General features: G+C 35.1%; 3 protein-coding genes across 3 annotated transcripts in view; all 3 read left to right on the top strand.

Moving 5' to 3' along the window:
- Positions 1-4,006: 4,006 nt before the first annotated feature.
- Positions 4,007-16,514, top strand: LOC150101554 (cytochrome P450 2U1-like). The gene is made up of 4 exons (XM_090401014.1): positions 4,007-4,107; positions 5,588-5,843; positions 14,651-14,838; positions 16,213-16,514. The coding sequence occupies exons 1-4, from the start codon at positions 4,023-4,025 to the stop codon at positions 16,314-16,316; spliced, it is 633 nt and encodes a 210-aa protein (XP_090257140.1). The 5' UTR covers positions 4,007-4,022; the 3' UTR covers positions 16,317-16,514.
- A 4,869-nt stretch (positions 16,515-21,383) lies between these two features.
- On the top strand, positions 21,384-41,115 carry LOC150101555 (cytochrome P450 2J4-like). Its single transcript, XM_090400833.1, has 8 exons — positions 21,384-21,619; positions 25,731-25,858; positions 31,684-31,781; positions 34,630-34,931; positions 35,579-35,688; positions 37,280-37,535; positions 40,120-40,307; positions 40,786-41,115. The coding sequence occupies exons 1-8, from the start codon at positions 21,387-21,389 to the stop codon at positions 40,962-40,964; spliced, it is 1,494 nt and encodes a 497-aa protein (XP_090256959.1). The 5' UTR covers positions 21,384-21,386; the 3' UTR covers positions 40,965-41,115.
- A 19,070-nt stretch (positions 41,116-60,185) lies between these two features.
- The window catches only part of LOC150101556 (cytochrome P450 2J4-like), a 13,140-nt gene continuing 1,236 nt past the window's right edge, over positions 60,186-72,089 (top strand). Inside the window, exons 1-7 of the mRNA XM_090400839.1 lie at positions 60,186-60,424; positions 61,912-62,039; positions 63,493-63,590; positions 65,311-65,612; positions 65,732-65,841; positions 66,109-66,364; positions 70,557-70,744. Coding sequence (XP_090256965.1) covers positions 60,186-60,424; positions 61,912-62,039; positions 63,493-63,590; positions 65,311-65,612; positions 65,732-65,841; positions 66,109-66,364; positions 70,557-70,744 — 1,321 coding nt within the window. The remainder of the gene's footprint in view (positions 60,425-61,911; positions 62,040-63,492; positions 63,591-65,310; positions 65,613-65,731; positions 65,842-66,108; positions 66,365-70,556; positions 70,745-72,089) is intronic.

Below are 72,089 nucleotides of genomic sequence, written 5' to 3' on the forward strand. Positions count from 1 at the left end.
GAAGTTAGAACATTTAAACTGGGCTTACTTCTGAAATAACACAGAACCAGAACAGACATTACAAACCTTTAGACCAAGTTTCCGCTTTCCTTAGACAAATTAAAGAAAGCCATGATCCTTTCTGCTTCCTAGGTGTCTGTTATATCCCCTACATTGTGGAATCAAATACTTTGTACAGATAGGACAGACCACCTTAATAAGAAGAAAATAACATAAAAATGCATGTTGGGCCTCCCTTGGAATCAAACAAGCCTGTATTGCCATCTGTGGCATATGATTCTACCAAACCACTGACGAAACAGACAAAGTTGAACCCTCAGCAAACCCTAAGTCAGTGACTTCGACAATAAGATACTGCGTTCTACACGATCACAAAAATATTCGATGGGATTCAAATCAGAAAAATCAGGCATTGAATGGAACACAACTAAAAATGAACATGTCCTTCAAACTATGCTCGCACAACGGAAGCCTTATAATACTAGGCGTTTTCTTGCTGGAAGAGTCCAGATCCATTGGGAAACATTGTCAATATGTTGGGCAATACCTGATCAGCAATAATCTCCAGGTAAGAATTAGAATCAAAGTGTCAAAGTGTGTGAATTGGGGATAGGAAGACCCAGCGGTATCCATGAGAACAATATCCATACTAGGAGATCACCACCACCACCACCACCGGCGTGTTTCCGGCCAATAGCGCAGTCTGGCTGGCAGGAAACAGGCTTGGCTTTGTGGACATAATATTTTGGCTAATAAGAGTTATTACTTGTATAACGATGCAAAGAAAAATATTACGAAACAAGTAAAATATATTAGTGTTGAATACTTTTCTATAGTTGAGAAAATCCCATTAATAGTGTTATTCAAAACAGTTCATAAAATGACAAATATTGTGGTATTCATCGTGAGGTTAGAGTATCAGAGTACAGATATCAGTATAAATACATACAATAGTTTCGATACACACACACAATTGCCATCATTTCATGTATCAGTTAAACTGGATGGTAGGAAAGTTAATGTGATTTCATGGAATATTAACATAAAAACATCTGCAGAAGAGTAGTAAAAGATCTCTAATTCACACGTTCACATGAATTAGATGTTGTTCTTCTGTTTGGCTGTCAGGAAACACATTTCTATATTACTGTCAATACCGGATACTCTCTATATCAAATCTTTGTGACAGTGGGGGTTGTTTTCTAGCAGTTAAGCACCCGTTGTAAGCCAGCTAATATATGAAAATTAGTTAAAGGCAAGAATTTTTGAGCCTCGGTAGTTCAGTCGGTATAGACGAAGCCCTTTGGTCGAAAAGACCTGGGTTCGATTCCGTCAGTGACGTGAGGAACCTTTATCTGGTCTCTTTCTACTGAAGGTGAGTTAGCTAGTCTCATACCGAGGTAAGGATGTTTTTCCACTCGGATTTTCCGTCCCTCATGATAGGCAAACCGGCCCCGATCACACATGGATTACAGTCATGACTACGTCCAAGTCAGATGGCGGTCCCGAGCCCGGATAAAATTGGGAGTTGGGGAAAGCAATAGGGAACTACCCAGTAAAAATCTCATCCGTAACTTTGTGGGCAACGCCTACAAAGTCACCTTCGGTTGGAAACGACTGAAAGGGAAAATCTGATCAGATTAAAAAATTTTAATAAAAAAACTTCTACTTGATAGCGAGTAATGACAAGAAGGAACACTAAATAAATCTGGAATTAAATGAGCTATTCAAGTGCATGTGTTGAATTGATAAATGCATATTTTTTTCATCGCTATAGGTATCATTACAGTGATTGGAAAGAAGTGGAAATTACACAGACGATTCTTTAATTCCAGTATGAAAACTGGAATAGTAACAGATGAATGTAACATTCAGGTATGATAAGCAGAAGTAACTTATATAAAAGCAGTTTATATATTATAACAAAATATACATACAACAAAACCAGCGATCCAATTTATTTTATAAAGTTTTACTTCATAACACAACACAAGACAATAAGAAAAATATAAAAATATAAAATTATTATAAATTTAGTTTAATCTTTTATCCAAGTGTAAGCAAACAAAGTTTGCGCCTGAAGTATCTTCAGGACTGAGGCAACTCGTGGTGAAGGTGGACCAAGCTCTCATCACTCCTTGTCTTAGTATCTCCCAAAATGCAAATCACACCTCCTTGCAGAAATGTATAATGCTATGCATTAAGGTAAGGTGATACAAAGGTGGAAGCAATGGACAAGTCATCTTTACCTATACGAGTTGCCAAAAGGTTTCTCACCTTATTATTAAATTACTTTGGATTTAGAGAAAGATATTAGAAGTTTTTTTTCACTTAGTTAGACTATAATAAAAAAAATGAAATGAAAATGAAAAATAAGGTGAGACACCTTTTGGCAACTCGTGTAGGTAAAGATGACTTCTCCATTGCTCCACCTCTGGGTCTGGCTCGCACTGACGAGACCTCAATAAAGGTTGAACCGGTCTGGGTAGTGGCCCTTCCCTTAATGCATAGCATTATACTTTTCTGCAAAGGACATGTGCTTTGCATTATGGGAACAAGGAGTGATGAGAGCTTGGTCCATCTTTACCACGAGTTGCCTCAGTCCTGAAGATACTTCAGGCGAAAAAAAGATAAAAAATAAATTTATGACACTGAATACACTTGGCACTAACCCACTACATGATTTCCACCACTTACCAATCTCATATAATCACCCTCTTATTTTTCTCTGCGTGTTTTTTACAGGAACATTATTTTGATGTCATATTCTAGTAAGAGAGATGCGATGAAAGTTTTATAAACTTCGATAGGATTCCTGGGTTAAACAGTTGGAAAAACTGCCTTACATTCTTTAGTAACTGAAACAAGAGATTTATTATGGACTATTTTTATAGTCTATTCTCGAATTAGTCGATCTGTGATGTAGGCAAGAAGGATTGTATCCACCCAGAAATCCTTATTTATAGCTTCACAAATCAGAACGAACAACTGTAGAACTCATACTAATTCCAATAATACTAGTTAGGATTAGGAACCTAAGGTGGCGATGGTTATTAGCTGCCATTTCGTAATAACTATGAATCTTCAGTAGACTTGCAATCGACTGTGATGCTAACGAAGCAAGAGAATGAGTTATCCATCGATTTTGCAGAATTAGGGTTAAACCAATTCTGTCACTTCCTTCCAATGAGATAAACAAGGGATTAGAAATTTTTGTTTACTTGAATTATGTATGTTTTTTTGAATGATGAAGTTTGCTATTGTAATGGCTCTCGCATTACAGACCTCTGGATCAAAGAATTTATATATTAATTTGCATCTATGAATGAATCACATAATGTGACTTATCAGAGGAATTAAGATTATATGAACATTTTAGTGTTCAGAAAATAGTAATCCTAACTGGTGATTGATATGGATCAAAATTAAAACATTTCATCTACTTCTAAAAATACTAACGTTCTAGAGACAATGTTAAAAATCGCTTTAAATTTATATTGAATAGAAATCTTTTATTCTTTTCATAAAATATATTTAATATTTCATGCAGGAAGAAATATCCTTATTTCTGAAAACTCTTGATGAAACCAATGGAAAACCCTTGAAATTTAGAAGCCTTCTTTATAAAACTGTTCATAATATTATATGGTACGCAATTTCTGGAGAGAGATTTAGTTACATCGATCCTAAACGGGCAGTACTAGATGATGCACTCTATGCAATGGATAAATTGGCATATCAAGCAGGTATCAGTAACTTTATACCAATTCTCTGCAAGATGTCCGTTTTTTAATATTGGCACGATTCCAAACTTAAGTCCATTTGTAACACAGCTGAATAAAAAAATTAAGTAAGTGCCCTAGGTTTATATTTCTTCTTACAAAACATTAATTAGAATATAATCGGAATACAATTGTTTTTAGAAGTCATTCACTAGTCAACATGTCGGAAATATATTTTAATCAAGACGTACCTTAAACTAAATTTTTTTTGTCATTTTTAGAGAACAAATCACTTTACTGATGAAAAAAGAGGATTCAGGAAGTGGAAAATTCATTGAAGAACTTTTGTTAGAAATAGAAAGATCGACGCAAAAAATAAATGAAGGTAACTTCTGAAATTTACTTTCTTTCGTCAGTTTTCATTCATAATGTTTTATTATATTTGTAATATAAAAAATATGTATATATGGAGGGCAGTGCTAACGATCAACTAACAATGACCCCTTCAATGGCCTTTGTGACAAGCTATTCAATGGCGCTGAGTGAATGAAGCTGAAATGTCCGTCTGCATTATTTATTATTTTTGTTCTTTCTTTAATTAGATATATTTTCTTCGTTCATAGAACGAAGAGTTAATTAAAAGTTTAATTATATTCTTATTGTTCTTCTCTAGAAAGCAAGCATTGAACTTTTTAAGTCACTTCAACCGTCAAATAAGCAAACTATGGTGGCGAAGACTCTGAGGGTGAAGTCTCACTGATGCCTATAATATGAGGTCTCTACGTATTAATCAAGGCAATAAACTCTACCTGTTTGTTTCTGATACTACCTGGCATTTATGGAGACAGACGTTATCTCCAGGCTGTTCTATATACAGTATACTGTGTAGAGTATACTTCGCATATATAGGAAGAAATATATAATATAAATAGTATATAGGAAAAAATATGAACCAGAGCAGAATACAATCATCCATTCGTCATAATCATCTCTGTGATTGCACATTCCTACTATTAACATGGGTGCAAGATAAGTTTTGAAACCAATGTTACTCGCTTTCTTCTGGATGTATAGGCAGGCATTAAAGTCTTGTTTACTTAATACGGATAACTAAATCTTTTATGGCATCATATCAGGTTTGATGTGCGATCTTTTGGTTTCTCTGGTTAAAATTACGGGACACACTAACTCAGCCTGTAAGATGAGTATCTTTTTACTGTTAACTTGCTGGCCTGTAGTATGTGGCGTATGTTGAATAAATGGAATGCTACATTCAGAGCGGGTAATGAGAAGTATTTAACGAAACTGGTGGATGAAGCATATTAGTTGCCAGTTGTGGATATATAAATCACCGGTAGGCGAAGCAGAGAAGTTGTCTAGTGTTTTTCATCCCCCCCTTTTGTTGACACAGTGAATACGGTGTTAAATATTCTATATAAACAAGAACATTTAAGTTCACAGCAAAATAAATATATGGGATGAAAGGCTAACGATCACATGATATGATCGATGAATTTTTTCACCTGATGTCTAGAGCAGGGTTTCCTGGTTATGTAAAAAATAAATTAAAAATACGAAACATATTTTTTAAAAAATAGATAAAAAAACAGAAAAAAAATCCTAAACCCACTCCAGTACAAAATATATTATAGTTTTGCAAATAATGTTAAAAACCACTTCACCATTATAAAATAATGGTGAAGTGGTTTTTTTTGTTTTGTTTTGTTTCTTCAAATTACGTTGGGAGATGTTTAGCTTCAGAGTATCTATATATATGTACGTATGTGCGTGTATTGTTCAATGATCTCAACCGATCATTGAACATTGTGTATTGTATGCATGACAGCTAATATTTTTCCTTTCAGAATTCGTGGTCAGTTCCGGTGCAAGAGCTTTTTTATTAGGTGGAACTAATCCCACAGCTACTTCACTTTCCTGGGCGATTCTACTACTCGGTGTTTATCCCGATGTTCAAAATCGAATAGCCGAAGAAATAGGAAACGTCATTGGCGCAAACAGGATGGTTACTCTGGCAGATCGCAAAAACCTTCCTTACACCCAAGCATTCATAATGGAAGCACAGAGGTTCATAACAATAGCACCAACCAGCGCTTTCAGATAGTAAGGATTATTTTATGAATATTTTATAAGTTATATTAGCATTGAACCCTGTAATGTTTTAATAATACACAAAATCTGACATAAAACATATTGACTAACGTAACTGACGGGTTTTGGGTATTCGAACGTTTTGGTTTAGAAGAGAAACTTATCTTAACTTCAGCAGGGTTCAGTCTAAAGGAGGAAAAATATATTTTAAGGACTATCAAGTATAGTTGAACTGAGGTTGCCCATTTAGGTTGCATCAGGGAAATGTGTTTTCAGTATTATGAATTTTTTATTGATTTGTTCCTTTAGGATTTATCAGGCTTCAACCATTCTAGTGCTCTTTAAAACTATCGAAATTAAACAGAATAAGAAATTACCAAGTTTATTAAAGTTTTAAGCTTTAACACTATCGGAAAGTGAGGTCATCACTAATATGTTTTTCCAAAATCATAATCTCGTTTTTCTTTCCTCAGCCTTAAACCAGCATATTTTTCATCGGCTTGTCGATATTTCCTTTCATTCTTTTGGCTAGCACCACTTACGTTTGCAGTGCTGAATGTCTTCTATCTACCACCCACTAACCACGTCTTCCTTGGTATTTCTCTTTTCTGTGCGCTTTCCTGAATGGAACCTCCTGAGATGGTTCCATCTGCAACCTCCTGAGTCGATCTGTTTTTAGACTTCTCTCAAAGGATCAGACTATATTTGTTACATTTGCTTCATCTTTTTTCCAACTCTAGCTACCTTTAGACTCTCTTTTTATATATTATATTATATATATTATTATAAACAGAATTTCTGTTTATAAAAAGTGACTCCAGACATGCATCTCACCATCCGTAATTGCTCTGCTTATGATCTTTGAACATTGTTTTTATAACAAAGACTCGACAAATTCACCGTACAAAAATTTACCCTCCCAATACTGACATTTGGTAAATTATATGTTCCAATAAGTCAATAGGAGTTCTATAAAACGATTAATGTTGCTGTGTCTGTGTCTTCGTAAAGTTAGAAATGATCTTTTGTTCACGGACGAATACATGAGCGTATTTGTCGAGCCCTATTTATAACTTAACATTTTCTTCGATACATTATAGCTGGACTTGCATTTCTCTTCAATCGCGTAATATCTTGCTGATCTGTGTCCATCTGGGACTACTAAAGGCTGTCGATGCGCAAGTCAACCACACCTTCCAGCGGTATAGCCTGTTTCCATAAACGGGGACTCTGGCGAACCTGGTGAGTAGCATTGCCGCCGAAAAAGCATATTTTCCCTAGTTGGAGGAAATGCCGACGATGTCTTTCATCACCCGGAATGAAATACCACCATGCTTATTAGAGACCTGAAGTGACTGCAGCCATGTTTCGTCGCTAGAGAAAGGGTTCCGGTTTCTGTCCTACCCCAATCTTTCCACGTGCAGTGAGAGTGATACCCTAAAGGGTATACCAATTTCACTGTAGAAGCCTGGAACCTTCCCCTAATCGAGGGCACAGCAGTAAAACGGGTCTGCAGGCTGGCCGCTGGTTAGTGCACGGGAACGAACGAGGTAGAAATGCACTTGGAGGCTTCTCGATTAGTTAACGGAAAAATCCTGTAACCACGTATTTTGTCACTTCGTGACTGGAGAGAGACTAAATACTGTGGTTGTAAGGGGGAACTGTCGAAGCCACGTAGACTGGAGACCGACTCCTCTCTGTGTGGGCGGTATGTTTGCGAGTCTGTCACCTCTCACTTCATGTCCCACTTCCTTTTTATCTTTTCCTCATCAAACACAATCAACGAAAACCGTAAGAAATGCGTCTTTACTGAAGATCTCCAAAATTCTCCCACACAAAATAGTTCAATAAAAAATCACAAAAAAAATCAAAATTCCAACCAAAAAAAATCACAAAAGACAACAGAAATACATTACATTCAAACGACCAACACTAATTCTTACCGCCAAAAAAGTTTCCACATCCACTTCATCAACATTCCTGGCTTAAAAAACAGCAATATAAACGATGTGTAACACCACCTACAGTCATCTGAACCAGAACTACTGTTCCTCTCAGAACCCCAACTAGCATCCTCAACAGCCACTGTCCACCTCAACTGCCTAAACTATACATTACACAGCTCTTTCTGCCACAAGGGTGGCACTTGTGCATTAATCAGAACCGACATACCATGCCAGAAGCAGCAAATCCTTGAATTCATACTGTTTGATCTGCTTTGGCTCAACATTTCTCTACCAAATCAACCTGCCCTTTCATATGCTCCCTTTATTGCTCTCCAAACTCCGTCAACCACTTTGACCTCTTCAACTTTCTCTTTCTAAAGCTCGACTTTCTGCAACCTAAGTACCCCCCCCCCCAATAGTGACGTGTTTCTTCATGAGGATATCAATGTCCACAACTCACAATGGCTCGCCTTCTCCAGTTTCACTGATGAGGCAGGCAGTGATATGCTGAGGTGTTCGCCATTATCAATGACCTGACTCAGATCATCAATCTTTCTACCAGAATACTAGACAAACCCCCCCTCTCCAATTTGTCGACACACTTGACCCCTTCTTAACAAGCTCCTCTTCTAGGTACACTGTGGTTGTGGGTTCTCCTCTTGGTAATTCCGACCATAAACTCATACAACTATCTTTTTCCACAGAATAACCTTCACCCATCAGTTCACAGTCTTGTGTCCTTTGGCACTACAACGGTGCCAACTGGAAGGGCCTCCTTGACTATTCCTCCTTCCTATGATCCGACTATTATTCAGTTCTTCTGATGCAAACATGTGCTCAGACCGAATAACATAAATCGTTCTCACAGGGAAGGCTTTCATTTCCTATTCCAGTCCAAATTATCAGGCACTCTCCAAGCCTTGGTTCTCAAAAAATTGTGCCAATGCTGTAAAAGGAAAACAAAACCTCTGCTTAACACAACTGGCTCAAGACCAAAACTCGATGCCCTCTCTGCCTATACTACAGCACGCAACAATTGTAAAAGAATCATGACCAAATCCAAGTCAGACGTTTACAGACTCAAATCTGCAAACATACCTCCCACTCAAATGGCAGTCGCTCCTTCTCTTACCAAGGTCATTGAGCGCAACTTCTGCCCACCCAGATTTCCACCACTCTGATATCCGGATGGTACTGTAGTCTCCTCGCCAAAAGGCAAGACCAACTTACTGGCATCACACTTCTCTTCCAATTCCTGCATTGATGACCTGGACAAAGTTCCCTCCACTCCACAAAGAACGGTTTCCTTCATGTCTCCCATAGCCTTCTGACAAAAAAGAAATCCGAAGAATTCTAAATAATCTGAACTCAAACAAGGCATCTAGTTCTGATAGTATCCCTCCTATTGTGTTACACATTTTTCCCCAGAACTAACACCACTCTTTTATCACCTCTTCAGTCTATCTTGCTCAATTGGCGTCTATCCTGCAACATGGAAACCGATCCACATCCAGCCCATCCCAAAGAAAGGTGACAATAGTCAACCAACAAATTGGTTGACTTTTGACTAGCACAATTTGACTAGCGTCAAATTGTGCTCACTGTTGTTCTCTCAAAAATTATGGAGAAGGTCATCAACAACCAACTCTTGAACCATATCAACTGATCAGTGACTAGCAGTATGGATTATGCCACTTGCAATCTACAGCTGATCTCTTTGTTTTCACCACCCACCTATGTACTTTGGCCATGGAGAAATTTGAAGAAACTCACGTGGTTGCCCTCGACATTTCAATGGCATTTGATCGGGTTTGGCACAGAGTCCTACTCACCAAACTGCGCCTTCCCCACTCTGCAACTAGATCGCCAACTTTCTGACTAGTCGCTCACTATGTGTAATGATGTACGACTTACTCTCCTCAGATTTACCCACCAATGCAGGAGTACTCCAGTATTCTGTTCTTTCATCGACTCGTGTCCTCTTGTATATAAGCAACCTGCTCTCACAGAAGAGCTATTACGACAAGAGACCTGAGCTCAAATCTCAAGACAACACAAATCTCAAGACTCAAAACAAGAAAGCGCTTGCATCCCTGCACCCCCTTCAGTAATACTGAGATATCAAAACATGGTCAGATTTCTCTTCTTCGATTGACCTGCACCTCGATCTTTCCTGGCGCAACTATATTTCAACCACAACTTCTGCAGCCGCCAAAATACTTGATGTACTTTTTCGCACAAGACCCAGCCATTCACACTTTCACAGCTGCTAACTCTATACAAAGCCCAGATCCGCCCAGCCATGAAATATTGCTCTCATATTCACTGCTAACGAACGCCCTTTTACAGTCCATCTTAAAACTCACCCAACCAACTTCATTGCCTCCTCTTTTATTCCATCTACTTCTTTCCTTTGGAACAGTCTCCCCGACTCTGTCTTCCACAAAGATTACAACCCTCATCTGTTCAAGCAAATTGTGAACAGATGAGCAATAGAAGAAAGGAGACTCCTCCTTTCTGCTATTGCTCTTGCCAACACATGGCACTAGTGTGCTATAGGTTTGGTGGCCTTTCGTGAGTGTGTAAACAAAAAAAAAAAAAAAAAAATCAACCCGTTGTTAAGATGGGAAGATCAACCCGTTGTTAAATGTAATTAGCATGGAAATTCATAGCTACCAATATATTATTATTATAGTAGTAGTATTATATAGTATATATTATTATTATTATTATTATTATTATTATTATTATTATTATTATTATTATTATTATTATTATTATCCTTACAATCAAAGAATGCAGATTATGTAACAAAACAGTTAGTAAAGCGTATAACGATGAAGATACTGAAATAAAAAATAAAATACTATTATTATCATAATTCGGCCTGGTTGGCGGAGTGGTAGCGTATCCGCTCTCCAGCGAAATGACTGATGATTCGAATCCCACCGTGGACATGGATGTTTCTGATTGTCAGTGAAATACCAGTGATGGTGGTCGGCGGTAGATGGCGATCAGTGGTAGCGAACCTTTTTATGTTCGCGTGCCAAAAGTTTACAAATCGAGTTGCTGACATGCCGGCGCGTGCCAAAAATATACAAATCAAGTTGCTGACGTGCACGGAACGTCAGCAACTAATTAATACAACACTAATTAATTAATTAACATTAATTATACAAAATTAACTGCAGTATTTTATTGAGAGAAGTTTAAAAATGCACATAGAATTTCATAAAAATGAACTCATAACTTGACATTGTCGTATACAAATCAATATCAACCTATTATCAATGTATTAATTTATTTATATCAATTTATGAATGAGATTTTTGCTGTTGTATATTAGATGCCAAATGCTTTATATCAGGTTCATATTTTGTCACTGTTAGTAATACACACGCCGAATGAGATTCATCAGTCATTCTATTTCTTAAACTGTCTTTTATAAAATTCATTTCGAAAAATAATGACTCACAAGCATATGTAGAAGAGCAAATTGATAATATAGCCATCGCTAGTTTTTTAAACAACAAATGGTTTCAGGAATGGCATTCCAAGTTCTCAATATTTCCTCTTCTGCATTCTTTTTAATTGCCCCAATAATCGATCATTTTCCATTATTTCCAAGTCATTTCTCAAATCGACAAACTTTTGTTTCCATATAGAACTAGATTGAAAATCGATTAATTGCATTTCTATATCTTCCAAATTCAGCCACTCGAAAATCTCCAAATTGAGTTTATCAATTTGGAGATTTTTTTGATTTTTTTAATGTTTTTTAATGATTTTTTTAATGTTGGGTCCAGATGCAAAATAAATTTTGATGTCTCTGCAAATTGCCTGAACTGCATAAATCTTGAAGAAAATTCGTTGATTATCGACTGAATAACTGTAGAAAACTTTTTTTGTCAATTTAACTTGATCTGTTTTTTAATGGGATTCTAGATCTGCAAAGAATTGTTTTTTTTTTTTGTACTTGGAAAATATCGGAGGGTATTGGAAATGACGTCACGATTAAAAATTGGTAATTTAGCTTCGAATGCTTTTATTAAATCAAACATGACAATAATTGTCTTGTCAGCACCTTGCAGTTTAATATTTAATTCATTTAAATGCAAACAGAAATCAGTAAAAAACATTTATTTAGAAAGCCATTCGACGTTCATTAATTGATCGATTTTTTCAATGATTTTCTCATTATGTAAAAAAAGTCTGACTTCATCTAAACACTCAACAAATCTTTGAAGAACTTTCCCACGACTTAGCAATCGAACATTGTTGTACATAAGTAACCATTGTACATCGAGTTTACCTCACTTAATAATTCTATAATTTTCGTTTATATAAAGAGCGTGCCGATATAAAATTGACCAATTTTGTTACAATGCTAATAATATCTTTCAGTGGCTTGAAACTAGCCTTCGCGCATAAAACCTGCGGATATATAATACAATGAAAACTCAGAACTGAATGTCCAATACGTTTGGTAAATAAATTGACGAATCCATTTTCCTCTTCAATCATACTACGTGCACCATCTGTAGTTACTGATACAATTTTGGAGAGATCTATATCTCTTTCAGCAAGTGATTTACAACTGCTGTGCAAATATCTATTCCTTTTGTTGTTGTTACTAATGAATTAAACTTATCAGTTCTTCTTTGATGTTATTCCGACACAATAAAGAATAAAAATTGCTAAACGAGCTGATCCAGTTATATCAGTACTCTCATCAAGACAAAGAGAAATTAAACTAGAAGATTTTATATCTTTTTTGTTTGCTGCTGAGTTATATTTTTAGCCATTTCCAAGATTCTGTCTTTCAACGTATTTTTTTTGCCAAAGGCATATCTTTTATTCTTTGCATAATTTTTTCCTTGTTTTTGAAATCTTCAAAGAGAACTGGTATGCATTTTAACCATGCTTCTCTTATATATTCCCCATCACTGAAAGGTTTCCCATGTTCGGCAATTACATTTGAGACAAAAAACTAGCAGCAGTTATATTTGAACGACTGTCGATAAATTTCATTAGGGTTGTTGACTAGATATTCCTATTTTTAATTGCCCGAGCAATAAATTCTTTCTGTTCGTCCTTGCTTTTCTCAAGGAGCGATTTATCGTTTGTTTCATAATGCCGTTTTACTGACGGCGTTCTGCACACAACTGTCCCGGAACATAAAACGCATATTGCTTTATTGTCTTTATTAATCATGCCATACTCTTCAGTCCACCAGCTTTGGAACTCTCTGCTGCTTGACTGTGATAATTTTCGTTTTCTGTTTTCTCCAGCCATGTTCAGTAGAACTGTAACAAAATAACTCACAACTTAAATCAAATGCATTTTTTATAGTTTCAAAAAAATCAACATTTTATTATATGCCTAAATTAAATTATCTTTATAATTCCCATTTACAGTAGCAAAAACAAAACAGTGCACATACGCAACAATAATGCACCTGCCGCTGCTTACTGGCGGATGCGCGGTGCGAACTGCATAATGAACGCACGTGCGATTAGAAAAGGGAAAAGTCAGAGAATCCTAAGGATCAGTCGTTCTCAATTCTTTTTCTACAGACTGTATTTTTATTTATTCTTACTGTATTAGAGGGCTCAGTCCCAACAAACTTACTCGTAAATACCGTTCCCAGAAGGATGTCGACTTGTCGGTGAATGCTTACAGTCGAATATAACTTGCCCTCGCGTATAACTGACACCCCTAATTTCACTTTACGAAAAAAGACATTAAAAGGTTTTACATATATACCTCCCACACAAAAAACAACACGCCCTCCCCAACATCCATTATATACTGTAGATGCAAGAAAAACCAACTATTTTTATTGTATCCCTGAACAAGATACAGACTTTTGCAGTCTGTGTAATATATTTCTCAAAAAATAGTGCAATTAGAGACAGCTGGAATAAAAACGGCGCTAACTAATGAATCACATGTCCCTTCTCACAGAAACTAAGCTGTATAGGCAAGGAAAACCATATGGTGCACTGGAAACACAGTATCTAACTAAAACTCTTGTCCAATTTTTCAATTACATGAAATAAGTGTTTGTTTGATTGCATTTGAAATTCTCGATGTCATTATGACAGACCACAAAGGCTAACTTCAAATAAAATTCTACCACGAATTGAAGTATGCCATATAATTCATGTGTGAGTTCGTCTGCCAGTCAAACGGAAAAAGCAGCAATGAAATTCAACCAAGGGTTGAAACTTTATGTGAGTTCAGCCCGCCGGTAATGAGAAGTTCCTTCGGAACGATAAACAACACCCCATCTTGAATGTGTTAAAACTAAGAAATATATAGTGAATGTTGTTATGACAGTTGCAGATATTATGGAATTCGGTTGAAGCGAATTAGCATTTCAACTCAAAAACTGTCGGTTCCATTTGTTTTTTGGGTCGCGTGATCTTTTGTTAATACCGGACCAATTAAATTCATGTCTGCTCTCTCCTATAAAACAAACTTTAACTTGCACGTATTGTAATAATTAAAAAAAAGGTGGAATAATTTATAAGCGTATAAAAGGATATCATATGTAAATCGTTGACGTGCCAGCAAAATTCTCGGGGTTGCCACCTCTGGCACGCATGCCATAGGTTCGCCACCACTGGTATAGATGATGAGGATAGTTGCTGTTGGTAAAATGAGTGGTGGAGACGGAAAGTTGTAGAGTAGGTGACCTCCCTCGATGACTCTTTGGACCCCCCCTGGAGGTGTTACGTAATAATAATATCTTAAAGCGTTGTTAAAGTATTTTATACCATATTAAATCCTTGTATCTTTCTTTAAAGGAAACTAAACCAAATAAGCAAACTGAAACAGATAATAAAACAATATTTAACTTCTTTTCAGCACTTTCAATGACACAACAGCCGGTGGATTTGATATTCCTTCAAATTCCTACGTAATTATTAATGTATGGGAGATACATCGCAGTCCAAAATATTGGGAGAGACCTGATGAATTCCTCCCAGAACGATTTCTCACCGAAGACAGAAGTGGAACAGTAACCCCTCCATATTATATGGCATTTGGTTCAGGTAAATATCCCCAACTTTGTTTATAAAATGCTTACTGAATGTATGAACATTACATATGACTAAAACATACTGCTCAGCAAGTGTTATTCCTAAGTGTCTGGAGCTTTTTAATAGAAAATGAAGAATTTATACATCCTCCCCTACTAATTATTCTAAACAATTTCAAATGCTATTAATATTTCTAAATCTGTTTTTTCTAGCTAAAGAAACAGACTGTGTTAAGCTGAATAATGGCGACATACGCTAGTCTGCAGCCATAAATTTGGTTTCGATATCATCTGTAAAATTTCCTTTAGTGTTAGCAATGTTTTAATGTTTTTTTTAAATGATAAATATTAGGATATCGTTAAGAATGTTTAGTCATATTCCAGCATTTTAATTCGCTACTTTATTTATTGCGTTATAAGTAAATATTTATACGGATGTGGATAATAACTGTCAAGCAATTGCAGATAGCGTAGCTACGAAGATAGCGTAGTGTGGATGTGTTCGCGACGAAGACCTCAGTTTTTAGGAGGATGAACTTTTCCTCGTCAAATTTTCATGTTCCCTACAGTTGTCTCATCTTTCTCTTTTCAGCCCACTTAGTCAAGTGGATTGTTCTTCACCTCTCTAAACCAACAAGTTGGGGATTCACGTCCCATTACAGGATTAACATTCGTAAAAACTTTTAGGGTGTAGATTTTTCATTTTTCGGTGTATGAACCCACCAGATTACTTAATCAGGACCCGAAGTGGCTTAATAATGATCATCTTTAGTTTGTGGAACATGGTATTCCTAGGTTCCCCATTCAAGTAACCTTTAGTCCACTACCACTGTTATACAACAACAGTTTCGTTGCAACCTTTTATTGCACAAGCTTCCATTGATATCAGTTATAGTGTTGCGTAAAGCTAGCTTGTTTTCTGATTATATTTATCTAAGTGAGCATACAACATCCGACGAATATCATCCTAGACACAGTATTGAGTCACACATTCTATTTTGAGAGCTATTTGACCTACATAAATATTAACATTTACTGATAAGCAGGATAGTTCCCTAGAATTTCAGCAATAGTATGTTGACTTGAAGCCATTGTACACATGTGACCTCTTATTAGCTATCAGTCATTTTTGAGAATACTTTTCTTTAGCAAAAGTTACATTTTGTCTCTGAAATAGACGCCTATACACTATTTCGGGATCGTAGTTTTCCGAATAGTGACTACTAATGGGTACATGAAGGTATATTTTGAAGAGACCTTGTGATGTATTGAATTGGGTTTTAGGTCCTACGATAATTAAAAAAATCACTTATGCATTACTAACTATTTCTTGAAAAGAAGTTTGGTCTTGTAGGTAATACTTCTTACATTTTTTTTTTAATTTTAGGAAAGCGTAAGTGTCCAGGAGAAATATTTGCCAAGACAATAATATTCAGCTTCATCGTATCTCTAGTACAAAAGTATGAAATAAGAATACCTGAGAAGGTGTAGCAAATCTTGATGGCGAACAGGATCTTACCTATAAACCAAAGCACTGCGAAATGGGCTTTTATCCCAGGAATTAGAAAGTATCTTCAGAAGTGTTAACTCTAATATTGTGTTCGAAACTTGTATACAGTATCTGTAATTTGTATTCATGAACTGTCAAACTTTCTATCCATTTTTTGATTTTAACTTGACCCAGTTAAATCTGCAAGCACTCAAAATGTAAAAAAAATTAAGCATGCTTAAAAATATTGCAATTTTGATTACATATTTGTTTACTTTCATAAATTACACCAATTGTCACCTAGTCGCACTTAACATATATAGTACATATATGTTAATATATGTGTTTGTATTTTAACCTTATGTTTAAAATTTTAAAGTAAAATTCACATTGTTATCTAAAATGAGTGTTACTTTTCGTGTTTTATGTAATAGATGCAAGTCTGCTTTTGAACAAGCAAGCATTCGTCAATCATTTTCAAGTGTACAAACATTTCTTCAGAAAACTATCACAGAATAGCTCAGAATTCATGAATTCTGTTACATTTGTAACAGTATAAAACAAATACATATTCATAATCAGAATGCATTTGGTATATTATGAGTAATATTAATTTAACTTTTCAAACTTCAATGAATATTCGTTGTTATGTGTGGTTTGGTATTTATTTATGCATTATTCACATGAATATAAATAAAATGGAACCTTTATTTGTTGAAACGTATGTTTCATGAATGAAATATTAATAAAACTCGTTCATTAGTGCAAATTTACTTTACATGCAATTTTAAATTCATAGTAAATGTGTTATCGCTGCCGGCATTTACCTTCAATACATGTTTAAATGTATTAAGTAGTAACGAACTTGTTTTCCGGTAATAAAATTTCAGTCTGTGTAATATTCATTTCGAGTATGTAACTAGTATACTACATTATGCCAAGTGTGTGCATGTTATCTGAAGTTAAGGGTTATAATCTATTGAGTGAATATATAGTTCAATGGCATAATTGATTACCTGCTCTCTCAAAGATTAAATAGTGGAGTAGCTAAATGTAAATGCTTGATCGTGTCTTTAAATACATTAAATATGCTATATTCAAGCATAGATTGGTGTAATTTATCACATTGAACCAATTTCATACTGAACTATTTTACGTAGTGACCTTTTGACCTATATTCTTTATATTTAAATTACTAGTTTATATTCAGTTCATAATTCTTTTTCTAAGCTTTTGTTAGAAGTTGCTTCGCAATGATATCTGACGTGATATTTGGTAGAAGTCGAGAGTCAAGTACTGCGAGGCCTAACCAACCTTAACCACTGAAATAATATATACGCTTTTCTCGTTATGAAAGAAAGAGCTTTTTCTTCAATAACTAAAATAAATCTGCACTAAATTTAAAAGCCAGGTAAGCGTGTAAAGGCAAAAGAATGCCCTTTTAAAATCAAAAGCCAGATATATCATCCACTGCTATGAACACTAAAACGAAATACTTAAGTGCTTTACTAAGCTAAAAGGTTTAGTTTATGACCAGATTTCTAATTAAGTTGAATGTAATTAAGAAACGGTGACAAATGTTTACCTGGAATATAACAAGGTAATCATTTCACTTAGAATTCATCGAGTATTATCATACCTCTCTACAGCTATGCACACTGTTACCTTTGTTCGTGTTACTGTACAGTATCTATACTTTGTACCGTGTACAAAGTTTATAAGATACTAAACTCTGTTGGAATACTAAACCTATGTCTAAAGCTGAGTTCAGTATTATATCTGTAATAGCACTGTAGAACACTGGACATATAGCTCCGGTGTTATACTTTATAGATACATGACTGTTCAGTATAACATTGTCTCCAATTTGCCTGTTTCGTAATGAAAATCTTCAGCCTGTGTATAAAACTAAGTTAAAAGGAACTTAAAGTTTCGTCGTATTCCAGACGGAATTCTAACGTACATTTGGAAACAATTAAGTTGGATTTGATGGCGGAATAACTTGACTTCGTTATCTACAGTTAATATGAAATGAAGTGCATTTGAAATCTTACTCAAATATGCCTATAGAAAAACTCGGTAGCATCCAACTCCAGAAATTTGACAATCATATCTAATCTGAAGAAAGACGAATTCTTGCATACTTACTGAATTTCTCCTTTGCTTATGCTTTTCTTATTCAATTCTTGAATAAAAAATTGTAATTTTTTGTATTATTACATAATTCGGAATCCTACCCTTAATATATTTATTATTTAAATTAAGGGGTATTAAATCCCACATTGTTTTAAAACCGAATAAGAAACTCAATATTTATGATTATTATTTTATATAATCGGGAACCACAGAACTTTCTCAAACCCATTTGCAGGCCTTCAATAGGGCTCAACCTCATATTGTTGATCGGATTTCGTTTTTTGAGTTCTATTAATTCCAGTCCAAGGTAATGTGAATAAATGTCTTCTGACGAGATTAGTTGACTATTGGTAATAGACAAAATATTGAAAAATCTGGAAATCATCTGATGTTGTATAAATGATGACGATAATTTAGATTAAAATCAGTAGCTAGAAAAATTATGAACTTGAACTAGAGGTTTCAGAGATGGTGTTCAGAGAGAGAGAGAGATAATTAAGATTATAACGAAAACATCTGTTAATTTCGGCTATCTATTATCTAGTTAACTATTTCGCGAAGTCTCAGAGACAGCAGAAAACAAAGTTAAGTATGAAGTTGGCTAAACTCACCTTCAACTGAAAACTCCTTAGAAAACATTCTTGCATCCTTAATGGTATTATAATACAGGATTTCGTATATATGCAAAAAATACATTCAGAACTGAGTGTTATAGATTAGGTTCAAGCTGCTGACTAGAGGAACGCCAGTTCCCCCATATCTGTCAATCTTTGGCCGCATGTAAGATATCCCTCCGGGGAACTGGAGCTTTTAATTCCGAATATCAAAAATCGACAGTAGAACTCACACTATAGATAATGTACTCAGAGTTTAACGGCAAGGCTCCGTTTAGGGAATAAAAAATGTTCAGATTTATTTTGATTTTATTTTTAAAGCCATTATGGAATAGGTCTTACTACAATATGTATCTTGTGTCAGCTAACAATTAATATAAGTATTTTTGGAAAGAAGCAAATATAAAATATTAAAAAATAACTCTCTCACTCTCTCTCTCTCTCTCTCTCTCTCTGTCTCTCTCTCTCTCTCTCTCTGTCTCTCTTTCTGTCTCTCTCTGTCTCTCTCTGTCTCTCTTTCTGTCTCTCTCTGTCTCCCTTTCTGTCTCTCTCTGTCTCTCTCTCTGTCTCTCTCTGTCTCTCTTTCTGTCTCCCTTTCTCTCTCTCTCTCTCTCTCTCTGTCTCTCTCTCTCTCTGTGTCTCTCTCTGTCTCTCTCTCTGTCTCTCTCTCTCTCTCTCTCTGTCTCTCTTTCTGTCTCTCTCTGTCTCTCTCTCTCTCTGTGTCTCTCTCTGTCTCTCTCTCTGTCTCTCTCTCTCTCTCTCTCTCTGTCTCTCTTTCTGTCTCTCTCTGTCTCTCTCTCTGTCTCTCTTTCTGTCTCTCTCTGTCTCTCTTTCTCTCTTTCTCTCTGTCTCTCTTTCTCTCTTTCTCTCTGTCTCCCTTTCTCTCTCTCTCTCTCTCTCTCTCTCTCTCTCTCTCTCTCTCTCTCTCTCTCTCTCTCTGTCTCTCTCTCTCTCTCTGTGTCTCTCTCTGTCTCTCTCTCTGTCTCTCTCTCTCTCTCTGTCTCTCTCTCTCTCTCTCTCACACACACACACACACACTTCCCCACAGCTTGTAGCTTGGCATTTGCTTAGAAGATTCTGCGGTAAAAGTGCAACTCCTACTTATATATGGGATCTGCTAACTCGACCTTCACTTGAAAATCTTCATAAAATGTTCGTTGTGATTTTCTACTCTTGGAAGTTGTATATTTGCTTAGTGAGGATGTGCGGACTAGAATTTTTGCCAGAAGGGTAGTGGATGACCGGATCGAATTACCAGAAGCAATTGGGACTGTGCTGAGAGTAAATGAGGGTAAAGAAAGTTATGAAAGTTGAAGTCTTCTGACTCCATGGAGATACAAGTATAGTAATAATAATAAACTTTCATTGCTGTGGAAGAGATTAAACACTTCATTTGTTGTTCATATAAATTAAAGTTGCTAATATATTTCTTTCTGTAGAATCAGATGATGTTTATTGAAACTGTAAAAATAAGTTTATCTGGTGATGGTGGTGACTTTCTATTCACACTAGAAGCGGAAGATTCTTCCGTCAATCGCCATGTCAGTTTCTGTAATCATGAGAATATTCTTAGCGATTCTTTTTTAAAGTGACATCAGTTAAACAGAACAAGTACATTAGTTAAAGAGGATTAACAATTTCTTACATCGTCGTTTGGTTTTCACCAAACCACTGCCACTCTAAACAAAGTTAACATTTTTAAACGAAACACAATATATGTGTTTCGTTTAAATCGGTGGTTACAGTGTCAGAATATGTTCAAACCATGGCTCCATTTTAATTACCTTGAGAATTACGAACAACAACAGTTACAATAATTATCATTATTTAGTGACTTCATTGTTGACTATAATAAAATATTCCATGATAATAAAATATTTCATGATAATAAAATATTTCATGATAAAATATTCCAACAGCATACATATTAAAAATTTATGCTTAAATCAAAAAATACCCTTAAGGAGTTTGGATTTGCAGTTCAGACTCATTAATTCAAAATATAATTAATTATCAACTAAATCTGTGTTACGATAGTTTGAATTTGTTGACCAGGGTTATTTGGGAAAACACTTCGCACTTATTTTAATAACTACAATCAGTTTTGCAATTTTTTTCTAAAACATTTATCAAGATTTTTTGCTATACCCAAAAAAAGTTTGACAAGTAGGCGGGCTAACAGCAACGCTAGTTCTAAATACGAACCAATTATCTTAAAGCGAAATGTGACGTCATCTGTAGTTACTATCAAAATCAAGTTGGACGTTGACCAATTTAGCCTTAGCTCGCTAGATCGGGGTGGATGCATAAACACTTGCATAAATGAATGACGTTTTGCGGAAAATGGATTTCAAAAGTTTCAGTGAATCTTTTGTGATTACTGTGTGTTTAGCGATCCTTGTATATTTCCTACTCCAGTTTTTGAAATTAAAAAAGTTCAAAAATCTTCCGCCTGGTCCAATAGGTTTACCTATAGTGGGTTATTTGCCTTTTCTTAGCAGATTTCAACACCTTGATTTACAGAAGCTTTCCAAGAAATATGGGGACGTCTTTTCGTAAGTATTACTGTGGGTGATGCGAATATTGACTTTCTTTTATTGTTTTCCATAATTTTCAATCGTTTGCAAATATTCGTCATATTGCTATAATTGTTTGCTTTCAAAAAAGAGAAAAATTAAGTACTCAATGATTTATAAACTTTGCAATGCTCCCAAGTACGATAACCATTATAAAACTATCAAATATAATTTCCTAAGCTATTCACATATTCTTAAATACAAGCAAGCACAGTAGTTAACCTAGCCTTGAATATGAGTCAAGAACAAGTGATGTCGGTGTTATATGAACATAGAACCGCACTGCGGTAAAATCACGGCTGTACTTCGAAGCCTCAAGCAAAATTTTGAGGTGGGGTTGAATTTTTTCTTTTTAATTGTGCTTCTTTCTTTAATTTTCGTAATGGCATACGTGATTTGCTTATCACAATGCAAAAGAAGGTAGGAAATGGCAGGATTATAAAATATAAGAAGCATAAAGAAAAAACTCAAAGCTACTGATAGCAACTAAAAGGCCAAAACATGTTCTCAAACAATTCAAAATTACAATCAGTTTTAATATTATCTAGATTTAGGACAAAATATTTTTAAAAAGGAATAACAACTTCAAACTACAGAGAATCAATATCAAAGAAGATCTGAGCACTCAACTAGTTATTTAGATGACTTGGAAAAACTTAAAAAAAACTTATATACGAAACTTCAGAAACTTAAGACAAAATCTGAACGGGCTTATGATTATTCCAAGTCATACTGGCGCAATGTCTGATATGATTACGTTGTCTGAGATGGGGGTCAAATAGGAAATGATAACAGTGTTTATTTTAGAGATGCATATTGTAATATCAGAATAATTTATATAAAAACAACGATTGAATGCTCACAAACAATTATGTTATTTATTTTTAACATATAAATCACATGACTCCAGAGCAGATGATTTTAATGAAGAGCTAGAAAGACTACCGGAAATGCATCAGAAGTGTTTAATTTCTATATAGCAATGTAAACAGGCTTCCTTAAAAATCCTAGAGAAATGGAAGAATATCCAATGCAATTTGGGCTCTATCAGTATGTTTCTAACTAGAAAAATAATCGATATAATATATGTAATCATTGGCGCACCCAGGGATGGGGCCAAGTGGGGCCTTGGCCCCTCAAAAGAAAAAGAAAAAAAACACTAGAAAAATTTCCAAAAATCTTTTCCTAATTAAATTTTTTTTTGTTTTAATTTATGTTGTGTCATGTCTTCTATTTCTATACTACTTATGAATTACCAGTCACATAAGGTGGGAATACCCTATAGCTCTCGATAAGCCTGGCCGCTGTGAACGCAAGGTGCGCGAAGCAATGCTCGGGTGCTACTTCGTTTGCCCGAGCTGGGTCAGAGGAGATCACGTGTATCATGTATTGACGATCACCGCAGATACTCAGTCATAGCGCGCATGTAATGCGTAGTGTGTATTCTCAAATCGTCTACTCAACTCGGCCTCCTCAAGATTAAATCTTGAGTGCGCCACTGTATGTAATGATCATGTCTTTATTAGAAACCAGACTGAACAGATGAATAATGAAATCGGAATATATAAGTAGAACATAACAGATTATTTTCCTATAATATTCAAAATAAAATTCATTACAAAGGAAGGCCATAACAATATAAAATATCCCTGTGGAAAAATTAGTCGCAAGGCAATTCCTTACACAAAATGGGAATTATATGAAGCTTCAAAAGCAGATGAATATCAGCAAGCTATGTGGCGAGATGATTTGTTTCTCCACTAAAAATGTGCTAAGAAATATAAACTTCAAAAAAGAGGTTCTATTTCTGGAGTTTTTAGTTGCGCGATCAGGCAAACAGGACAATAAAACACGTGCAATATATATATATAAAGAATACTTATAGGAAAACCCTAGAATTACGGTTACTAAATTTAAGGATAATCGGAAGGTCTCACCGCTTAAGTGCCTATTCTTACAAACACTGACGACGATATTAAACTACTTACCGAAAAGTAATAATTGGCTTATTATATAGGAAATTAATGCAAACTAAACAGAGAATAAATGCCAATCATTGAATTAATCTTTCTGTATAATAAAAAAAATGCAGAGCGGCCATAATTAAAGAAGAAGTTTTTAGAGGGCTGCAGCAAAAAATGTATTGGAAGAAATTCAACCAAACTTGATGTAAGTACACTCTGGAACATGAAGTTTTGATTTACAGAAGATAAAAAAATAGTACAAACTTCTACCACCATGGGGAATTTGGTACTATACGCGGGTGCTTTGGGATTAATTAAACAGTAATTGCTATAAGAGACACAACAAATCAAATTTCGTATGCCTAACAGATGTGGTTCAATATGTCCTCCTTTCAGATGTTCTACATTTTGGGAATGGAATTTTCTATAGCGGAACGTAGCAGATCTGCATTAGGTTGCCTGACATGCTGCGTTATTCTGTCTTTCATGGTTGCTAAATCATGAATATGTCCTTCATACATCACGCATTTCAGATGGCCCCAACAACCAAAAGTCACAGAGGATGAGGTCAGGTGAACGAGGTGACCATGCTGTGGGACGTGCACGACTAATCAGTCTGTGTTCTGTGAAGTGTTTTCATCACATTCGCTGTACCGGTAATCCAATGTGAGGTGGTGCTCCATCCTGCATGAATATGGTAGAGTCAAGGCATCTTTGCCGCTGCAGTTGTGGAACGACAAAGTTGTGTAGCATCTGTCGATACCTAACAGCAGAGACCGTACAAGTCATTTTTTCTGTCGGGCGACGTTTTTCGAAAACGTAAGGACCGATAATAAACGAGGCAGCGAAACTACACCACACTGACTTTCCGTGAATATAAACGGATCACGTGAGCGTTATTCTTCGCCAAATACGACAATTATGTGAGTTAGCACTACCGTTTAGATAACAATGTGCCTCGTCACTCCACAAGAACTCCGCGGCCATGCATCACCCATCTCCATTCGAGCCAGGAACGTTAGGACAAACTGCAGTCGAGTTTCCGCATCACCGTGAAGCAAATGTTGAGTATGGAAGATCTTGTTGGGGAAAAACCTCAGCATTTGACGCAGAATTTTCCACATAGTTGAGTATGGCATGTCCAGTTGCCTTGATATCCACGAGCACTGCTGGATCTTTGTGCATTGTTCATTCCGTGTTCCACTAGATCAGTTGCAACTTCGTCAAATTGTTGAAGAACAATCCCCTGGATTCACTGATAAAGATGCGCTATTTTCAAACGGTTAAAATGATTTTTCGAAGATTTGTTATTGTCATTGGACCTTTCCTCCTATCCTTCAAATGCCGGAATTCTTGAAGCGCGGCGTTAGCGTTAACGCGTTGCTGATAGTAAAGCTTCACTAGCAAAACGCGAATCGTTTCGGTGAAACAGATTCGCATTTCACCTCAAACGTGCTTCACCGAACGTTTCGGTGAAACGTTCGCCGAAACGTTTCACCGAAACGGCATCAGTACGTTCTGTGTACTCATGCACTGTTCATGTGCGTGGCTGAGATTGAAAAAATATCATCATACTAAGAACAGGTCACGTGCACTAAATTTTGCGTTTCAGCAAGTTGGAGGCGAAAAAATAAAAAGTCGATAAGCAGCTGTCATCGACTTTTGTTCGATGCACCATAAAGAATTGTTAATATTTTATTCCTAGATTTAAGTCTTCACATACTACTGTTTGTAGACGGATTATAACGAATTTGATATTCGTGGGAAATATCCATAATAATCAGAACAGTGGCCAAATAAAGACAGTGAGAGGAGTTCCATGTTTTCATTCAGCACTATACTACTGATTAAGATTAAGTTTGGTAGTTATATTATAGCTTGAATAATTAACAATTGATTTATCGCGAATTATGGCATTAGCTATTATTAGCATCCAGTTATTCTATCACTAACCAAATAACTTGATAAAAAGCAGCAAATTTTTTCCTCCTATTAATACATCCTTTTTTGATGTCATATGATATCGTATTTTAATCCGAAATATGCTACATTATGTCTTTCTATTATAAAATATAATTCATTTTGTTGTTATTGTTCATATTCACTCCTTGATAATTTTTTTTCAGACTTTACATTGGACAAATGTATACAGTAGTGGTTTCCGATGGTGACATTGCGAGAGAGGTTTTCTTTAACACCGAATTGCTTGGCAAGCCACCTCTTCAGAGTTTTGATAGGATTCCTGGTAAAATCGGTAAGTAAACATTAACAATTAGAATTTTATCGTTGATGATGGTTAAAACAAATGTCAATTTTACGCTAAGTGATCGCTTTCTAATATTTATTACTGTAAAGTTTTGCATAAACGGTAAAGAACATTTTACATTACCGTAGTTACTGAGAATGTAAAATGAAAAGCTGTATAAGTTTAGGATTACCAAATCGTAGATTTATCTACATATACGAATTACTTGTCTTCTTTGACGCTATTTTTATTTAACTAGCATGATTTACCAGTAACAATAACGTCAAAAACAAAATTAATTCTTTATCCAAATATCCTACTAAATTCTAATTCCAACATTCTAATTATAACATTTGTTTAAAATACAGCTTGATTGACATACACAATAAAATATTCTTGAGGTTTGCCTGGAATTACCAATAATGCGATATCAGAATGTGTTCAGAGAGTTCGAAGAATAAATTGGGAAGGAATCAAATGGATGTGTAAACTTATTAAGCAAGAGTTTAGTAAGAAAATGATGATGTGGAAGTAATACTATGTGCATAAGGATGTAAATTATGAAACTTTTTTAAAATTATGTTATGTTATGAAAACAACAGTATGAAAATTATAAGCAGCAGGCTGGAATAGTCACAACTGTTGTACGGAGAGCAAAGTCTGAACATGAAAAGAAACTGGCTCTGCGTGCTAAAGACAACCCACAAGAATTCCATCAATATGGTGCAAGTAAAAGAAAGAATGAATATGAAAGAATAACTCTTCTAAATGTAGATCTCGTAAGTGTAACAGATGCAGAAAGAGTTTGTTCAACTAATGAGTGTCCATTTTTTAAAAGCTATCAACCTGGCTTACGCAAAATTGAGCTCACTGCTACCTCTTCACTGGATGAAAAATCTCAGGCGCATTAGGACGAAGTATTAGAGCAGCTGTTGCACAGGCTGAATAAGAATTCAGCAATAGAGGCTGATGGGATATCAACACAAGTGCGAAAAAATTCCTCAGCTGAACTGGGATGATATTAAACAACCTGGTCAAAGAGATAGCTGTACTATTCCTTTTACCAGGTTGTTTAATATGAGTCTCAGAACAGGAATGGAAAGAATGTTTGGTAATCCCATTGCACAAGGGTGGTGCAAAGACCGATGTACCCAACTATCGCCCAATTAGTATCTCAAGAGTGGTGGTGAATATTTTGAAAAATTGGTCAGGGCTCACATTCAGACATGGGTTGACAGTGAATCTCTACTTTGCAATGAGCAACATGGGTTTACTAAGCGAAGGCCGTGCTTTAGCAGCTTGCTCACATTCTGTAACAATTTTCCCGTTGACCTAGACAAGTAGAATGGATTGCACCAAGATACTTTGGGATTTGGCTAAGGCTTTTGACAGAATACAGCATGTTAGATTGTGGTATAAATGGAGAATATGGGTTTGGGTTAAGGAATATTAGCGTGTATAAGAGGATAGCTGACTGACAGGTATCAAAAAGTGGTATGGGGGGGTATGAGTCTGCATATTCAACTGTACATTGGGACGGATTTGAAATGCGACTTTGCTGATAATGAAAGATAGGTAGAGTAATCAGGAATGCTACTGATATGCAGTACTTGCACAATGATTTGAATTGGCTGGAATTGTGGACATAGTAAAATGGATGTCAATTCAATCAGTAAATGTAAAGTAATTCACTTCGGCATGATTAGATATCCAGTGTCTTATTATACTAAAAGGATTATGCTAGAAGAAACTGATGAGACTAGGGATCTTGGAGTGTTAGTAGATAACAAGTTGCAGTTCAGGGGCCATGTAGCAAAGATCGCAAATACAACTCAAAATATAATTGCAGTGCTAAAACGAACGTTCACATGTAAAGATAAGGATGTCCTTTTGTCTCCTTACAAGGTTTTGATAAGACCTTACTTGGATTATGTGCGAAGATTTGATCTCCTGTTTTCCGTTTTGATTCTGATATAGTGGTGGTAGTGCAAAGCTGAGTATTAAAAATGATATCAGGATTGTGGAATAATGGTTATGAAGACAGATTGAGAATTTGTAGACTGCAGACACTATCAAACAGAAGAAAGAGGGGGTGATATGAGGGGGTGAGACTTACGAACTTCTGAAAGGGTCATGCAAGATTTCAATTCATGGAATTTTTCAATTTATGGAGGATGGGAAAAGGACAAGAAGGAATCCTTGGAATCTGAGAATGAATGCTACTAAGAAGGAGGTAAGAGTTAGATTTTTCTCTAATAGGGTGGTTGGTGATTGGAATGGATTGCCATTGAATGTTATGAGTTCAAGCAGTGTGAATGAATTCAAGAATAATTATGATAGCTGGTAAGTGTAGTATATGGACTCCGATAAATCCCTGACCCCCCTGGAGGTCTCTTAATAATAATAATAATAATAATAATAATAATAATAATAATATACCAAAATGGGGAACTGTGATATATTCATATACTATAGCTGAAATTGGAAGAACGACGAGACAATGCACAATTCGATAAGAAAAAAAAAACCGAATTCGATTCTCATCGTGATAAAGATCTTTATATGGGCTATTTTTTATTCATTTGAAGATGAATTACTGTCTCCACTGTGTACTTTACATCTTAATCTCCACTACTTAATCTTTATCTACACACATAAATGCATTAACCACATAACGCAATCTGTCGTCCGCAATAGTATTTTCTGTCTGTAAAAAACAAAGTGACTGATTCCCCTTTATACGAAAAGAAAAAATCTACTTCCACCGTGTCAGATCGGTAACTCATCTTGGGTAGATATTCTATCCAAAATGAGTTACCTCCAATGGGTAGGAGTAGAGTACCTGACCATTGGAGGTCTTTCGTAAAAATAAATTAATTTAGGGCATTATTTTTCCTAACTAGTTCGTAACTTTTATATATCAAAGTCCAGTTTTAGCGGCTTTAAATACTTATCTAACTCCAAAATAAAGCACTATTCTTCCCAATTAGATAAAGCTAAAAAAAACACCGACTTCTTATATAACTGTGTCATCCAATCATATTTGGTACAGGAAGTGATAATATAATGTCTACGCTAAAAATAACTGGACTTTGATATATTAATCTTAGCGATAGACATTATATGGCTTAAGTTATATTATATGGCTTAAGTTAAAATACTTCCGTATCTCAAATACGACTGGATGACACAGTTATATATGATTGACAAACAGTAATATTTGTTTATCATTATCTTATTTTGAACAATATTCTTTTAATTTTTAGTTAGATAAGTGCTCAAAAAAAGCTTGATCAGAGTTCACTGAACGACAATTAGGAAAGTATCAGTCAGTTTCGTACGTGAAAGCAATATTTTTTAGCAAATCCAAATTCCTGTATTGGTCATTCGCAGTGTACAGCTGACCTTCACGCGCTATTCTTTGAAGCTTTTTGCCATTTCAAAATTCTACTTTATATTTCTTAAATAACGTCAACTATAGTTTTTAAATCTAAACAAACCTTCGTAGAAAGGAAGAGTATTTGTAAAACGAATTTATATCCTTCAATGATTAATAAATTTATTTGAAATATATTTTTCTTATTCTTAATTATGTGCTCAGTATTATCAATTTCTTGATATGCAGCCTCAAAGAGTGTACAGATATTATAATAGTGCCAAATAAAGTTTATATCATACTTGGAAACAATTTTCTACTGAAGTAATATCTACCTCTCGGACTTCCAATATAATCAGATCTTACCTGTTGTTCTTAAACGACAACTAACATCTGATGAGGCATTACTAATCGCATCGATCTCCAGATCATGTTTTTGATTTTTTTGCATTTTTTTTGCTACTCCGTGAAACTGCTTTCAAACCAGCTCTGCATACACACATTATTCAATGCAAACCCATTATTCCATTCTTCCAGTGATGCCATCAGTTCACTCCCTGAATTTTTCTCAGAAACCCTCAGATCTATGGGTTTTAGACTTTGATTAACTGTTCTTTATTATTTCTCCGAAGTTGAAACTGGTGTAAATACCGTCTTGTATGTAATGCAAATTCCTGTTTAATTTTGCCCTCTTCACTAAACATTATACATTATTTAATAAAATATATTACGTAGTCTATAGATTACAGGTCCTCCATTAAGAATGAAGTTCGTGTTGTTTTTTTCAAGTTCCTGCCTGTTGTTGTCATATTATTATTAATTTTCATACCAAATTTATTATAGCAGTTATTCAATTCATCGGAGGAATCTTGTAAACTTGGACCGAGTTTATTTAGGAGTATAACATCATCTACATAAAGTGCTGAGATTAACATGTACGATTGTGAATTCTGGTTTATTGTCAATTTTCATCATCCAGATACACATAGAAGTCATTGAATTCAAAACTTTTATTTAATACCGTGTTGGACCTCCTTTTTCCCGAATTATGTAGAATCTACGCCAAATCGCACATACGTGATTTGGCAAGGATTCTATAACATACGGGCGTTCACCAGATTGCCCTTTAACTAGCTCAGATTTGACGGAAAAGAACTTTGCTCCCGGATATGCTTTTCTAACACGTCCCCATTCTCAATGGGGTTCATGTCCGGACTTTGTGTAAGCCTGAAAAGATGGTGAATATCGCTGCCATGCTCACTGAACCACAGCTGAACAATTCATGCGCGATGTAAAGAAACATTATCGTGAACTACCATCACTTGCTGGATAAAACTTCAACATTATAGGTTGAACTTTATCCGCAGCAATATCCAGATAGTCCTGATATTACTTGGAGGACAGCAGGCCTTCCATCAATATCAGAGGACCCGTTCTGTACCAACAAAACACGCCCCACACCATGAAACCGCCTCCAGAAATGTGAGTTGTTTATTGTTTCATGGGATTCCAGTCAAACTCTCTGTCTACCGTCGGCACAGAACTCTTCTGACCACATGACTTTTTCAAGTGTAAGTGTTCAGTGCCCAGTCACATTGATCCTGATGCTACTGTAGACGAAATGTCCTGTTTTTCACAGAAATCAGTGGTTTCCATATAGGCATGCGACTGCCAAACAAACTGTCTCAGGACCACAGTTACGCCTTTTAGACAAACAAATGTGGGCTATTTTTCCACTGATTAAACACAAAGAATATCTCGTCTTTTGAGAAACCAGTGAGCTCTCGTGTTTTCAAATGTCGATGCCCGTCAGGCTGCCACCTGACGGGCATCGACAATAAGCCCTTTATCGAACTCCGAAAGATTCTTTGTTTTTTTCCATTGCGATCAACACTATTGACGATTACTTACCAGCAACATTTTAAAATAACTCACTAGAACATTATGAGCAGGTGACCAAATATTTTGCATATACACTGCATAAGTGACGTTTAAGTGTATCTGCATAAAGGTTCTAATTCAGTGGCAGGTATGTGTAGATAACGAATACCAGTAGATAGCATCCTCATCATACACTCTATTTTCCACCACATTTCCCTTGTTCTTATAGACGGGTCATATGAAAGCTGCACTTCATTCATCTGGGATTCGACTTAACCAGGCATTCTGAAAGGGGAAGTGCAGTTACTGTGAAGCATTTCACGGCTGTGATAGTCTGTTCTACCTTATTAAAATATTGATACGTACAGTATATACTTATGAAACAATTCCGAGTGAATATTTTTTATCACAGTTCATCGTACTTCTCATTTCATAATCTATCAAATTAATACAACCAGCCAATCGTTTTTCTCCATAATAGCCTCCAGAATATTTTTCCAGTTTTTGAGTTTGCATATGGTACTTTAATAATTTATAATTTACTAATTTAATAAATGTATAATATTCGTGTTTGTAGGCGTTGTTACAGAAAATGGGGAGACTTGGAGATTGCACAGGCGCATCTTTAATTACAGTATGAAAAACGGAAATGTCACAGATGAAGGCAACATACAGGTATGTACTAATTGTACACGCGAGTAGAATTAAAAACTCGCCAAATATACAACTTAAATCCGTGTTTAGAGGCTTAAGTGCTGTAGGACATCATGTTGGAGGCTTAATGGATTGTATACAGCCCTCTATACAATCTGTATACAATCCATTGAGTGCTGTATACAACCCATTAAGCCTCCAACATGATGCAAATGAAATATTACCGCATGAGTGAACGGAGGTGCATATCGTATGCTTTTAATAAGTACAAAGCATTGCTTAAATCCTATTATCCTTGTCTTTTTTCCTTATGAGAATACAGTGGCATGCGTAATGAAGCAGGGCTTATATTGTACATGAAATAACAGCATTTCCCATAATTCAAAAACATGTTTGTCATATTCCAGAAGCATACTAAAACAGCGTACTGAGTATTCTGCAATAATCTTCTATACGCGCAAAGCAGTAGCAAGTCTCTTTTGCTTAGAACCTAACATAAGATTTAACAATCTCTTCTTGAATTCAAAGTTAAATATTTCCAAAGAACAAACAGTGCGATAACCCATGTCATTTTCCTTCCTACCTGTGTTAAACAAGTTATTCACGAAGAGGGATCTACTAAGGAAGAGAACTAGTATATGTCAAGAATTCTAAGTGCCTTTTTTATCTTTCTCCTAAGAATTCAGGAGAAAGATAAAAGAAATTTGCACACAGAAATGCTTTCTACTACGAATACTCGCAATCACTTAATGCCCGTCAAGTTAGCATACTTTTACCATACTCAGAATTATCAAATTCAGTTGGTGTGTACATGAAAAGAATACATAAAAATAAAATTTAAGTGGTTATTTCTTTTTGCTTTCACATTACTTATTAAATAGTAGAATCAATTCATCAATTTCTAAGCATCCTAAAGAAAAACTAGTATTTTCATGATTTCACTGTATTTAATTTTTAGAAAACTGAATAGCTCTTAAATATCATTGATATCGCTCCACTCTCATGTACATCCAACCTGTGAAAAGACTGCAGTGTGATACATATTCAAGAGCAGGAAAATGTCTATTTCATTTATCACAATGTCTAATTCCTCAAGAACCAACACCGTTTTTTTTTTAATATTCGAAAACTTGTGTTGCAACTTGAATATATTTAGACACCATGTAGCAGAGTATATGCCTAGGAGTGGGGGGGTGATAGTAGAACACAGCAGGCACTATTGAATTCACGTTATGGCAAGGAGATTGGTGGCTCTCCGCAGGAGCAATATATCCAACATCACCTCCTCTCGTTGCATTTCTCTATTTTGTTCCACTATTTCCAAATCAAGCAAAGTAGAAGGCAACATACGATAATAATATTATATAGATAATTATTAAAACTTTCTCAAAAACTAACTAACAAAAATAATAAAACAAACAGAATATCCTGAAAAAAATATACGTTAAAAAATACTTTCACAGTCATCTCACCAAAACGCCATAAAATACTTTAATTTCCAAATTACACACTTCATGATTTCTTTTGCCACAAGGTGGCACTAGTGCCTTTGTGAGAACCGATATTGCTTGCCATAAAAGGTTTCCTTCTCCCATTTATTAACGTTCACAAGCTACATTTACCACGCTCCAAATTCCAAAAACGTTTTCTTCCGAAGTTTTACTTTCTGCAGTTCGGTTACCTAAACACTAAAATCATCATCTTCCTAGATTACTTCAATTTCCACAGCTAAAAGTGGCTTCCCTTTTCCAACGCCACTGGCTAAGCTGGAAATCATGTAAAACATTTGTATTAGCAATAACTTAATCCAAAATATACGTTTTTTACTCCGGATACCTGCTAATCCTCAATATCCCCATAATACTCTTCATTTTTTGTTAACCAGTTCTCCTTCTAGATACAGCATAGATGTCTCCTCTCCTCTTGGCAACTCAGATCACAATTTTGTACAAGCTTCCTTCGTCACAGATCATCCATCCCCAAATCACGCCCAACCTTTTCCTTTGGCACTACAAAGGCAAAAGATGAAACAAACTCGGATTGGCCGTTTAAAGGCATGCATTTTACCTCCCTTCATTTAAAATTTCAGCCTACTTCCCGAGCCATGATTTTAAAACCGGTTTATAGTTCTCAGTCTACTAAAACACGCAAAGACAAGACCATCTGCAATTCCAAATCTAGCTTCGAGAGGATCAATAACGGAAACTTCGCGTCCTTTACTGATACTAGTCATACATTCTGTTCCCTTGGAAAGGTCATAGGATATAACTTGTGCTTACTTGAACTTTCCTCATTCATATGCCACCATTGTGACAACACATTAGGATAAAGGTGATCTCCTGGTGTTTTCTTCCTCGAGCTCTTGGGGTGATGTTCAGACAAATCGGGACCTGGCATACCAAACCAGAAAGAGACTGTCCCCTTTTCCTAAAAGACAAAGGATCTCTCTGTAAAAAAAATTAGCAGTTTGCAATCGGCCAAATGTCTTTGCTACTAAATGCTTTTGCTATCTAAGTTTGTGTGCGTGCGTGCGTGCGCATTTTATTGCCAGTTGTCTTCGGTTATATTTCCTTCTCCCTGAATTTTCGATATAAATCTTTTATAATGCAAGAATGATTGGCTTAGTAGAGGAAATTATTTTTATTAATACTTAGTTTCAGAAAATAAAAAAATACAAGATCATTATTTACAGAATTATAATAACAAATGGTGTAATACTAGCATTGAAAACTAACCTATTTCCCGAAGCGAAATAACTTTAAAATATATATTCTAAGCTCAGTTAATAAAAGCATAGCAGATACTTTTACGTTTGATATAATTCCTCTACCTTTCCTATAATATGAAGATCTAAATATTTATGTTTTAGGAGGAAATATCTTTGTTCCTGAAGATGATTGACGAAACCAATGGAAAGCCCTTTGACTGTAGAAACCATCTTTCTAAAACCGTTCATAATATTATTTGGTATGCAGTTTGTGGGGAGAGATTCAGTTACACTGATCCCAAACGCGTACTGCTAGACGATGCCTTGGATGCAATGGATAAAGTGGGTTTCCAAGCAGGCGCTGGAATTTTCATACCGGCTCTTCATGAGTTGTCAAAACTTCTGAATGTGGGCGAAATTCCAAAATTGACGCCAGTTATACAGAAACTGAATGAGAAAATTAAGTAAGTCAACATGATTTAAATTTCTTATTATGCGATAATTAAATATATTAAATTGTCGTTTAATTTACGGAATTTAATTTATTTTTGTGGAGCTTCTAAATTTTAATTGAAATATCAATTTCTAAAATAGACTCCTCCTTTTTTATTTGCTTTCTCAGTGTGTAAAGAATTTTTAAAGAGTAAAAATTAACAAAAAATTACATCGCGTGTATATTTCTTGTATTTACGTGTTTTAATAAATTATCTTTTTCATAATTCGTATTTTTGATTATATTTCAATTGGTTACGTTAAATTATTTATAGTTCATTCTTGCTATTTCAATGATTACATACACATGTATTGGTTTTTATCTTCGATTTTTAATCTCTTGCGATATATTGAAATCATTCGTAACTCCATGACATCCGGGCATATTCATATTTGTTCTTTTTTATAATGCACTTAAAATCTCGAGTAATAATATTTTATTTGAAATATTCTGTTTCAAAGCTTAACTAGTTCATACTGCTATTTTCATTATTGGCAATCATTTTATCGCTATTTTATTATTCTCAACGTAACTAATATAATATAATTTCACTATTTGTTAGCAAAACGAATCTTATTATTTATAAATGTATTTCTTTCTAAACATTTTTCCTTTAAGAGAAAAGATTAAGTTGTTTAAGAAGGTGCAGGCCTCAGGGAATGGAAAGTTCCTTGAAGGAGTTCTAGCAGAGGTAGAAAAGAACTTTTTAACGGAAAAAAATACAGAAGGTAAGCACTTAAAATTTTAAAAACACAATATACTATTAGGTTTTTGTTACTCCATTTATTAGTAACATTTAGGTTTGTTTGTTTTACGTTAATGTACTATGTGTATAGTTTGAAAAATGAGATTTCTGATTTTTTTTTCACTGGCTACGAAAACGGAAGGGTGGCCTAAAAATAGTTTCACATGGGTTGAGATAACATGTGTGTAATTAAAACTAAAAAGGACTAATGCATGACTGTTGGCAGTGTGGTTAGTTTATCGGTTTTATCAACAAACAGAGTTGAATTTCATCATCCATTGTGAGACCATTTCTTCGCTTATTGGTGGTTAAAAAATCCAACTTGAGTCTCTAGAACAGGGTTGCGAATTTTGTAAAAAAACCTAGAAAACTTAGAAACATTACATAGATAACCTTTAGTGGAAGGAGTCACAAAATCTAGAACGGTTTTCGCCAGTCTAAAAATCTGACACAACAAATGGCGTAATTGAAAAATGAAGCTAAGTCTACTTCTAGGTTATACCATAAACGGTGGGTACCGACAATTGAAAAAAGCATCTTTCGATGTGTCTATATAGTAATATGATGTTGAGGACGCTGTCATACTGCATTATTACAAGCAAATTACAGTCGATCATTTTCAAAAGTTGTGCCTCCCACGCAGGTGTGGCCAGTGGACAAATGTAATCGCTTCCACCTCAGAGCCAGACTGATTAGAAATATTCTCTTTTCGCTTTGTTTTTCGTGTTTACTTTCTTCCTTTGAATTGAGGACGAATCTGATTATAATTGAAAATCGCTTCAACTTGCATGACAATGCAAAGCCACATATTTCAGGTGAGATATCTTATCTTATAAAGGGAGCAAGCACTCTAACCTTTCCCATACAGTCCCGATATGTGCCCTTCAGACTTCGTTCTGTCCTCAAAATTAAAAGAACAACTAGCACCATTTATTCATCAGCAATAAAAATATTCTTTTTTTCCCCAACGCGTTGAACAGCAGTGATAATCAGAATGGAGTTTATCCTGTAGGGCGTACATGTTAACTACTTGATATAAGAACAGGCAGTGTGAAGAACTTTATAAACGGCTTTCGTTATCTTTACTTTTTTTTCCTGTCGTACTATCCTACAGCAACGCTTCGCAAACGTATGTTTCGGAAAGGTGATATAAGCAATTTTTACGATAACTACGCCATAATTTAAAATAATAAAAATAATTTTGTGCTCTGGAATTAATAGTTTTTACATTCGATGTCATATGTAAGAAACAAATTATCGGTAAAAAAATTCATTCCGTAAAAAAATTCATTCTTACATTATTATTGAAAAATATGAACACTTGTTCGTCTCTTAATGTTTTGGTATTTTAAAAAGTTTAAAAAAATTATTTCTTTTTCAAATTTTGCGAGACTTTAATTATTCTGTTAATCCATCCCACAAAACATAAACTCAGAATCACATATTTCCAAACCATTGCTAAATTTAAACACATGTGAATCGTATAAGATTCAGTTTTTCAAAATACCTAATTTGCACAATATATTTCCAGCAATACTATTACTAATAACAAAAATATTTTCTTTTGCTTTCAGAAATTGTTGTTGGACCAAGTGCGCGAGTTTTCTTATTGGGCGGAACAAACACGACAATTACGTCGCTTTCCTGGGCTGTGATACTGCTGTCTGCTTACCCTGATGTGCAAAATCGTATAGCACAAGAAATACAGAACGTTGTGGGAACGAACAGGAAAATCACTCTTGCAGATCGCAAATACCTCCCCTACACGCATGCATTCATATTAGAAGCACAAAGGTTTATAACTATATTACCATTAGGTGTTTATAACTAGTAAGTATCACTGCAAAAAACGTAATTTGATCAAGGAATACTAATTTTGGTGCAAAATATACATATTGCTGTTTTAAATACTCTAATTGTAATAAAATATTACTAAATAAATCATGGAATAAAGAGAGAATTACAATGGTGTCCTATAGGGATTCAATTGTCAAAGATATGAAATCTGAACAGGTTCTGAAGGGGCGTTGGAGAGAGAGGATATTTAGAATGGCTGTGGAGAGAGGGAGATGAGGAGGAAATACAGATGAATGTGATGGTCGGAACGAATGATTTTCATGGTTTAAATGATACAGCACGGAATTTGAGAATGTTATTGTAAAAGTGCTTAGGATAGAGTTAGTACACGTACCGGCCACTGTATTTTAAACTTTTATTTATCTATGTTTTATTTATCTGTATCTATGCAAAACGCACATATGCGTTTTGCATAGATACCACAAGGTATTGGATTGCATCTACAACAAACCGTGTTTACCCAACATTCTTTCACCTGAATTTTGAGGGAAGAAGATTTTGCTCCCGGATCTGTTTTTCTAACATGCCATATACATTTTAAATGGGGTTCAGATTCGGCCTTTGAGGTAACCAGTGAAGATCAATAGAAGTCGCTGTTCAACCAACTTCAGCCAAGAACAATTGTGTGACATGGACAACAGTAGCACTGTTGTCCATGAGACGACCATCACCTGCTGAAAGAAAGCAACATTTCAGGATGCACGTGATGGGCAACAACGTTCAAATATTCCAAGGAGGACACCTGACCATCCAGCAATATCAGGGGTCCCATTCCATACAAACAGAACATACCTCACACCACGATGCCACATCCAAAAACTTGAGTTGTATGACCAAGGAAAACTGTGTTCATCGCTTCATGGGGTCTCCCTGCAAACTCTCTGTCTATTATCGCTACAAACAAAGTGCCATGACTCGTCGGACCACATGATTTTTTTTCGAGTCTTCTAGTGTCTAGTCACGATATTCCTGACACTACTGTAGACAAACTTTTGGTTCTTTGCAGAAATCACTGGTTTCCGACTGCCAATACCGATCCTGAAATCCTTGCGCATAAGTCGGCAGGATATCCGTCGGGAACAGCCTTCATTAAATGCTTCGGTTCGTTTTTGCACACAGGAAGTGCTACGTGTCTGTACAAGCCTTTTCAAAAACGACGACGATGTCTTAAATAAGCAAAATGGGTTGTTTTTCCACTATCTCATCGTTTGAGAAACCAATCAGCTCTACTGTTTTCAAAATCGTGGCTCCAGCAAGACTCTAGGATTGCAACACAATCAGCCCTTTATAACTCCCAAAGAATCTTTCTTTTTCCATTGTAATTAATACTATTGACGACTACTGACCAGCAGCACTCTTTAATAGTTGTCCAGAACACGTGGTGATGCACGTGACTAAGTATTTGGCATATACGCTGCATCAGTGACGTTTACGTACCATTACACGTACCGGCCAAAATTTAGTCAAAATGCATTTGACTAAGTAAAATGCTTTGTGAAACAGTATCGATCTAAGAAATCAGTTATTGAGTATGATAGATATAATTAGTTGATGTACAACAAACTTTCTTTCGTTGCTGATGATGTCAAGTTACTTAAGGTCGTCAATTGTTCAGAGAACCGAAGTTATTTGCAGGTGATCTTAAAATATTGAAACAGTGGACACGAAAATGGAGATTAAAATTGAATGGAGACAAATGTATGTCTAATTCTGTACGCATAAAATGCCAGATGGATATAAGTTGATTTATATAAGGATTTGGCGTATTTCGATTGACAGCAGAAACTGAAAAATAAAGTTATGGCCCTTTTATACAAATGTAATCAGTCCAATACTCGATTATGACTGGTAACTTAACTCACCGAGGGTTTTTAATGGAATGGGATTGTTGTCATGATAATTATGAGGATTGGTTAGTTCTAATATGATTTAAAACGAGATATAATCGAAGTTTATAAGAGAGAAGAAATCTGTTGCATTTGGCTGGACAAAGTTCTTTTTACTGTTAGTATAGAAAATACTGGAACTTCCTTCGCTGTGGATTATAGAAGCAATGAAGTAATTTATGAATTGAAGCAATGACATTACGAAAAAAAAAGTTATGGCTGAGTAACAGACCATTTAAGTATTATGTATACTTATTATCCAATTTGGGACTGTTTGCGTCAGTATTCTTGTCTTTGCGTAGATATATGCATGGACAAACAAAATAAAATAAATAAATGAAAAGATGAGAGAATGGACGAAAGAGAGAAGTATATTCGGTGTTTATACACAGACTAACCTATATGTGGATTGTAAACTTTGTGTACGCGTATCGGTTTGCCACAGTTAAGTACTGACTTATTGGTTCGCCTGTTTTCATTTTTCTTCCATTCAATTAGTTGGTTTCAGATAATTCTAGATTTTTATGGAACTCATACCCACGAACGTTTTTTGTAAAGCAATGTATATGTACATTCGTTAGCCAGTTTAAAATAATATATAATAAAAGCTTTTTCACATAATAGAGGTAATATTATACAAATGGGTTATTTTTATGTTTTTCTTCTTTCAGCGCTTTGGATAATACTAAAGTTGGTGGATTTGACATTCCCAAAAATTCATTTGTAACAATTAATGTCTGGCAAATACATCGCAATCCCAGATATTGGGATAGACCCGATGAATTTCTCCCAGAAAGATTTCTGACTAACGATGGCAAAGGAACAAGAAACCTTCCTTATTTCTTGCCATTTGGTTTAGGTAAGCACTGAACATCATGACCTTTAAAACATTTGAAATTAATATATTCTGTAATGCAATTACAGAATATAAAAATGTCACGAAATAAAGATTTGATTTCTAGGACAAAAATCACTATACATCTAGTACAAGTCTACGACTCTGAACAACTGATTTAGTATGCCAATAAGAAACAAAAAGAAAACCTCTTTAGAGTTTTAATGAATTTAATAAATATGTCAAATTAAATTTGGAAACAGAATAAAAAAAGCCGGTATGGGAGCCATTTTTTGTGTGATTGTATAACTAATTATGGAAACCAGAAGTCTTAGTAAGAATGTTGTAGTTGGTGGATTGAGTAATAGAGACAGAGTTATAGAGTAGGTGCCCTCCTCGATGAGTCTTTGGACTCCCTGGAGGTGTCACGTAATAATAATAATAATAATGAATTTTATTCTTTATTAAAAGAAAGGAAACATAATTGTTTTTATTCTTTCAGGGAAAAGGAAGTGCGCAGGAGAAATCTTTGCCAAGACGATGATATTTTTTTTCATTGCCTCCCTTGTACAGAAGTATGAAATAAAAACGCCAGAGAACAGCGTGCCAAATCTTGATGCTCAACAGGATCTCACTTATAAACCAATACACTGCAAATTATGTTTTTATCCCAGGAATTAATAAATATATTGCAGTCTTTTAAAATTACAACAGAAATGTTCGTATCGATGATCATGAATTATTACGTTTTCTGAGGAGAGTTTGTTATTTTAAATTAATTTTATTCTTAAGGCACATTTTTGTAATTTATGTTTATAATGTAATAAAAAATGTATATTTCTTGTCATAAAATTTACCTAACTAGAAACGAGCAAATATAAACAGACTAAATATTATCGAACTATAAGTTTACATTTAGTCATCATGCTTCAGCCTGATTGGCCAAGTGGTCAGTGTATCCACTCTCTAACCAAGAGACTGCGGTTCGAAAAACCCCCTGTGGATATTTGTGTTTGTTCTACTGTGGAAAGGGCATCTGCGACCCTACCACTTCTTTTAGAAGAAGGCTTCATTCCCAAAAGCGGGTGAGGGACGGAAGCGACCATACGATGTCGACTGACGTCAAATGTATTTTTTTTATCATGCTTCAAAGATTATACTAAATATATTGAAACATAGAATAAAATCAAAATTTAATGTCATTTAGATGGAACAGTTTAGATTCCAGAATGAAAGGGAACTACAGACGCAATCCCATAAGAGTTGGAGATGGTAAAGAGGCAAACTCGATTGTTTCGGTTGTTTTGAACTATAACTACGCAGTTAAGTCAGTGTTTTATTGTATGTTAATTGTTTTAGTTCTTCTGTCCTGTTTAGTGGAATAGGAAACCAATGTTTTCGAGAGGAGGGGGGGGGGGAGGCTGTACCACAGCCGTATAAAGCCAGTTAACTGAAATTCATTTGGAAAGTCCTTTTAAAGGCACTTCACGTTCTGGGTGGATTTGTTTAAAAGACCTGATATTAGAATCAAGGTCTTTCCAACAAAGGAATTGTCGATATCGACGAAGCTATGGAAGGCAAGATGAGGAGCCAACTAAAATGATTTTAGCAGTATGGAATGCTGGATAATTGTAAACATGCTAATTGTAAACATGGAAGATGTAACAATTTTTTGTTACATCTTCCATGGCAATAGTCAGCTATGTTTGTTCACAGTTTTTGCATTAACACTCTATATCCGTGGTTCTTAACCTTTTCGAAGTCACGAAACACTTTTGATTAAAAGAAAAATTTGGGGCACACTAAAAGCATTAGGATAATAAAATTAAAACTAAAAATATGCATAGACTTGCCTTTTATAAAAATGGAACTTATTTGAATGGGATACTTGAGTTTGTCGGATTTTACAGATGTCAGCAATATCAAGTCTAATATGTGATATAGCTACCCTCATCTCTTCGTCTATATTAGCAAGTCTTTCACGCCTTTTAGTTTTTATATTGAGAAACCGAGCTCACACAAATAGGATGTTGAAAACTAATAAAATTTTCACTGATGTTGTAGAGAGCTGGGTATTCGGCTTGTACAAAAATTCAAAATTCTTCAAGAGTTATTTCAGAAAATTTCATTTCTACACTACGATCCGTTGACAAGATAACTAATTGTTCTTCTTCTTCTTCTTCTTGTAACGAAAATTCACAACTCGATGTATTAACTGTGCCAAATGGATTTCGTCATAATTGTGTCTATTTTAAGGAAGGAAAGTAACTTGAAATATTTTTTTCCAATATTGTTAAATGTTCTGTTATAACGGAAATAATTCCCTCGACATTTTTAATATGGATCGAAGGAAACATATGTACTGTATTTTTTTCTGACACACGGTTTTTCCAAAGAGATTTTCTGAAAAGCTAATAATTTGTCAGTGGGTATCAAAATATTTTCATTTTTCCCTTGAATACTTGTATTAACGTTATTTAAGTAATTAAAAATATCAAATAAATATGCCATTTTAGCACACCAAATATCATTTTGAAGACATTTTACAAAAGCATCTGTACCTTCATTTTTAATAAACGCCAATAATTCATTCTTAAGTTCTAAAATTCGGAATAGCACTTTTCTCCTGAATAACCACCATATTTCAGTGTGCAAAAACAAAGATTCGTACTTGGCTTCCATAGATATACAAAGGTGTTTTAAAAAAGGCGTGTTTTTTAAAGGTCTTGACATGATGTAATTTACCATATTTACAACTTGGTCTAGTACAGGTTTTAATGTTGCCGGTAATATTTTTGAAACTAGGGATTCTCTGTGCAAAAAAAGAGTGCGTAAATATAATATTTGGATTTATTTTCTTTGCAAGAGTAACAAATCCTTTAATAGAGCTTACAAGTCTATTGGTTTAGAAGTCAACGTCATAGCTGTCTTCAGTTGTTAGGATCAGAGTAGCCAATTACACTCAGAACTGTGTCACGTGACATCTTTCATCGGCGGAACACTTGTAACCAGTTCGCGGAACACAAGTGTTCTGGGGAACACCGGTTAAGAACCACACCTCTATATGAACTCCTTCGCATGTATTGTAAAAGCAACACAATCTTTTAAGACTTTTGAAGGTAACCATTCTTATATTTTGACTGTATTGTTCAGAAAATCTCCTCTTCCGTATTTTTGTTAATTTGAGCCTCGGTGGGTTTCGCAGGATGACTTACCTGTGATCAATATTTATTATTATTAACTGAAACCTCCAAGGAGTGAATGACTCATCCACCGAGGCCACACATCAACCAGACCAGCGGTCAGACCTTCTCTTAAACTCATTCTCACTAAATGCACTCCCAACTTAAAAAGGAAAACTCCCCACTCACCTCACTTTTGTATGAGAGAAAAATCCAGATCTCACCCTTTTCTTAACCGCTCACAATCTTAACTTCCATGGATGCCCCTTGTTTTCTCTCCATCTTCTATATAACGAACCTTTCATTACACGGATTCCTAAGGCACGCATTCAGAATAAGACACGTATTCAGAAGTTCGTTGATCTCTACCATATTGCCTCTCTCCTCTCTCTCTTTCTCTCTCTCTCTCTCTCTCTCTCTCTCTCCTGTTTTAACAGTATCTGCTGTCCACATACACACAATACATCCTCATAATCTACATTCTGTAATCTTTGTGATATCTGTGATATAATCTTTGTAACTCTTCTTCGCAACCTTTCCACAGCTTTATCCCAAGAGACCAGATCTGCGACTGTAGTCCAGGTGCGCTCCCATCAACGTCTTGTAACGAGGCAAACTAACTTCCTTAACCTTTCATGTCACTGTTGGTTTCAATAACGCAATTATCCTCTGAGTTGTATTTGCATTTTTGCAATGTGATTTTCGAAAGTTAAATTCTAATCCACCATAACTCCGTGATCCTTAGCTTCATCAGTGTCTAGAAGCAAAATCTCACCAATATAAAATACAGTAAGAAATCTCACATCATGTCCGTGCATAACTTTACACTTACTAATACTGAATTGATAGCGTTAACATTTACTCAAATTTGCAATCTATTCAAATTTTTCAGTAAGTGCTGATATCACTGACATCCGTGTTTGCATCATATCTTTACGTCATCAGCAAACAATTGAACATCTTCTTCCCAATATCATTAATGTATAGATTCCAATGAATACATTACGAATGAAAAATGAATGCCTTATGATGGTGACCAGTATTCCAACGACTAGTCTTTGCACTGATCTTGATAATATCACAGATCACGATGCCTTTATACAACTTAGCCGTAGAATTATTATTTTCGCAGTGCTAAACATGATCGACTTTTAGTAAACCCAGTTAGTTTCTTGCAAAGCATAGCTTGTCTGTTAACTCATTTCCGTGTACGAGTTCTTAACAGTTTCTCTGAAACGTTCATCACCTCCAAAGATAGTAATATATCGGTAGTTAAACACATAGATTTTTGCACCACCCTTGTACAATTGGACTATAATACCTTCTTCTGGCATATTTCCTAAGCTGAGACATAAGTGATACAAACATCTCAAGTGCCTAACCAATTCGGCTGAGCTTCAGTATGCGTGCTGGTATCCCATTTGTCCCTATTGCAGTAACATTTTAAGATCTTTATGTGTTTCTTCCTTATGTGATTTTGGAACTGTAAGTTGTTAATGTCATCGTTAGCGTATGGGAGTATCCTGGATACCAGTGTTGGCATTTGCATCCGAGATGAGGTATTGTTGGTCAGAAGTTACTAATTCCTAGCCAGGAGCCAGTGAAAGCTACCATCACTCCCCAAAGTGTTCTAGGTCTATAGATCTGTCAGACTGGCCGGTTTGTCTATTTGAGAGATAAAAAAAACGAGTTTCCGGTAGAACCTCCCACCTCACACACACACACACACACATCCATATGAACCCGACTAACTCTCCTTTAGATGAAAACGCCTGATTCCTCAAAATTCCTCACGTCATAGACGGGGAATCAACCCATGGTCTTTCCGACCAATGGGCTTCTCCTATAGCGGCTGAGCTATGGAGGCCGCTATTCTAAATGTTGTCTTTATAACACAGAAATCACAGATCCTTGTACTACACCAATGATCTAGCGTTTTAAAACTATTCACAAGTGGCAAAGATGCATGGCGTTACCATCTTTAGCAGTATAATAATGCCCACGGATGTTTTGACCTTCCTTACATGGTGTTCGCTGATTATAAAAAAAATGATTATTGAATTAATCAATGGCCTTCTTTGTGTTCTCTATTATCTTTAATTTCGTTAAGTGCAAGAAGGATGTATTGACGCATACCATAGCAGTTTAATTTATTCACAAACTTTCATTGTTTTCTGAAATTGGCATTTTAGAAATTTATTTATGTAGCATTTTTGTTTACTTTAACTCATAGTGAATTAGATTTGTATGTTACTTAGGAGAGTGTTAAAATTTTCTAGCAAACACATGATCGAGGCACGCTATATTATCAATGAACTCTCTCATATGGACGTTGTATTGTTCGAGGCCACGTATAGCAAGTAAATCCACATGATATGTATCGCTACTTCTTAGCAAGTCTATGTTCGCTATATCCAATTAAAAAATATTGTTCATTTTGATCTTCTCTAGAATAATTTCCAGTTCTTATATAAAGTTCGACTCTGTAACAGTGTCACCCATAGATAACTGTTAGTTAGATCCAAACTACTTACTTAAAATTTAAGTAAGTAAAATGTTTGAAATTTTAAAATATTTCGCAGGCACCTCTGTAAGTTCGTTTCAGCACTACGGAGCACAGTTTGTGAACTATTGATCTCTAGACATATTTTTAAATTAGTTCTATTTAAATTCGTACAAATACTACTTCCTAATACGTACTTCCTAAGTCATTAACATCTTTTATTTCTTTCATTATGTTCATTAAATCTGCAATTCAGATATTGTTCATCTTATTGATTAGATTTGGAATGCATAAACCATCTACCCTGGGGAATTTTCTCGCAGGTTCTTTATGACTAGAATATCTTCGGTTTAGGAATAAAATATTAAAGCACTGAGCAAGTTTAGTTTGTCGCCAAATATACATACAATGCATCCCTTCCAGTTTTATTTCTTTAGGGAGCTTTTTCATTGGCCTTCACTAAGACCTACACAGTAAAATTATAATCGCGTCTGCTTTTTCATTTATCTACACACTTGATAACAGATGGAATGTCAATGCAATATCTCTTCAGATACTTGTCAAGAGAATATCAATGAAATGGATGAATTATGCAGAACTTTCTGTGAAAAAGAATGTCATGTAGGAGATATAAAGAACAGAGCACCCCTCAGCTACACGAGGAGTATAAGGTAGAAACTAATGAAGATGTGGTGAGGAAGGTGGAATCGGCAGGCATGCGAAAGGAGATTAGCTGAAACTGTAGAACAAAACCCTAAAGTTATGCTACAGTTATGTCGCTAGTAAAACGAACAAGAGAATATGGACGGCTGACTTCATTTCTTGAGATGGAACGGGGGTGAGGGTCTCGCATTTGCTGAAGATGTAGACGAAATGTTGAAAGAGTATTTTGTTAGTATATTTCATGTACGGAGGGGTTAAAAAATGAGACGTGTTCCGAATATTAAGCAACGTACGTTGATGTTAATAAGGCTGTGAGAATGGATTGTCACCGTGTATATTAAGGAAATGTGCAAAAGAGTTGTCAATGTCTTTGACTTGGTTGATCTATTATGAGCCTGCCAACAATGGGAACAGTTCAAGGAGAGTGAAAAAAAAGAAATATAGTACCGCTTCAAAAGGAAGAATCTAATTGAATATCAGATGTAGTCGTAAATGTGAAGAGAATCTTGTCAGATACAGAACGCAAACCCAGGTTGATGAGAATAGAAATTGTTCCAGAGAACAGCATGAATTTGTGCGATCAGAATGCGGATGTGCTCAGTTGGTAGCTTTGTTACAGGGATGGATGACTGAGGATCCAGCTCAGAAAAAGGAACTCAAATAGTGGGATATCACAGATTTCTGTTCTGGGGAGACTGAAACGACTGTTATTTAATTTTTATATCAATGATATTGTTCAGCATTTGAGACGCGATATGCAATGGTTTAGTGATGATGCTAAATGAGGAAGGGCAATGCCAGAATAGATGCGATGGTGTCGTAAGAGGATTCGAATAGGATGGTGCTTTGAGCTGAAAAATATTACTAACAGTAAAGTTCACTTTGGCCAGAACACATGGAATGAAGTTTTTCCTATTGGAGGAAACGAGAAATCTTGAAGATGTTGGTGGATAAGGAACTAAAATTCGGAGGGATACATCGAAAATGTTGTAAAGGTTATTCGGAAAATTATACTACAATGGAAAGAACCCTGACCAATACGGATAGAGGATGATAGTTGGACTATATAAGCATTAATCTGTTCACATTGAATTTCTGTGCACTGATCTGGTCAACATTCCACTTATTTATATGAATAAATAAGTGGAATGTTTGATATTCAAACACGTTAATATGTTGTTGTCTGCAGAGCTCGGTAGGTAGAAGAGAGGTGATATGATTGAAACGCATCAGTTATTGAGAGGAACCCTTCAGATAGATAGAAGAATTATTGCCCAAGATGAAGGGAGAACGAGAGATCATCCCTGGAAACTGGACAAAGGTCATGTGAATAAGAAATTGATAACGAGACTTTTTGTATGGTGGTGAGTGCTCCACTCTTTAATGTCGTCAACACAAGGTAGGAAGTTCTGGTGATTTATGAGTCTTCAACCTTCGTAACGATTCTTTGGACTCCATGCAGGCATGGAAGTAATAATAGTATTTCCAAAGTTGGGCCCACAGCGCATGAGTGGCTCCATCATTGAGAAGTTTGATCTTCAGTAGATATTTGATAAAATGTCTACTGAAGTAGACATATTATCAAATAAATCAACAAAAAAGGTTTGTTGGAAAGAATACAATAATCATGCAACTAACCGTGTATCAATAATAGAGAAGAATTAGGATTATTCTTAAGGCTTCCAAACAGATTTGAATAGATCTCTGATTCAACAACAGAAGTGCAATGTGTACAACTGGAATTTTGGAATGACCCTCGTATTAAGATATTAGAAGGTAAAAATCAAACTTAACCTAAAACGTTATCTTAAAAAAAGCTACAAAAAACAAAAAACTGATCAACCAAACAAAACCTTTGGTTGATCAGTTTATTTCAGTTGCATCAAAGAAACAAATTCTATGGAGGTGAGTAAATTGTAAGCATTCTGTATCGAAGATTGCAATGTTTGCAGAATAACAAATATTTTTATATACTGTATTGTGTTACATTTCCTGTATATATTTTATATCACTAGTTGAGTAGACTTATTCCTTTATAATTTGAACCCTTTGTCTCTTTTCTTGAAAATAGCAATATAATGGAGAGTTCTTCCACTGGACTCATACTGCTCTTGATTTCCGAATAGATTTATTTCCAAAATTTACCTATTTAATAGATTCCGTTCCACCCATTTTCACGCATACTCAAATTCAACGAATTTCATATAAATAAGGTTGCCACAATGGTTTCAAGAGTAGAAGGAGGCTTTGTGTCTCCCATTTAATCGTTTTAAGGTGTGTGTTTTTTTTCAAAATCTCACATCAAATGAAAATACAGAAATAGGTCTTAAAGGAATGACGAATTCCACAAAACAAAAATCTTAGTACTGTTAACGATCCAAAATAAATAATTAAAAACAAGTTCTCTATTTATACATTAGCTGTGAACAAGTCTCAGCACAGAATGTAAATAGATTTAAATATGCTTTACGGCACATAGCAAAGAGGGCGGCAACAAAGCCCAGCGACTTCAGAACACAGGTTCTCGCTGCCGCAGACAGGAACGTGTGCATGTTATGACTTGTTCACTGAATAATGCTATAAATACGTGAGACGCACGAGATCAGTTTTAGATTGTTTCTGAATTGTGTGACAAGCAGTTAGTAATCTGATGTCGTGCATAAAAAGTTTATTGCATATACGATACCTAGTCGGTACCTTACTTACACGGATTACACGCAAAGCAAATTATTGCTGTTCCAATAAAACAGCAAGTTTCACGTGAGTATTTTGATACCCTTTTTTGTAAAAATAATTTGGTTTAGGTACGTGAGAAACTGCATTCTAGCAATTTTGTAAATTTCACTTTTTTTACAGATAATATCATGGCTGAACCCAAGAAGAAATGTAAACAATATAATATCGAATATTTAAAATACGGCTTTATTTCAGTCGCCTACAAACAAAAGATTACCAATGTGTCTTTGCCAAAACGTTTTTTCAAATATCTATGAAGCCTTCAAGACTAGAAGAACATTTGAAAACAAACGTTCATGCTGATAAAAAAAAATAAAGATTTGTCGTATTTTCAAGCACAATTTTCAAAGAAAATTTTTGGAAATAGCCAACATTGGCAGGTATGTTTTCAGCAGAAGATGATGGATTGCGTGCCTCTTACAACATTTCCTTACTGATTACTAAATCGATAAAACCACACGATTTTGAAGAATTAATCCTACCAGCTGTTATTGAGGTCACACACACTGTACTGCACAAGCTAGTCTTTGATATTATCAAGAAAATTCCTTTGAACAATAATACAGTGCAACGAAGAATTGAGGAAATGGCCCAGGATGATGAAGACTCATCATGTGTGTATTTGAAAACAGATTGGTTGAACAACTTTAAATTGAAAACGATGAAGAATTCAATCGCTCGCTGCTCCATAAGAAAGTTCGTTGTTTATCAAAGGATGCCTGTTTGAATCGAGTTTATAAACTCTTTGACTCAGTGCTACAGTTTTTAGAAAACAGAGATGATTCTTTACGAGCCAACTTGATTAATTTCAAAAGTGACAGCTTATTGACCGACTTGTTTAACACTTTAATGAAACAAATCATCTACAGCTCCAAAGAAATGAGCTGAAGGTAATAAAAACAAAAGCTGTTATTTCTGCGTTTTTGTCAAAACTTTTGCTGTACAAACGAAACTTGGGATGAGGATAATTAAGCCAGTTTCCAAATCTCTCAACAGTGGAAAAATGTGATGAAGACGTGCTCAGCTATTGTAGGCTCAGTGCGGTCACGAATCTTTTCGTTTCAAGATATTCTTGAAATATTACCTGATTGGTAAGATTTCAAGGGTTTTGGACCCGTTTTCAAGTACAAACACAGAAGATTCTTTACAATTAGAAGAAGATATAAGTAACAACAAATGAAGAATTGAAATTAAAATTCAAACACGGGTACCAACAGTCCTTTTTACAAAAGCAGATGCACATACTTTATCTTGGATTGTGGGCTGCAGTAAAAAAAGTTTTTAATCTCATTTCCATCATCATATTAATGGAACGTGGAGTCAGTGCGGTCACAAATCTTTTAACTAAAAAAAGAAACTGACTGCAAATAGCTAATCACAGTGATTTAAGAATAAAAAAAATCAGCTGACGCCTTTTATTCCCGTATAGCGAGTAGGCGAGGCTGTTTAGCCCTATCTAACTTTTGGAGACTGAGTGGGCAGTTCAATCTTTACTGGTACCGGATCAGAGATAGCTGGCCCAAGGCTATCACTAATTAAGCGGCACGCAGTGAAGAGAGAAGGTTCAACAAGTGCCGCCATCTCGTGGTCACCAACCCTAATACTTGTATTTAATGTCTGAAATAATGTAGATTCTACGGTCGATTTTCTTGAGTTTACGGGACGAAAAATTCGAGTTTCCGGGAGAAAAAAACCTACTTGCCCATGCCAGAGATCGACTGATTTGAGCACCTGTCGAAAAAAGGCTTAGAAAAATTTATTCTAGTCGCCGACTAGATTCGAAACCAAGAAGTCTTCCTTCGTGCGGTCAAGCGCCATGGTGTGCAAACGCCACATCCACTGAGATTTAAGAATGTCGCTGACAAATATAAAGCCAGATATGAATAAACTGGTAGCAGCGCAACAGGTTCATCCTTCTCATTCAAATTGTTTTTTAATATTAATAATCATTATTTATTATTTTATGTGCAGGTTATGTTTGTTTTCTTAATTTTAATAGTGTTAGTAAATTTTCAGCTCCAATTAATTTCAATAAATAGTTTTAAAATTTCAGTTCCAAGGTGTCTTATTTCCAAACTTCAAAAATCTCTACTAGATGCGTAATGAAATGCAAATTTGTTTCTGTATCTACCTTCTTGTTCGCTTAAAACACGAGAACTGCTGATCCGAATTTAATTCCATTTTCTTTTATATATATCATTTAGAACTGGTCAGGTCTTAGAAAGTAGTTCCAAGGGAGGTGCGGAATAATTATTTTATTTTTTTATTTTTTTTTCGAAAAGGAGACGGCAAGCCAAATAAGTTTGGGATCCACTGACCTAGACGATAACGTACCTATCGACGAAAACATCAGCAACCGTAACCTTATTAGATCAACTATTTGTTGAAACAGAATACAAAACATATAATACCGTTATTCCAAACTTAACACAAAAAAAGACATTAGCAAGCTTGTTAAAACATAAAACTTCAACCACTGAAAAACTGTCATAAGCCACCACTTTGGCCAACAAATATACAAAACGAACTTCCCGAATCTGGTAAAAGAACTATGATAGGCTAACGGGCACCATCGTATTTCATCTGAGAATTGTAAATTCAAAGGCCCTCCATCCCTATCTCGTCTAAGAGTCCATGAGGCATCCAGCGGGAATAAAGTCACCAATTACGTCATCCACTGGAAGGAAAAACATCAAAGGGTGATGAAAAGTGTACGATAAACAAAACAAAGTAATGGTAGTGCGGGAAAATAAAAAAAATGAATAAAAATCAGGAGCAAAAACTCAAATGCTACTAATGACTATCATGAAAGCCAAAACTCAAACACAGTCAGCCATGTACATGTTTGAGTAGTAAAAGAAATAACAGGTTTCCGGGAGAAAATTCATGATCCAGTTTTTTTTTCTTTCATTTTTTATTAAACCCTTCCTATATCATTTGCTTTAGAAAGCTAACGAAAAGCACTAGCACATGGGAGTCCTTGAGATTTCACTTTCCCTCAGGTTTAGCATATTACTCACCTAGACAGGAAAGCATGAAGAGCTCTGTGTGTACAATTATCATCATTAAATTGCGTCTCAAAAATCGGTGGTAGAATTCACAGTACTGCAGACAATGGATGTTACCGTTTATAGCCACGAGATGGCAGCAGTTCCCTGCCTGAGAACATCCGCAATTTATACACAAGAATACATACAGCATTACATACAAGACTGACCTCCTGAAAAACAGTTAAGAAGACCGGTCTGGGAAAATCGTGAGCGTTAAGGGCTTGTAATTATCGCAGATTACAAGTCAATTTCTTTCTTCCCTACGTATTTTCTGCACTATTCATTAACCGTAAATTTATCTTCTTTTAACGTTTGATGAATAAACAAGTCCCAACCTATAAAGAAATGTGTATACAGAGTTGAAAACTAACAATGCGAGTTCCTTCCTAATTTTTTCCTTGTTTATTGTCATCATTCTGCAATTGATGTCATCTGTTCACTTCTCTAATTCTTCCTCAGAATTTTCGTGTCTATAGCGTGTCGTCTATCATTATCCCACCTCTCAGAACCATAAGTTAAAATTTGTTTGAACACTTTCTTATATACTATTAGTTTAGTAAATTTTGTCTACGTTCCCTTCTACGACAAATTTATTCGATTAACTTCCTACCATAGCAGCTTTGCTAATTCTGTTGTCTAGTTCTGTATTTAATTTTCAAGTTCACAAAAAACTGTCGCAGAAGCTGAAATATTTCCCTTGTTCTATATGTTCTCCGTTAAACACGCAGTTGATATTTTCATGGTTTTTCGTTATACTGCGAACTAGCTAAATAACCCGTTTTTCTAACTCTTTGAGTTTACGATAATAAGAACCGATTAATAATACAAAAAACACAGCGCACATTATAGATAAAATATCATATATCATACAGTTTATCTTATATCAAAGTCTTATAAACTACATTAATCGCTTTTTTCCTCGCAGGAACATATGTGAAGATCTTTATCACTGCTCACTTGAATCAAACTACATACAGTTGCCGATATGATAAACGCAAGAATCAACAATCAGTAATTCAGATGTTCAATGTAATGCCCCATTACAACACAACTATGGTATTTTGAACAGCTTTTTTTTGACACATGTCTTTCCCGGATCCACAAAACTTAAATACAGTTCCTTATGTCCCATGATATAGATGGGTAATATTAAGAACTCTATTCCAATCATCCACTTATTCCACCTTTGCCATTGTAAAATGATTGTGAACACTTTGTCTTCAGCATGTCTGCCCTCTTTGTGACCAGATTCCTTTTTAAGTTCTCTTTTTTCCATTTTTAAATTTTTCAATAGCCTTCAGAATTGTTTAAATTAAACATATTTGGTGGTTGATAATTAAACATACAAATTGATTGTTTTAATACTGACCATATTGTAATGCGCACAACATCTTACATTCTTTGCCTACCAGTTTCGTTTTGCCTTCAGTCCTCTATCACGCGAACGTGTAACCTTAGCTACTAGATTGTTCATAGCGTTTTTATGTTCCTTTCAATTTGCATTTACTATTTTCTATGCTTTTCCGTCAACGCCTTGAAAAAGTTAGACAGTTTGCTAGCCTTCAGAACATTTTGTCATCTTCCTCATATTTATTTTTATATTCTTACTAAAGTTGTTCTGTGAATATGTTTAGCTATTTTACAAGCACTGCATTTTTTTTCTCTATTCTCTCGGAGCACATGCTCAAAATTACAGCAAGCCTCGTGGGATATCTACGTACAATTTATTATGATCTATAAATTACTATAAATATTATCCTGCATAGGCGTCTTCAAGAAATTGAAGATTCGTCGAAGAACTCTTTGAAGATCTAACCAAGAAACAGTCAAGAGATGTAAACAGCGGAGACAAATGTTCATTAATGGATCTGACTGGTAAATATTTACAAAGAATATGGTGATTAGTTTAAAAATATTCGTAAATCTCAGCGCTAATAATTAAGTTCGATACAGGGATTCAAAAATAAAAATAAAGAAAATTACAATTACCTAACTTTAAAGTGTTAAATGAATCTATCACCTAAAATAATTAATAGATATCCATGCTTGCAGCGGAATATTCGAAGACATAGCCAGTTGATTACAGAACCAAAGTGGCCACTCGGCCAAACAAGACCGGCCCATTGTACGTAGGCTGTTCGATAATAAATAAATAAGACTATATTTATATAGAAAACAGATTACCTTTAATCGTCATCATTTACATGGTCTTTTTCGAAGTAACTACTGTGAGACGCGATGCATTTGTCCCGACGTTGCATCCACTTCTTAAACACATGTGAGAGTCCGTTTTTTGAGAGTTCTTTCAAAACCGCCTCCGCAGCTTTTACACATGCTTTGTTGCTTTCGAAATGGCGGCCTCTTAGTGGTTTCTTAGTGGGTCTCTTAGCAGGTCTCTTAGTGGTTCCTCACGTTCAAGATCTTCCACATTTTGCCTTCCTTCCTTAAAAGTTTTATGCCAGCGAAAAACACTTGCCCTCGATATTGCTGCATCGTGGAAAGCTTCGCGCATCATGATAAAAGTGTCCGATGCCGATTTTTGCAAACGCACACAAAATTTTCGAAGCAAGCACCGAAACAAGCTTGCGTTTAGTCACGTGACACTCTGGCACATCAGCCCGTATACGCCATCTATCAACCTCTTTTGTTAATACAGACAGCAACATTTCTTTATTCCACAGAAATTAATATTGTGATGAGTGGTTTCGCCACAGTAAAATTAGTCTTATTACTTATTGAACATCCCAAGTACATCGGGATCCATCGCAATTTGTCGAATGTTTTCAGATTTGATTTCGTACAGTTGAAAAATTTTTAGAGCTCATATTAGATCTTTTTTTATCGGCATTTATATATTTTAGGGATGTTTTAACTTGGAGTTACTGGTATTAGATATTTTTGGAATTAATCAATCATAAAAATAAATAAATTTCACTTTAACAAAGCTATCGAATGATTGGCTGTTTCCTTAACCTAAGTTTTATTAATCATTTTCATCCGATTTAAAAAAATTTAGTGACGTTAGTGAAGACATTTTATTAGTTCATGACCCGTTAAATTTATATGCCTTTGTTGTTCATACAATTTTTATACTCTGTCATAAAATTATTTTCTATGTATTTTCGATGTTAATTCATATGTTTTCACTAATGCTTTCTTTCTTGTCCCATTTTGACTAAATTTTACTTTGATTGATGATTCACAGTTACTCTTCAATAAAATTTATGTTTATTCTAGTCATGAAATGCTATTATAATAACAACCAACTGGACATTTTAGTATATATGAAAAAGTATTATTTATTAAAAAAATAATAAGATTAAAAATTGTGAATGATTGGAAAACAAAAGAAATATTTGCACAGCGAACAGATAAATATTTTCATTGAAAAACACTAAGTAAAAGAGTAACGTAAGAAATCCTAAGTGCGTACTAGTTTAATATTAAGTATAAATATTTATATAAATTTTAGGTGTCGCTTCATATATTTTCATTTCACTGCATAAGAATTAAATATTTTCCATCGCAAATCGCATAATTTCAATATTATTTGTCATAAAAATGAAAATATATTTTTTTTATATTACCGACCTATTCATCCATAGAAGTGCATATTTCTATAGATTCTTTCTGCTCCCACGTTTTTACATTTAAAGCTCAATACTTTTCAGTCGACACTTGACGTATTTTTTTCATAATAATTATATATCACAGCCATAACAGATAATAAATTTGTTCTAGTAATTGTAGGCCTCTTTTATGGAAACTTGGATGAATAAATCCACTCTTTATGATAACTAATAAAAATCCCAGCTACAGCTGAAATTGAGTAACTAATTCATCTATCGTACTTCTAGTACTTTGTTTGAAATTTCGTGCTTTAATTTGTTTGAAGTGGTTGGCGCTTGGGGATTATTCTGCAGTGTTTGTTTTGGAAAACTTAATGACAACTATGAGTCCGATTTTGTGAACTTTAAAAAATAATAATCCTGATATTAATCATACGTTTTTTCTCATCGTTGGGGAGTATATAAATTATAGTAAGGGGTAATGAAATATGAAATAAGAATATCTGAGAAAACAATAACAAGTATGGATGCCGATCTTACTTAAAAACCGAAGAACTTCAAAGTATGTTTTCAGATAGAAATCGATAATACAGAAAGATAATCTCTGCAGTCGAAAATACTGGAATAATATATATACTGTATGGTGCAAAACAGTGCTGAATAATTACAGCGATATATATTATGGAGTAAAGGGGCTTATTAACAAAGAAATGTATGTTTACACCTGATCATACGTACATCCTCAACTATCGGTGAATCTTGGTCGAATAAAGCATTAACGACGGTAGATTACGTGTTCGAAATGGGCACCTTGTCTTTCAAGACAGGTTTCGTAGCACATTCGAAGGTTCTCTGTCATCTTGGACAAAAAAGCATTGGGATATCTGATGGACATGTCGTGTAATTTTATCCCTTAGTTTGTCAAGGTTTGAAGGCGGGTCATGCTGGAATAACCAATCCTTCAACATATCCCAAACGAAAGCATCAAGTGATGTGAGATAAGGAGAAAGTGAAAAGTACGGAAATTCTGTGAACATCGAAATGAGCTTCGCGGGGAAGTGTTCTGATAAATACGCTCTAGAAACACGTGATGTGTCAGACGTTTCTCCATCTTGTTGGAATACATGTGCAGAAAAAGGGATGATTTTGGCACGACTCATCCTACGCAAATCCTAAGTGAACGGAAGCAACACATTCTCGATGTAGCATTCACAACCCTTTTCAATGAAGTAGGACCTAATTATGCCATGGCCGGAAACCGCACACCATGCGGAAACCTCGCTGTGAAGAAGTTTCTCCTGGAGAAATTCCGGTCTCGAGAAACCAAGAAATCTGTAGGTTCGTCTGTTGAGATGATCGCTTAGATGGAAATGCGCTTCGACCGAGAACCACACACATTATGAAGAAAGGACACTCCGGGTACGTCAGAGTCTCTCGATTAAGGCAGTTATGACACTACTGCTTGTCGCGATTGCAGAAACTACTAAGAAACTGTTCGCAAACATGTCGTAGACTTGAACCCTTAGCTCTACCAACTCCGTATGCACAAAAAAAAAGAATAAACGTATTTTCTTGCAACTTCAACACCATTTGCTACAGTAAAATGCAATGGCTAGAATCTACACTTTCGCTTCTATTAATATGCATACAGTCGAATGACATATCTATAATAGCTCGTGTACTGAAGACGGGTGTATAAGTTCAGTACTGCTTTTTTGTGCCTTACCGCGCGCGCGCGCGCGCGCGTGTGTGTGTGTGTGTGTGTGTGTGATCATGACAACTTACTTTACAAATTAAGGAATAGTTTACGAGTCAAACACTGCTTATGTCGAACACAACATACTGTGAATAAGAATGAAATTTAAATAAACAAAATGTCGCACCTTCTTACTTTATTTGTTTCATAACTAAGATTACGAATAAAAAATAAAGAAAGCAATTTGAAACAGATGGAGGCTGTATTTATTTTAAGATTCGGATTTTTATGAATTTATAAATTAATTGTTTGACAAAAATAATTATCGTGAATCAAGTTCTGGGAGAAATAAAATGTATGGGCGAATAAGATAATTAGCAAAAAAAAAAAAAAAATGATAGTGGCATTGTTCTCCAGAATAGTACAATCTTAAATGAAGAAATATGAAAGGATCTCTTATTTTCATTGGCATTAAAAACAATAATTATACGATAAAACAAGTAGGATGTATATATACGTCATGGCTGGTTGGGAGGTTAATCCTGCGGAAATCGCAATCGAAAAAATTGCAGCGTATGTCACGTGTATCTGAGAAATACATTCATTACTAGTATATGCTAAAATGCGATAAAACTTTAAAAAAAAAAAAACACCACAAATATAATACATGATGGTTTATTTATTTTTAGTCACAATCTAGAAATTATTGAACGAAGAAACAAAGAAAAAACAACAACTAAACCAATACTAACTGAAAACGGAGATCGCGGTATCTCTCAGATACAATCTACTATCAAATATCACACACACCTCTGCATAACACGTGTAAAAACAAAATGGCTTCAATTTTCTAGCGAGTAATGCTTTCAGAGAATTTTTTCTACGATGATTTTTTCCTGCAATGAATTTTCCCCTGCGATAAATTTTCCTTTCAGTGAGTCCCCCTCCCCCGGGATGAATTGGCCGTGAATCTCCTAGATACCAGACTGGCTACGTCAGTTTCCACGTGTTCCAAAATTATCAATTATACTCGTATTACTCGCATCAGTTTACGATGAAGTTTACATTAAAAATATGCAAATCGTCTGTTCCATCCTTCAACCTTGCCGGGTGGATTTGGAAATAAAAAACATTCTTTGGATACAGGAAACTATATTTTGCTACACGTACAGAACAAAATTGCATCTGTTGCCTATGAATGCATTCATATAATGTTGGAATCTCTTTAACTGTCTCTTAAATGTTTTGTTCTAACCTCTGTTCTCTCCTCCCCAACACGTACACACATCCTCTCCAGAGATCAAAAAAACGCATCTGGTTGTGGCCGGTCCTTTCTTGATGCTTTATATTAATCCTATCAGTGACAGTATATTCGCTTCACTTGGTTAGCATTCTCACGATCTACTTCGATAAAATAAATGAATAAAAAACTTAAAAAAATAGTTTTGACTATAAACGTCGTTACAAACAGTCCAGTTATAAAATTGAAATCGCTCTTATCAACTACTTTCTGAAAATTGGCATCTATAATTATAGATTGTTTCTATCTTATGCAGTTCACTAATAAAGTAAATTTCGAAATTTAATAAGATCGTCAGTTTTCAATGTTGACACGAAAGAAGAAAAAATGCCATTAAGTCCGAGAATACTGCGCCTTTATATTGCTACAGGATAAGGGGTAGACCGAAATTTCTCTAGCTTAAATATTTTATCTCCGTCTACCCCTCCCCCCCCCCCACATTGTCACCTAGAGTTCGACCAAATCAATTGTTTCACTCAACCACTAGATTCAGATTGGCACGTTATTGAACCCTGGCTTATGACCTGCTGTAATCGGCCTATTTGGTTCTCACTATCTCTCGGCCGCTCAGGTCATTGCGTTTGCTGATTATCACTCGAATCGGAAAGCAAATAATACCTGCCCGAGGCAATTTACTACTTATTTATGTCCAGTTCCTACCACGGATAGTACATTACTGGAGAACGCCATTTAGCATGGGGAGCATCTAGCATTTTTTCTGTTTCTTATACATAGAAATTAAAAAGTAGTAAACAAAACGATAATCTTTTGTAAATGTTAACCTCGCTTCACTCATCTAAGATGAGTGAAGCGAGGTTAATATCAATTCTCATATTGATTCTCTGAACTTTCAAAACAAAATGTCCTTATTGGGAAAGTTTTTATCTTTTGTTATCTGTTTACTGGAAAGTACGAAAATATTTTTGCCAACTTGATCTTAAATAGATATTTTAATCACCAAAATGATTTTATTTTTTCTCACTGTTGTCATGCTGAAGAAGCGGAGAAAATTGAATAAATAACAACAATAATAATAACGTTATCTGTGACAGAAAACTGCGAGGAATGTGTGTGGGATTGCAAATCCTTCTCATTGGTTATAGTAAACTGATAAACTCGCAGACGCCAACAGATATCAGCATTTTTTGCAGCAAATCAGTATATAATTGGTGAAATAATTGCTTGAAAAACGTAAAAGGGAACATGGATTACGCTTTCGGTATAAAGGATCTAAAAAATGCAAGTGAATTCATATTAACTACTACGTGTTTAGTGGTTTCTGCGTATTTATTTGTCCATGTTTTAAAATCAAACGCAAAAAGGTACAAAAATCTTCCACCTGGACCACGTGGTTTGCCTGTTGTTGGATGTTTACCCTTCCTTAGCAGATTTCAACACCGAGATTTTGAGACCCTAGCTAAGAAATATGGAAACGTATTTTCGTAAGTGAAAAATTTTAAAAATAGTTGAATGGTTTATAATATATATATATATATGGTGTGTGAAAAATAGTCTGAAGAGGTACTGACCTAAAATGTAAGTTATGCCTTTGATACTAGTATTGAACAATAAGGAAAAAAATACTGTGACAAAAACAGATAAATCCGCTAGTGCCTTTTATTCCTTTAAGGGACTAGACGAGACCATTTAGTCGTAACAAATTTGGAAACTGGATGGCAGTTGATCACTCATAGATGGTCTAAGGACTGGCTGCCATCCAGTTTAACAGTTTGTATATGAGTTACGAAAGAAAGAAAAAAGGTAAGCTAAAAGTATCTATGATTTTTATTAGGTGTTAAACAACTTTGGTAATTTTTGTGAGGGAAAGTGAGTTGAAATCCTTTTGGAGAAGAGATGCCAACTTCTTTTGATGTCATAGAAAATGAAAATGAATATCAGTATTTAAGACACTGGTTGGATCTTTGCTTAGGACGTTTCTGCATTGCAGATATTGCCGAATGAGTGGGATGATTGGAGTGTGCTGTCATCACCAAAACCTGGGGGTAGGATTATTGGTTAATAAGAGAAGATCACTCGCATTGGTGGAATTGCTCAAGGAGGGGAAAACATCTAGGATGACACACACACACACACACACACACACACACACACACACACACACACACACACACACACACACACACACGGTGAATTACAAGAAAGCTGACTAACAATTCAGTTACAGAAAGTGGAAAGTAGACCAGAGGATGACAATTTACTGAGGAGGCCCCAAGACAAAATAGGATCAAACTCTGGAAATGTCAGAAACAACAGCAAAGGTTTTTCCAGAACATTTCTTGTGCCTAGATGAAGACTAAGAAATCTGCTGTGGATCTAAAGTTGTGGAATCCGTGATGTTAGTCACTAATTGGTTTCTATGCAGTGACGTTGTTGAATTATGAATAACGTAACTAAGGATGTGAGTTTGTATATTATGGACGTATTTCTGGGTTTTTTTTTGGGGGGGGGGAAGAAAAAACCTATTGCCCTCTGTATGAGAGAAAGTGAAGAACTTGGCTTTTGATCACCTTATCCATTACTGTATTTATATGATTTTCTGGAATATAGAATATATGCTTGCTTCGTGATTAGTGCCATCAGTTGGTTGAAAGCTTGTCTGTATTTTTCGATTTATTGAAAAGAGTTGTCAGCTTCAACATTAATGAAGTTAAAAGACCCCATGTTGAACTTAATGTAACTTACACTCTTTCGGCCTCTTTTAATTAGAAGCTCTGAACGTGCTTGTCTAATCATTTCATTCTCCAAAACAGACAAAGAGTCCTTGGAACAGATGCATACATGCGCAGTAATGATAATCAAATCAATCGTTATATTATTGTCTAATTAATTGATTATTTAATAAATGCCCCATCAATCAGATGTGTTGTTTATTAAATGTTTTTTTTTCTCTCACTATAAACTGTTTCAGAATTTATCTTGGACAAGTGCATACAGTTGTCATTGGAGATTATAAAGTGGCCAAGGAAGCTTTAAATAGCACCGAACTGCTTGATAAACCACCAAATCAGGCTTTTAATCTGATACCTGGAAAAATGGGTAAGTAAAAAATTAGAAATATAATATTTAACTGCGGTGTCTGAAATAACGTCTAGAATGATTAAGTTAACTGGTAGAATGTTGATTTTTCGTTTCTTTGAAGGTTTATAGGGTTTATTGTTAAGAAACTTTAGATAGTATTTAAATTAAGCGGATATTTAATCCCACATTATTTCAGAGCCGAATAAGAAACTCTAAGATAGATCTCAAATCAAAGAGTTTCATGCCGAATATAGCAAACTATAAAAGTTTGGCGATTCCAAGCGTAAGCAAATACCTGTGTGGTGCAATACCGGGTATAGCAAAGGTGGATAAAGCTAGGATCGCTATTCTTAGTATTTACCCTAATGTAAAACTCATCCCCTAGGAGATGTATGTTGTTTTACATTAAGGGAGATAGGTCACTACCCAGACCGGTTTCAACCTTTATTCAGGTCTTATCAATGAGTAGGTAGACCAAATAATACCAAGATTGTAGCGATAATAGCTCTAATACTTTACAGTACGAGTTGATAAAAAGGTCCACAGAGAAATTAATGAAATAAAGAGCCAAAAGCATTCACTTCGGCGATGTAAAAATTATTTAAATTAAGAGCCCATTATTAATATTATTTGGTCTACCTACTCACTGATGAGACCTCAATAAAGGTTGAAACCGGTCTGGGTAGTGACCTATCTCCCTTAATGTAAAACAGTATACATCAACAAACAATAAACAGTTTTACATTAGGGTAAATACTACGAATAGCGATCCTAACTTTATCCACCTTTGCTACGAGTTGCCCGATAATGCACCACACAGGTATTTGCTTACGCTTGGACTCGGAGAACTTTTATAGTTTGCTATATTCGTCATGAAACTCTTTGATTTGATTTCTATCTTAGAGTTTCTTATTCGGCTCTGAAATAATGTGGGATTAAATATTCTCTTAATTTAAATAATTTTTACATCGCCGAAGTGAAGCCTTTTGGCTCTTTATTTCATTAACTTTAGATAGTAGTTTATATGCACATCCTCTATGCTATTATTATTATTATTATTATTATTAATACGTGGCACTTAAGGATAGTCCAAAGAATTCATTCTCATCACCATCTACACACAACGCTAGCTAATAATAATGCTCACTAATAATAATTTTTTTGTATGTAAATCGCTTGTTTACTCTTGCCGATTTCTGATATGCGGGAAGAAAAACCCGACTTTTGAATATTAAACTTAAAATATTAATCCTAAAACCTCAATCCTTTAATCTTAACTCTAAAAATTAATATAATGTGTGTATTCTGCTGTCGATGTAAATGATTAAAAACTCAAATTTAGCGGCAAAAATAAATAAAATAAAGTCGGTTTTTATTCTCATCTCTGAGAATAAAAACCGACTGTCTCGGTCTCAGGTGAAAAAAAAAAGAGATTTTAAAGTACGTAATATAATTTTTTATGTTTATTCAGGTGTTTCTTCATATAATGGAAAGCTATGGAAAGAAGTCAGATGGGTCTTCAGTTATAGCCTGAAGAATGGAACTTTCATGGATGAAGATGAAACACAGGTGAAATTGCAGTTCTGAGCTTAATTGAAAGGAATTACTGATATGCCTTTATGTACAAGATTTAGTATTTATCATAATCAATCAGATAGTGAGGATTCTTAAAATCCAAGGAGATGAATTTTGAACGATATTTTTGACTAGTTTTAATATTGCCACTTATTATTTACTTTAACATCAAAAAAGATCACCAATTCTTTAATTGTGCAGAATTTGTTTACTCTTAGATTTTTTATGAGAAACCTAATAGTTCCGTATACATGATTTGAAACTGTATTGAGAATTAATGCAATAAAACTGTCTATTGCATGTTCAGTCTTGTTGACCTCTGAAGTTCAGATAATTGTGAAATTATCTGAATCGATGTCGCAAGAGGGGTGTGTGTGTGTGTTGTTTTTCCTCTTGATATTTCAAAACTCAGCTAGTCGTTCTTTTTTCATTAATTTTTATGCATCTGGGTTTGCATTTATTTATATTTGTTAAAAGCTTGATCCTATCGTTTTAAAAACTGTTAGGATATATATATACTGTTCAAAGAACAAATTAAAAACGACAACAGTATTCCTTTAATGCTTTTTTAAAATACATTAATGCTATATTTATTTAAAGCATCTTTAATATAATTAAGAATATTTTAAATAGTTCGCTTATTTTTAAAAATATTAAGAATCTACTATGAAATATTTCCTACACCATTTAAAAATAAACAAGAACTTAATATTAATAATAGAAGATGAATAAAATGATATTTTCCTTATAAGGACTGGCTTAAAGGGGCGAAGCAAGAATGCTTTTCATCTTCCCCGTTATCTGTAGAGGACAGTGTAGGGATAAGGTGTTATTGAGCTATTAAAACTCTGATCATGGCAGGAGGGTAACAGCAATAGCCGAGCCTCAGTTAGAACTTCATTGGCTACAGCATTGCCATCCATTATCCTCCAAGGGCATGGTGGTCCGGGCACTTTTTTCATATATACAGTGGTTGGGAGGATAATGGACGGCAATGCTACAGCCAATGAAGTTCTAACCGAGGCTCGGCTATTGTTGTTACCCTCCTGCCATGATCAGAGCCTATAAGGATGATATTTTTGACTGAGATGTATGAAAAGTCCTTTTTAGGACTTCCAGGGTAACAAATGGCAATGCTGTAGCCAATGAAGTTTTAACTGAGGCTCGGCTATTGCCGCTACCCAGCCATGACTATAGCTTTTAGCTCAATAACACCCCATCCACACAGATTTTCTTCATTCAGATGACGGGATAAAGAATCAAGGACCATCTCCCAGTTCTTTTAAGAATGATATTTTTAATTTTTAGAATGAATAAGAGGAGAAAAAATACATCTTCACTGAAAACTTAAAATTAGAAACAAAAATCCGCATTTTATTCTAAATGAAATGCGTGTATAAATTCTATGCGAGTATATTGATATTATTTGTAGTATTTTCATCCAACCAAATCCCATGAATATTTCACAAAAATTTAGTCCCAATTACACATTTCCATATATTTTTCTATATAATAATATTATTATTCTTTTTTTTTTCTAATTTACGCTCCGTACAAACGCTCGAAGCCAAATCCGAGTTAACACGGTGGTTAAACTTTACTACTTAAAACCTACAAACAAAACACAGTTTCCGCATACGTCATTATTATATTTAATTATTCAGTAATATGCCTGTTTCTAATTATTCATCTATGAAATCAAAATGTTTTATAGGAGGAAATAGCACTGTTTCTGAAGATCATTCATGAAACTAAAGGCAAACCCTTTGAGTTCCAAACTTATCTATCGCAAAGTATCAATAATATCATCTGGTATGCCAGCTGCGGAGAACGATTTACTCATTGGGATCCTAAAAGAACAGTACTTGATGACGGAATTGAAGCAATGAGCAAAATGACTTACCAAGGAGGAGTGTATGCGTTTATACCAATCTTACTAAAGTTGTCAAAACTTCTGAATTTTGGGACAATTGCGAGATTAAGTCCTGCCGTTGCAGAGCTCAATAAAAAGATTAAGTAGGTAGAATATCTTTAGAGCAATTCTAATATAAAGAATTTTTTTAAGAATAAGATGCATATATATCTCATTGACTTTAAAATTACATAACGACTCAAAACGTATTACTTTCTTTAAGAGAAAAGGTTGAAGACTTCAAGAACACTTCCCTTTTAGGAACAGGAAAATTCATCGAAGAAATGTTGTCAGAAGTGCCAAAGAGAAACTTCGCCAACAAAAATATGCATGGTAAGGCTTTAAAATGTTTTATTAATTATATATAATTATGAATACATATTAGAAGAAATTAATGGACCAATTGCAGGAAGACTGCGTTAATTTGATTACAAAGAATTCCAGTTTGGATGAATTCCTTGTAATGAAGTTCTGGTCTTCTACTGTTGGTCGTCTAATGCCCGCTTCAGATATAATCTCAGGCACAGTCACATGAAAAGCTAATTTCTATCTGTCTCTTCGGACTGATATTGAAGATAACGAGTCATTCTGTTGTTTCAGATTTTATTGTGGAATCCAACATCAGGGCAGTTTTGTTAGGAGCAACTGACACCACAAGCACATCCATCGCTTGGGCCATTTTACTCCTCTCTGCTTATCCTGATATTCAGAAACGAATACATGAAGAAATACTAAATACATTGGACATGAATAGGAAAGTGACTTATTCAGATCGCAAATACTTGGTTTACACGCAAGCATTCCTCATGGAAGCTCAAAGATTCACAACTATCATACCAACAGGTGGTTTCAGATAGTAAGTGTGCTTTGTAATATAAAATTAAATTAATATAATGGAACAGGTTTATATATTTTGAGTACACGTTATTCCAATATCAGATATCTAGAAAGACCGCCTCGTAGTCCATTCTGTATTGACTAAGTCCTCCAGGTGAAAGCGATTGTGCAGTTCTGTAAGAAGAACAGCTTGATGCGATTGTTTTTATTGAAGCAATGAAGCACTTATTACTATAGTACAGTGTAAATATTCAAATTTACTGAGATCACAGCGTGTCGGTTAATTGTGTTACCGATTTCATAAATATTCTCATGCTGCTCTTCTTTACCTACGACAAATTGTTCCTATCCGCATGAAATATCCTTTCTGACATGGGTTTGAAACTATTTCAGAATACACTCCGACCATGATGATTTACTACTTTTCAAAAAAAAACATTTTTGTGAGAGAATTAACTTTCACAACATTATAATCTATTTCTCTTCTTCCAGGATATAACAATGGCAAAAATAGAATCGAACTTCATTTAGTTAAACTTTTGTACTATTATTTTTATATATGTATATTACTTATATATATTATCGCTTATATTTACTCGGTAGATAATGTTATAAAAATTAGTTCGAATAACTGTATACCGAGAATGAAAAAGAAAAGATTTAATGTTAAGATACTACTAGTTTCGTTGGATAAATCAACTTCTTTAGGTATCACAAGCAAAGAATTACATAACATAACAGAGACATGATAAAAGCACACCAACAGATCTAGCATAAAACACAATAGTACATTTAAAACAGGAATGCGTGCTGGAGTTCCAATTGAAGTTGGCTACGTGAGTGAGCTGTCACGAGTGCGTCACTACTGGACAGTGGCAATGTTTGCGTCAGAAAGATTGCAGCTAAGGCTGTTGTCAATATGGGATGAATCGAGCGATACTTCTCTAGATTCGATGATCTTTCTTTCGATTTCATCATAACATATGGATATCAGAAGTTTGCGGTCAGTCTACGAGGTGTTGGCGGCCTTCATCCGAGTTGATAGAGAAGAGAACGTGGCTAGAGAGAACGCTGGCTCTGGTCCTATTGTAGGAGATGTCTCTACGGTGTTCTTCCATACGTAAAAGGATGGATTTAGCTGTCTGGCCGTCATATGGTTTGCCACATTCACACAAAATCTTGTAGACTCCTGGATACTGAATAGGAAGATGTTTCACTTTAGGTCTACTTAGTATGGAGCGAAGTTTTGGAAACGTAGCGAAGCAAGTTCTAATGTCGAATTGCTTAAGAAGTTTTGCCACTTTTGGGGAGAGAGAGCTGATGTATGGCAACGATATAAAAGCTCTTGTGGGAGAAGAATCTTCAATAGTAGTTGAGCGATGGAAATAGAAAATTTTATCAGTCATTTTAAGAGAAGAACCATTGTTGACAAAAGTCCTTTTAGTAAATGGTTTTCATTTTCAATTTCTGTTTCATCTGTAAGTAAAGATCTGGCTCGATGTGCCAGGGTTGAAATAATATCACTTTTTTGCGGAAGGTAGTGATGGGAAGAAGCATGAAGGTATCTGTCTGTGTGTGTGGATTTTCTGAAAATGGAGATTTTGATATTTTCAGCGCATGTCGTACGTTTTAGGTCCAGAAAGGGGAAATAGTCGTTGGATTCCAGTTCGTAGATAAAATTGATTTTCTCATGAAACTTGTTGAGGTGGTCTAGAAAAAAACTGAGGTCGTTGACACCGCATTCCCAGATGAGGAATACATCGTCTATATAACGATACCATATTTTGGGTTTTAGAGTGGAGGAATTAATTGATTTTTCTTCAAACTCCTTAAGAAATATGTCAGCAAGAATCGGAGAGAGCGGACAGCCCATAGCCAAACCTGAGTTCTGTTTGTAAATCTTGTTTTCGTATTAGAAATATCCTGAATTTACACAGTGAGAAAGTAACGAAAAGAATTTCTTGGATAGTTTGTTCTGGGGAAGATGGAGGACTTCTTGAGTAGGTACATTCGTGAAGAGAAAAAATATATCGAAACTTGCCATTAAATCTGATTTCTTGAATTCGATGTCTTTGATTTTGGACACAAAATCAGCTGAATTTTTTATATGAGAAAAGGAAGTTCCAGATAGGTTTTTTAAAAAGGATGCGAGGTATTTAGATGGGTAGTAAGTAAGGTAGTTTATGCCCTCAACGATTGGTCTGAGTGGAGAGTTTAATTTATGGATCTTTGGGAATTCATATAATCTTGGGATTAGCTGATGAATTGACCTGAGGGAAATACGGGTGTTTCTTGGTAAGTCTGAGGTGGTTTTCAGTAAATTGTTGGTCCTATTGTGCAGTTCGTTTATAGGGTCACTATTTAGTTCAAAATAAGTGTCAGTGTTTAGTAGTTTAGTAAGTGTCAATGTTTACACAAAATTGTGTTATGGTAATCAGATTTGTTTAAGATAACAGTAGCATTCCCTTTGTCTGCAGGGAGAACAATTATGTCATTATTATTTGTTAAGTTTTTTATAGCTCATCTTTCAGTATTGTGTTTCGTCATCTGACAGAAATGTTGTCAGATGACGGTATTGCATGATTTATGGTGAATATATCTTCCATACGAAGAAGGTTGCCTCTTGGTTTGGTAATAAGGATGATGCTTTTTCTATCTTGGTTAAGAATAGTTCGTTAGGTATGGAATTAGGAGCGATAACAAAATTGAGACCTTTAACAAGTACACTTTCTTCTGCCGATGAAAGTGGATGGGAAGAATTATTTATTACAACTTTTTTTAAAAGGTAGAATTATGATAAGATGTGGGACGGTCCTGTATACATTTTAGAGATCAACGTTTCTGATGAGATTACTTTTATTTGTATTCTGGGCTTTTAGAGCGCTAATTTCTTTTAAATTGTTCCAAGATGAAGTGTCTAGAGAATTAGATAAACGGATTTCAAGGGAGGTGTTCTTAGAGAAATAAGCAGCTAGACTACGTTTGGTATCAAAAATGCGTTCGGATTAAAGCTCCAATTTAGCTCTGTGGTAAATTCTTTGAGCTCTAGCAGTTTTAATGGATTCCTTAAAATTAATAAAACGGGGGATGATAGAATGGCACTTACATCTTTAAGAAAGACTAGTCTATTAATGAATAATCCAATGGTCCTGAGATTTTTTCTGATATTCTTTGATGAGCACATTTAATTACTCGTCATCAGGAAAACTGATATTATCGTTCATATTTACTCGGTAGATAATGTTATAATACACAATAGGACCAGGGACAGTGATCTCTCTAGCCACGTTCTCTTCTCTATCAACTCGGATGAAGGCCGCCAACACCTCGTAGACTGACCGCAAACTTCTAATATCCATGTGTGTTATGATGAAATCGAAAGAAAGATTATCGAATCTAGAGAAATATCGCTCGATTCATCCCATATTGACAACAGCCTTAGCTGCAATCTTTCTGACGCACACATTGCCACTGTCCAGTATTGGCGTACTCGTGACAGCTCACTCACGTAGCCAACTTCAATTGGAACTCCAGCACGCATTCCTGTTTTAAATGTACTATTGTGTTTTATACTAGATCTGTTAGTGTGCTTTTATCATGTCTCTGTTATGTTATGTAATTCTTTGCCTGTGATACCTGAAGATGTTGATTTATTCAACGAAACTAGTGGTATCTTAACATTAAATCTTTTCTTTTTCATTCTCGATATATAGTCATTCAAACTAATTTTTTATTACTTATATATATATATATATATATATATATATATATATATATATATATATATATATATATATATATATATATATATATATATATATATATATATATATATATATATATATATATATATATTACAATCCTTCGCATGGAGAATTTAAAACCCAGCAATACACCCCCAACTTCAGAAGATACTAAAGATAACTATAGTGCATATTAGCCTTATCACTCGCTATAATCTTGGAAAATATATAATTCGGCATCCTATGCTCGAGGTTGCCTGATTCAGGATGTGTGCAATCCTACTGGAATATGTTACAATAAGTGGAATTTGTGTTTTAGAAAAATCTTCATACAGCAATTATATGTTTAGGATGCAACACGTAAAGAATTAATTTCTTAAAGCATTTAGATTTGATCTCAAATCATGAAAATATTCAATAAACGTAATTTTGTAATTAATTTGAAATTTTCTTCTCACTTATTTTCAGTACCGCCACTGATATTACTGTTGGTGGATTTGACATTCCGAAAAACTCAACTGTAATACTGAATTTATGGCAAATACACAACGATCCCGAATACTGGGACAGGCCTAATGAATTCCTACCAGAAAGATTCCTCACTGAAGATGAAGAAAAAATAGTAATTCCTCCACATTACATGCCATTCAGCGCAGGTAAGACATAACATTCCATATGTTAACTATAGCATGATTATAAAGAAAATGTTGAACTAAATAGCGTGATATTCGTTTTAGAATGAAATGAAACTATACAGTCAAAGATAACATGTAATACGATGTACGGTAGCAAATATGTCCCAACAGTCGGCCATATACCTGCATGTATTAAAATTACGTGAAGAAAAGTAAAAGTAATGACTTGTGAAAGAGATGGTTTCATAGGACGACATATTAATGGCATATCCAGTCGTGAGATTATAAATGACGGTAACAACTCTATGAAAGATTAGTAAAAACAAAAAACCTAAATACCAAGACCTTTCCCACATCTGCAGTACGATGTGGAACAGTTCTTCATATTCAGTCATGAATGTGCAATACCTCTAGATAACGTAATGCTTACTACACTCTGAGGTGTTTTATTTTATGGGATATAATTTAAAGTAAACGATGCGGGGAAATCTGAATGATGAGCACTGAGTTTTTTCAAAGATGTTGATCATTTTTAAGATAAAGCTGAAAAGATAGCTTCGCCATTTCGTACAGGGACTCGCGATCGTACCGAAGGAAGAACAGTCGAAATTGTTCGATTAGAAAATTAAAAACTGGTGTAAAGAATTGTTAGAAGGATAGGACCAAAATTAAGACAAAAGAAATATCCATAATCTACGGTGTGTGCAGTTTAGTTGTTTCTAATATACGTGGGCTGTTCAATAAGTAATAAGACAAAGTTTACTGTGGCGAAAGCACTCATCACATATTAATTTCTGTGGAATAAAGAAATGTTGCTGTCTGTATTAACAAAAGAGGTTGATAGATGGCGTATACGATCCGATGTGCCAGAGTGTCACGTGACTAAACGCAAGTGCTCATCGGCGCGCCTACGATGTGCGATCAGTCTTCGAAATGGAAGCGTCCTTGGAACAGCGTTATGCGATTAAATTTTGTGTGCGTTTGCAAAAATCGGCATCGGACACTTTTAACATGACACGCGAAGCTTTCGACGATGAAGCAATGTCGACGGCAAGTGTTTTTCGCTGGCATAAAACTTTTAAGGAAGGAAGGCAAAATGTGGAAGATTTTGAACGTTAGGGAAGACCTTCAACGTCCATCACAGAGACAATGATCAACACAGCAGCGATTATCATCAAGCACGTCAAAAGGAAGCGTCCATTGCTGAAGAATGGCTTCTTATTGCACCAAGATAATGCAAGGCCACATATTGCTGGTTGTGTAGTGGACGTTTTGCAGAAGAACAACATAAATATCCTACCACACCCTCCATGCAGTCTTGATCTCGCACCGTGCGATTTCTGGCTGTTTCCTCAGCTCAAGAAAC

Source organism: Typopeltis vanoorti, chromosome 11, assembly GCF_054136105.1.
Source record: "Typopeltis vanoorti isolate ZY-2024b chromosome 11, IOZ_Tvanoo_1.0, whole genome shotgun sequence".
NCBI classification, from domain to species: domain Eukaryota; kingdom Metazoa; phylum Arthropoda; class Arachnida; order Uropygi; family Thelyphonidae; genus Typopeltis; species Typopeltis vanoorti.

Excerpts from the sequence above, each read along its gene's own strand:
- LOC150101554 (XM_090401014.1), top strand. The coding sequence starts at position 4,023 with ATGAAAAAAGAGGATTCAGGAAGTGGAAAATTCATTGAAGAACTTTTG. Across the intron at positions 4,108-5,587 it reads GACGCAAAAAATAAATGAAG|AATTCGTGGTCAGTTCCGGT; the intron begins GTAACTTCTGAA and ends TTTTCCTTTCAG. Across the intron at positions 5,844-14,650 it reads CCAACCAGCGCTTTCAGATA|CACTTTCAATGACACAACAG; the intron begins GTAAGGATTATT and ends ACTTCTTTTCAG.
- LOC150101555 (XM_090400833.1), top strand. The coding sequence starts at position 21,387 with ATGAATGACGTTTTGCGGAAAATGGATTTCAAAAGTTTCAGTGAATCT. Across the intron at positions 31,782-34,629 it reads CAGATGAAGGCAACATACAG|GAGGAAATATCTTTGTTCCT; the intron begins GTATGTACTAAT and ends TTTATGTTTTAG. Across the intron at positions 35,689-37,279 it reads AACGGAAAAAAATACAGAAG|AAATTGTTGTTGGACCAAGT; the intron begins GTAAGCACTTAA and ends TTTTGCTTTCAG.